General features: G+C 30.9%; 2 protein-coding genes across 2 annotated transcripts; both read left to right on the top strand.

Annotated features, from left to right (window-relative positions):
- Positions 1–5,166: 5,166 nt before the first annotated feature.
- Positions 5,167–20,964, top strand: LOC105319482 (allene oxide synthase-lipoxygenase protein). The gene is made up of 15 exons (XM_066089141.1): positions 5,167–5,693; positions 6,124–6,168; positions 6,962–7,090; positions 7,226–7,323; positions 7,701–7,833; positions 7,959–8,054; positions 8,138–8,234; positions 15,168–15,285; positions 17,970–18,062; positions 18,252–18,312; positions 18,413–18,524; positions 18,974–19,065; positions 19,161–19,337; positions 19,553–19,716; positions 20,116–20,964. The coding sequence occupies exons 1-15, from the start codon at positions 5,232–5,234 to the stop codon at positions 20,228–20,230; spliced, it is 1,992 nt and encodes a 663-aa protein (XP_065945213.1). The 5' UTR covers positions 5,167–5,231; the 3' UTR covers positions 20,231–20,964.
- An 11,322-nt stretch (positions 20,965–32,286) lies between these two features.
- LOC105319481 (allene oxide synthase-lipoxygenase protein) lies at positions 32,287–50,574 on the top strand. Its single transcript, XM_066088282.1, is given in 16 exon segments — positions 32,287–32,405; positions 32,614–33,090; positions 33,194–33,238; positions 34,565–34,702; positions 36,297–36,394; positions 37,948–38,080; positions 38,431–38,526; positions 38,672–38,768; positions 39,091–39,208; positions 39,453–39,545; positions 45,389–45,449; positions 45,706–45,817; positions 46,146–46,237; positions 46,334–46,510; positions 46,774–46,937; positions 49,382–50,574. Coding segments are annotated over 15 exon segments (2,001 nt in total). The 5' UTR covers positions 32,287–32,405; positions 32,614–32,628; the 3' UTR covers positions 49,497–50,574.
- Positions 50,575–57,472: the final 6,898 nt, after the last annotated feature.

Below are 57,472 nucleotides of genomic sequence, written 5' to 3'. Positions count from 1 at the left end.
ATATCAATACCTGTTGTAGCCATCACTTGTTTTATGTATCTTGACAAAGTTGAAGTAGACACTGATTTAAAAGTTACAAAAATATAACCAATGGATCAGTTTTACGGTAGTCTTCATTCCTTTTTATATACTTCAGTTAAGTTTCAAATACACATAGTTCTTTCTGACTTAATGTTTGAAGAGATACTCAGACTGACCTTTCTGTTATGATGTCTTAAGCAGAGTAGTAAAAACAAAATGAATTCCGTCACAAAAAACACGTTTGTTAAAATTCAATGTAAAGAAAATCTGTACACGTGTATCTGTGTTAATAGCTATCAATGCACACAACCTACTACTATTAGTAAGACCTTTAATGCTTAATGATCTTGGCGGAAACAAACTACACTTGTCAAGTAATTCAAAACAATACAAATATTCCCAGTAAATGTTTATCTTGGTAGCAGAGGCTTTAGACCCCCTTCATGAAGTTTGAAACTAAATATCAGTGTTCTATCCATGATTTATTGAAAAGTCCCAAAGTCTGTTCAAGTGTAACTGAATATTAAGGTATCTCGCGGGTCAGGTTTCTATTTCATAGCGCACGTGTTCATTATATTTAAAATGAGTATGATTTTATTTATTTACTCAGCACAAAAAGATTATTTGATTATTGCACAACGTTAATAAAGAAAACCCATTTGAAGTCGATATACAAATACGTTTTCGGTAGAACTATATTTTCGTGCAGAAGGGGTTTTAGACGAAAATGACAAATATCGAAGCAGTTTTATAAAATTTCATTTATACTTTTCTTTTAATAATACTTTATTATTAATACACATTTTTAACCTTTGATACGTTTGGAATAAATAACTGCATATATGAGCTACGAGGCAGATATGCGAGTTTATATTTTATTTAAGGCTCAATACTATATTATCGTTACGTCTCAATTAATTTCTCATTTTCATTGCGACTACAAATAATCGTTAAACGGTTTGTGTTAATCATAGATTAGGTATCGGTATGTTCAATCATCAAACAATTATCACCTTGCAGGACAAGTGTCGCCTGAATAAACAACCAGTGACACGGGTCCCGGGTCTAACGCCTGGAGCCATTTAAATGACCAATGTACATTGTATATTCAGAAAAAATAATTTAATATTAGAAATACTATCACGTATATGCTAATAAAATACATGAATATAAAAAGATAAACTAATGACATTGAAACATTACAAAGTAGAAAACAAGCAAAACATTACAAAATTTCGGATTTTCAAATGCAGAGAAACTATCATGCCAAAGCCTTTTGTTAATTTTTTTTATCGACGTGGTTAGCAAAATTTGAGGAACATGAAAAACGTTGCATTATAACAAAAATCATTAAATATTGTCCTAATTATATCTAAATTGCAGGCGCATATTTTCAAATATAATTAATGATTTTTGTTATAATGCAACGTTTTTCATGTCATTTTTTACATTTTTACAGAAAATCATTAAGAATTGTCCATGCTTAAGTGTGGACAAAGAAAAGTCTACAATCACACGGACAGACAGACAGGCGGACGCCGGACAAAAAGTGGTCAGAAAAGCTTATTCCTTGAGCTTTAAGCTAAGGTGAGCTTAACTCAGATGGTTGAATTTAGTGTTTGTTATATACAAGACACACATTGTATGGATAGTTTAAAGAAACTGTCTATTGTACTAGTATTTTTATGCAAAAATGCCAATTCGACCTCGTAAAAATAAAATTTGATATTAACCAATCCGTAAACTTTCAAAATATTTTTATTTACAATGTATTTGTTATTTGGCTTATGTTACACGTTCAAATATCAACAATGTAGCTGTATATAGCAAATATATTTCTTTTCTGATATTTGATATTAACCAATCCGTAAACTTTGAAAAAATATTTTTATTTACAATTTATTTGTTATTTGGCTTATGTTACACGTTTAAATATCAGCAATGTAGATGTACATGTATGTAGAAAATATCTTTCTTCTCTTAAACTGCGACATGTTTTGTATACACACACGTAGCACTTTTGACAAAACTATCCAAAGTTAATAACATCGACCATGATTCCACACTACCCTAAAAGCATGTAACTGTACGACGTAAGAAGGGGGTCTTTAGATAAGAAATACTGCTGGATAGTTGAAAATCCACAAATTAACTCACAAACTATGAAAAAAAAAGACCAGCTACAACAATAAAAATCATAAACAGATTTATTTAGAAAAAAAAATTTAATATTTGATAAAAAAAAAATCTTTTTATAAAAAAGTGTTTAAATTTTATATTTATCTTTCTTTCTTTAAATTGAGTGTCTTTTTATTTAAAGGGATGGTTATGTGTAATGAAACTTAGTATTTGTTGCAAACCAGTCTCACATATCACCCACAAGAAAAAAAATCTTTTAGATTTCAATAAGTGTAAATGCTGTCAAATAAGGTGGACATTTAGTAATCAGAATATCCGACTGGTGTACAATAACATCCGGAAAGTGATTTGTTTAACCGCCACAAGGATAGAAAGGAATCTGATCTCATGAGACTCAGTGATCACATGACAGTTATGATACAATTTGGAAGTAAACATTGCTAAATCACTGAATTAGAATCGATGAAGAAGAAACGGATGGAACATATATATATATATATATATATATATATATATATATATATATATATATATATATATATATATATATATATATATATATATATATATATATATTTTATTTTTTTTTAATTTAAATTTTTACAGAATAGATTGAAAAAAAAAAACAATTAAAGCTGACATGAATTCATAAAAGCATTCGGTCGCCATATTGGTTTTGATCATTCCTCAACTGCCACTGTGGTATATATACCGGTCGAGAAAGTTACGGTCCATTGCTTTCCGATCGGGGCATTCAGATTGCACGGACTTCAAAATACATGAACTACACATAGTAAAATGTTTGTAAAAAAAAGAATAAAGGAAACTACAATCAATAAAACATAGATATATTTATTCTGAATTTTCAAGGTATCCGGATGATTTTGCACAAATAGGCCTGTTTTACTTCGCATGTACATCGAATACGTGTGTCGTTCATACAGAATGCATAAGGTCTGCTTTTTAAAAAAACAACCCGCGGCACTACATCCAACAAAGTAGATGAATGATAATAAATCCAAAAAAGGAACAACGTAACATCGTTTCCATCATTGTTTACAAAAACACTCCGTTTCTTTAATCATTTGGTCATTGTTACTGCTTGACCTACCACAGTGTGTGGATTGCACATGTGCGATGTTGTCACACACACAGAAAAATGTTCTGCAATTATCGATGATTTTTGAAAAAAATGCCTTGTTTCGTCGTTCATTGGATACTCCTTATCAGTGTAGTGGTTGTATTAATTTTGTTCAAAACGCTTTTCTACAAGTTTTTTCGTCCAATGTAACGTGTTCGGGTGAATGAAATACCTGAATGCGATGAAACATGAATAGTGCTATAAGCCTTATATAGGGGGTGTGTAGCGGTGAGCAGAACAATAGAAAACTACAACTAATATGGCGGTAGAAGGAGATAAAAGGGAAATAATGCGTATTTATGAACTCATGTTAGCTTTAAGAAATATTTTGGACACAGTATATACAAAAACGAACAAAAAATACGGTTCCACATAATTAGCATTGTATCATATTTTAAATGTGTAAAGTGATATCATCTAGTGATCAAAAACAATAAAACCCATACTTTTTTTTTAAAAGGTTAGAATAAGATTTATCTATTTAGCTCAGAAGTATCATATTTAAAGCACGCTGATAAGTAGAAATTAAAATTGTTACTTGTATACGGTAACATCAAAATACAAAAATCCCAAGTAGTATACCTTTATAAAGTTTGGTCATTTTCGAGTTGACGTGTCTTTTGGGACAGAGGGAAATACAATATAACAATTGGTTATATTTTTCAATGCTATTGGAGCAAGCTAATGCATCTATTCCTTACTGAGACTTCAAAAGGGTCACTATATATTTGTTCTTAAAATCTTAATTGTATATGTGTCTTTAATGAAGATCAAAGGTAGTGATTATTTAGTTGAAATAGATATTATTTTCTGTAAGTGTAATCAATTTTGTATTGTCGTTCTAAGCAGCGGTTTCTGTGGGGTTTTTGTTTATCTTTCAAGGTCCGGTTATAGTTTTCCCCTATTTATCTATATACCGTGATATATTGCACTCTTATAAGTCATTCAATTTTTTTAAAGTATCCTTTTCATGCTTATCTACTGATATTTGTTTGCTTACTCTAAGACATTCCTTCAAGCAACTTTTGCTCGTTCAAATAGGAACCAGTGGGGCCATATTGTTTAACCCAAAATGCAACAATGGTTGGTCAATTACCAATCGATGTCAATTATAATCGAAATGATTATGATTATACTACCATGGCCGCTGAGCTGTAAGCTGGAGTTTACCAAATCATTTGGTATCCACAATAAACCACTTTTCCAGTGTGAACATGTTATAATATATGGTTGTCATTTCCTCGTCAAAAAACAATCTGTCCTACCGTTTTCAAGTTACCTTTGGAATATACGAAATAAATAATCCATTAACAGTTGTAAAAGCTGTTAATAGGTGGCACCCCAGTTAACTATGGTTAAATACATGTATATACATGAATGTTTGTTTCCTGTAACAATCCCGAATGATTACGAATCGGTATGTAGGGATATTTTGGCTATTGTAATATCCTAATCATATAATACTATGTATGTTTATACTGTACATTGACACGCATAATAAAGAATCCAAAAGCATTTAACAGTTTAAGAGTATATGACTTCACATTCGTATAGAGGGCATAAGCATGATTATATATATAGAAATCAGGCTCACAACAATGTTTTGTACCCTGTTTTATTTGCTTTTTTAGTTGTCATTTTAAACTAGAACTGGTGTGCTTTAAATAGTGTTGTGTTAATATTGATTGAGATCAAATAATGGCTTGCGGCCGTCCTTTTGATTCCTAAATCAATTTGTTTCCTGTTTTGATTTGTATACTTCACGGATACAAAGGTCCTATGATCCCTTTGAGAGGTATAGAATCCTATACTTCGGCATTGACTATGATCAGCTGATGTCTCAACCCGGACGACTGTCAGTAAAGCTTCACCCGTCAGTTAAGGCTTGGATATATACGTACACACTATACATATTCAATTCTAGTTCATAATGACAACCTACGAAATTAAGATAAAGACAGGGGACAGGCTAGGCAGCGGTACAAACGCTAATGTAGAAATGGTTCTCTTTGATGGCTCTGGAAAGCATACGAAACCTGCCAAATTAGACAACTGGTTCAGGGACGATTTTGAGCGCGGCCATCGGGATGTATTCACCATCAAAGATGATACAGATATACCAGAAGTGACCGAGATTAAGTTGCGAAGAGACACGGCAGGACGTTTCAGCGATTGGTTCGTTGATCAAATAGAAGTGCTGAACAAGAACACTAAAATCACATCTATTTTTCCAGTTCTCCGGTGGATTCGTCCTAATGTTGACCTGTTCATTGGAAGACATGATACTTTTCTACCGCAATTTGATCCTAGACTTCAACAGAGAAATGCTGAACTTCAAGAGAAGAGAACGCTTTATGAATACGAGGAAAAGATTCCCGGTCTACCTGTACAGGTTTTTTTCACATTTTTTTTAAAGCCGCATAGTTCAAACAAATCTTTGAAAAGTCGTTACATTGGAATAAAAAGTACGGCAATTATATGTTTCAATGTTCTTTCAGAAGAAAATTTATCAAAATACATGTATTCAAATTTCATTTAATCCACCATTTTATTAAAAATTATCAAGATAATATTGCCTTTAATAATAGACCAATATTAGGTAAGAAAGTTAAATGTTCGTGGATATACAACAACAAAAGAGAGTTGATTTGATGAATAGAAATCGTACGTGGTAATAATCAGACGATAAAAGCTGTGTTTTTGTCAAAGACAAATAGAAATTCATTTAAAAATGATTTTATCAAGGCTTACGGTTTTAAAAACTTTTGGGCTAACTATTTTTTTTAAAGTTTATCAGATTATTATGCACTTTTTGTTTTTAGATAAAAAATGTTCCTGAGGACGAGGAGTATTCAATATCCAGAAAGGTAAGACATGGCAGCAATAATGTGTAATACATTAATAAATAAAGAGATATATAGAAAAATTGCATAATTTTATTAAGGTATTGCACGTCTTACTGTGGATGTATGAACAAGACATTGAGAAAATATATTGTTGAAACTTTAAATAAAAATGAACTTAAAAAAATTCAAACGAGAAGGAGGCGTCGGTGTTCATCCAACTGAGTTCAGTAAGATTCCATCTGATATGGAAGTCACTGACAGGAAGAGTTCTGTATAGAGATTAAGAAATAATTCAATCTTTTAGGCAAAAATATCATGGAATTTTTCTTTACCAAATAATAGGTAAACGCTTAGATAGTCATACTCGTATATATTAAAACATAACAAACTTCTAATAAGTTATTTGTTAACAAAACCGCCTTCTTAAAACTTGCTTATCTCTGAATTATGACACTTTCAAATTATATGCAGTTTATTTTTATATACACTGTGTACAGGTTTCTTAATTAGAATGCGCAATTGAATAAACAAAATAAAATATAGGTGTCAGTTTCAGATTTTTTCAACATATATATTTGCATTGTTTTACTCTGAAAGTTTATCAAGCTTTCTGATTTTTATTTCTTCATGGTAAAAAGTACCTTTAAAATATATGTTCCAATGATAAAACAACGAATACGTTTGTTTGTAGTAAAAAAAAATCTTACGAAATATACGATGTATTAATCATTTAAAACAATAATTTTGATCTTAGAATATGGCAGAATTAAGTTATCTCGAATGAAGTTCTCTTGAATTTGTTATTTGTATAAAGTGGGATATTGCAACTAAAGTACTAAGACTGCGTACGGAGAAAGGCTTGGATAGAATCCTTGGCTGTGGTCCTTGGGAAACATTTGACGATTTAACTAGTGTCTACTCAAGTTATTTTGAACGCCCAAAGGTAATGTATTTATATTCTTATATTGAGTTTCTCTTAAAAGAAGAAAAAGGTTTTGAATGTCATTTTGCATAAAAAAAATGTTTTAAATGATTTAGTTGATTGTGATAACTCTATACAATTTTCTTTGTGAAATAGGCAGTGGATGATTGGAAAAGGGATGAAAGTTTTGGTTGGCAACGATTAAACAGCGTCAATCCAAACCTGATTTATCTATGCACAGAAATACCCACCAAGTAATATGTTTTTAAATCTGTTTTTTAAACAAATATATCCGGTTCTCCCCCCTTTTCATCATTTGTCGTTCTATTTTGTTTTCAAAAATCATTTAACATATCCCTGAGCTTGGTATTCTCCCGATGATAAGTTCATTAAATTAATTCTTCTTACAGTAAAAAAAAATAATTTATCACTCTTAAAATGATTGTAAATCAATATAATTCAAAAACTGATTTATGTTCAACAGAAGAACTAATGAAATATTGTGTTTTATTCCTTGATAAAAAGTTAATATATTGGCCTTCGCTTACCCTATATCTTTATTCGCCTTCTCTCGGTGATACGAAAATTACGTTCACACAGATAGTGTTCCATTATACTTAAATATCCTCAGATTTGGAGTGACAGAAGATGGTATAGCCTCTTTTCTCGAGGGATTGACTATCTCTGAAGCCATATCAGAGAAACGTCTTTTTCTTATTGATCTCGAAATACTAGACGGAGTGACGTGCTTCAAGGAATATGTCGTAAGAATTTCTTTGATTTTGAGGAAACATTAATGTTTTATATTTACTTTGAAGATGTTAGAGGAGAGAAATGTACACAACCACATAATCGTGTATTTATTTCTTATTTGAATCCGTTGATACAGTGCCCAGCTCCCATCGCTCTATTCTTTGTTAACGATAAGGGACAACTTATGCCGGTAGCTATCCAACTGTTCCAGCAGAAAGGTCCCGACAACCCGGTAAGTTTTACCAGGAGATTTTTGATTTTGAAAAAAGGAATCTGATGAATTATCTTCTAACAAAGAACTTGTTTTCTTTTTAGGTTTTTCTCCCCAGTGATCCACCATATACCTGGTTATTTGCAAAAATGTGGTACAATGTCGCTGATACTAGCTATCATCAATCTATATCCCACTTAGGTACTTAATCGACCTCGTAAAAAAATTAAAACTATATATGCACATTGATTACCATTATCATTTACTTTGTAGTAGTTCGGGCTATATGGACCGTGGATATTGGCCTGGGTAGTCAAGTGGTAGTGCTACTGGCTAGAGTTGCAGGGTTCCGGGTTTGATTCCCGGTCCAGGCATATATTTTCATTGTATTTATATACTTCTTCTTTCTTTCCTACTACAGCTTGTGTTTTTAACATTGAGTAATTTAATAAGAGTTTCAACAGAATTCACTTTAATCATTTTTATGCAACCATACGTCAAAACGGCCTAGTAAAATCTAACACCTGGCCTGGTCCGGCCTGGTCCCACCTTTCGCTTCATATTTGTCATTGCCCTAAATTGGACACGATTTTCAGTGAATTTTAATACTTTTTCTAAGAAATTAAAAATTCTATGTTTCTTTAATGTTTAAAGAACATATTTATGGGAAAAGATTATAAATATATGTAACGTGACATGACTGATTGCGTTTCAATTGATTTTAAAAACACACAACATATACATATAAAATGCATGTACAACATTACTCTTCTTATTGTCAAGGAATGGATTATGCCCAATGCTAAAGCAATCAGCGTTAAAATTCAGAGCAACCCCTACCCCCCCCCCCTTTTTTTCAAATATGATTATGATAACAAAGTAAAACATCATTTTAAGAGACTGATCTGATTGAATGATCAATAAATATCTAAAACATTTGTAAACTGGTTTATAGCATCAAATTTCTATCATGCTGTAATGCGCTTTAAACATGCCAGTTTGCTTACAGTACCCTCAAGCAACAGTCAAACCAAAATTTCCCTCCGAAGCAGAAATACAATTTCCACCTTTTCTGACGCTAACCTGTTACATCGGGTTTAGATTCAATACCTGTATCGCCGTTTAACATTTCACATGGTGTAATTTAAAGCTGCTTGGTCCGATTTTTTTGTAATTACAGTATCAAAATTTTTTTCCATACAAATCATTTATCTTAGAAAGTTATGGACTTTCTCCTATTTACACCAGCAGAATCAGTCTCCTTTCAAAGTTAGAAATATTCAAAGTAAATAAAAATAATTTCTCTTTGGGCAAACGAAAAAACAAACCAAAATGCATCACGGGAATGTTTAGAAAAGGAAACCGCTTGGTTTCGTCCCCCGAATGATTGGGGTTATTCAACCCGCATGCTATGCATCGATTGTAAAGAAAGCAGACTTTGGAAATATTAGCGAACAAAATGTACACATGTTTATTTGGAATTTGTCTGATCATTTAAACCTTTATTTAAAGCGATGTCAAAGTCGTAATACAACCATACCCGTCTCGTCGTCAGGGGTGAAAGTTAACATGAGGCGAAATAACGCGGTACCTTTTAATGTCGTTTGTTTTGTTAGCAAATTTTGTACGTATTTTTTTAAATTGAAATTTGGCATAATTGACGGGTAAAATCCGTCTGTAATATCTATTATTATACATATACAAAGCATAGCCATCGTTTAAAAGCGTGCATAAAATTTGATTTAAAATCGGACCAATCAGCTTTAATCGACGTCATATGTAAATTACAGCAATTGCATTCACTATAGTTTGATTTAGCAGTGGTCTTAACCATCACCTTTTGATTACTTGTACAGTTTCATGCATTTGTTGTTTGTATTTTTAGAAACAATTTTCTCCAATGGGAGAAATTTTGTTATCAGAGTTTATACAAAGCAACCCATTTTATGAACTTTGATATAGGTAAGAATAAACAAATTGGTCTCTACCTTTTTTTGGTCCCAAACAAGTATTTGATTTAAGAATAATTACATTGGTATTGTTTGATTCTTAAAACAATTTGAGTAAAGTATATCGTAAAAAACATGCTTATACAAATCCATAGTTATACAATAGCATGTTCACATTCTTAAGTACTTTGGAGTTAAATAACAGACTAGACAAATCTTAATCCCTCAAGTCATAAATGTTTCAATAGAAATATACCTATAAAACATTTAAAGCCATCTATTGTGATTTTTACGTGTTTTCTATGTGTATTGGGTGAAATCAATGAAAAATCAATAAAACTACAAATTGTAAAGAAAGTATAAGGGTTAATTTACAGCCAAAAGTGAGGCTAAGTCAGGCTAATGTGTCTATGCTCCTTGTTCAAAATCATATGAACGTAGAGCTACTTTGTACAACATTTTACCTGAAAATCTTAGATTTAAGAGGATTTTTTTTGAAAAAATATTAAAAATTACCTTTTTTCTATTGCATACCCAGATTAATCTAAGCTGCATATTTTTAAGGTTGCTCATATTTCTATTTTAAATTATCTTATAACAATGAGAGACCACACCATTTAACATTTAAACAATACTAGTTCTTTGAATTATAGGATATACATTGTATATTATAAGTGTTTAAAATGTCCGACTATTTGTAATATTTTTTGTTTCTCTGTCTGTAATTGGTTTTATGTATAGCACTTTAAAGTAAATTTAAATTATATTTACCATAACCATTTTTACCAGTCGGATAATGCAAATATAAAATCACACAATTATAGACGTTCTATTTATCTTTTACAATTTGATTTATATGAATAAGCTTTTGAGACAGTCCCCTTTATGACCCAATTGATTTTTTCAAAGATTAAAAGCGATTATGCAATGTTGTCTATTAAGCCCCCACCCCCACCCCCAGTTCCGACGCCTATACTTCGCAGTTCTGCGATTTCCTTCATATTTGTAATTTAAATCTATGACAAAATCTATTTTATATCAATTTTTTTGTATAAGATTTACATATGTTGAAAGTACAAGCAAATCTTCGAAAATAGGTCACTGAAGCGTTGAAGCGAGGGGCTGTGTCAAAAATAGTTCGGACCGGAAGTATTTGATAAAGCATAACCCGTTTGATATAGCAAAGGTTTATCACACGTGTAGTATACACCACACGTATGAGATAAACATTGTATAAATGTTTTAATTTGTCCGACTTTTTGTGATATTTTTTGTTTCTCTGTCTGTAATTGGTTTTATGTAAAGCACTTTAGAGTAAATTAAAATTATATTTAGCGCTTTATCAGTTGTGTATAATAATAATACATGTAATAATAATGCCAGGCCATGCTATGTTTCAGAGTCTGACAAATAAGATCACCCTACATTTGAAAGCTCTTGTGATGTAAGAATACAATTAGGTCAATGTTTGTCCTTAGCTGATCGATGAATTTCATCAAACATCTTTATGTGAAGGTAGAAAAAAAATCACTGCGCTCATATGTAAGTCTTTGAAAGATGAAGACTGATGCATAAATCCAGCTGACCTTTTGTATTACAAATAGCCCTTTCCCGATTTTTTGCTTGTTTGGGATAGGGCTAAAACTTCATAGGGTCTCCGGAATGGTGCAAGTGCGGGAGTGTTTCACTCCCGACAAGATTTCGGCTCAAGTTGTACATAAATGACAATAACAATTCTTACCAGAACTCAAACATCGTAGTAACAGTTGTGTATGGCATGAATTAATCCAATTATATTAAGTATTGTCCATATATTATTTGAGATATTTTTCGTGTTTGTCAACAATGCAAATTGAATTTGTCCGCCATGTTTACTGACATTGATCGATTTTATTTTGGGACAGCCGATGAGAATTCAGGAGCGGATCTTGAACTAAATATAGTAATTCCTATATTCTAAACATAAATAAATATGAATTTTCCATTATATACCATTTCCCTAAATGATGTTTAGTTATAAAACTTGGTAAGAGCGTTTATTTACACTGATAGTCACGTAATCAAGCCCGTTAAATCTTCAAGCGTAAATCCCATAAAATCACGCAAGAACTGTCATGGCTGCTGAAAAAGACGACATATAAACATGCTGATGTGTTTTTTTTTTTTTTTTCGATTGATATACGGTTAGTTTGTTCAACCTGAATTAAAAAATCATTTTATCTAAAGGAAGTCAGATATAAAAACGATCTTTCCACACCGAAGTCAGCCGCATGAAAAAATAAATTTTGCACCATTATAGAGATCCTATGGAATTTAAGCCCTCTCTAGTAGACATTGGATATAGAAAAGTCGGAGAGGGCTACATTACATTACTGCAGCTAATCCCCGTTAGCTAATCTCGCGTTTGACGGGACAGATAATGTCCCTGTGCTTCTGCCTGCAAATACATTATTTGTTAGTAGAATTTACAAAGGTTTTTAGCTCACCTGAACTGAAAGCTCAAGTGAGCTATTCTGATCACATTTTGTCCGTCGTCTGTCTGTCTGTCCGTCTGTAAACTTTTTACATTTTGAACTTCTTCTCTTAAACCGTTTGACCAATTTCAAACAAATTTGGCACAAGCATTCTTATGGGAAGGCAAATATAAATTGCAAAAAATAAAGACTGATATTTATTCAAAGCGGAGAAAACCTCGAAACTGTAGAAAATGGGGGGAGTACATTTTTTTAAATCTTCTATACAAGAACTACTGAGTCAAATCCAATCTAATTTAGCATAAATGATCCTTATGGAAAGGAAAATATAAATTGCAAAAATTATGGGCTAATTCTGTTTCAAATCTGAGTTTTTACGAAAATAATAATAAATGAAGGGCGTGTTTCAATCAGTTTATAGCTTCGGGTTCGGTATCAAGTCTTGGAAAAATGAGTAGGCAAAACAGGGCCTGGGCAAAACAAAAGATTGGCAGTTATTAATCTGCCAATCTCATTAAGATGTTCAGGATAATTTACGGACAAGTTTATTTGTATTCGCTGTAAATATTGCTGCAAAACAATGCGTATTTTGGAATTGACGATTGCCGATCTGCCCCGGCTTTTATTTATCGAATTATAAGCCAGATATAAGCAAGATTTGCTCACAATTCTATGTTTGTACAGAGATCTGAGGCCATTCTTCTTTTTCCATTTTAAATGCTGAATAGGAAATTCCAAGTTAAAAATCTTAAGCTGAATGTAATAAACTCTTGTGAACAAAATATGACTCAAACCTAGCAGAAATGTTAGCTCTGTATCTTGCTTATAATTTTACGATTGACGTTGAAGTTTTGGTTGATCATTATAAATGTCTCGCTAAATGGTAAATACTTGTACAAAAAAATTAAAGGATAATATGCTGTATATAACTACTCTCTGGGGCCCCCTTTTATACAATGATTAATATGCAATCTACATCAATTTTGATAGTTTTTCAGACACGAGTTAATATAAACTACACCGTTAAAACAGTTTTCATAGTTCTGATACATTTCTGTTGCAGGGATGAAGGAATTATCGATATTCCTTAAAAATATTACAGCAGAAAATTATCTTGGTTTTTGACATTTGTTATTTTTTAAAGATGAAAATGATGGGTGGGCCTTAGTAAAATTGAGTGATGTGCCTGTCAATACTGTAACTTTGATTTTTATAGCTCTTTAACATGTCACGTGACAACATTTTTCATTCCAGTGTATCCACCAATCAAGTGTGAGTAAAGTAATAAAAGTCACACGAGTTTACGCCAGGTAAACAACAGTTATTTAATTATAATGGAAAAGTGTAGAAAAAATAAATTTTTGAATGTTTTTAATTTTAGGAATTGAGCGCATTGAGGTACAATGCTCTTTTTCCAATCTATAGGATTTTTAAAAATAAAATACAATAACTAATATATTATATTTTATTAAAAAAATACAGTATCTAGGCAGTAGTTGGGGAAGAAAATGTACCTATATGCTATAATATGTTTTGATCGCTTTATAAAGTGGGAAAAGAACGAAAATAAAGGGAATTGGAAATTAACAGTTGACCCCTACTAAATGTTTAGTTTATATCTTGCGTAGGATTTTCTTAATCTCGATAAAAAAAAAAGGATTCCATAAAGGTACAATGTCAAAGATTATGTGTATGCAAAAATAAATGTAAAAAACGAATACTTGACCATATTTATTTTTTGTTATTCTACCGAGTGGCCACATGGTACAATATCTTTTGAATGCCCATTGTTGCTCAGGTGAGCCATGTGGCCCCATGGGCCTCTTGTTTAGTGTTAAATGGTTAAGGGGTTTTGTCCAATCCATTTATTTTTTCACGTGTACATCAATTACTTTACTGTGCTTACCAATATCACTATCTTATTCATTTTATTTATTCTTCGTAACATTTTAATGTTTTCCCTGTAAATGCTTCACATGTGTGGACGTATATCTTGCCGTCATACCCGGTCGTGGTAAAAATATGAATATACAGACCTTCGCATTATTTACGAAATGAAACTTACACAAGACAAGGAGGAAAGGCGTAAAATCTAAGACAACCTAGTGATACTGCATTTCTGACTTGAGTTTCAGGTATGCAATCAGGTGTAACGAAATTGAAGAGTTTTATACATGTGTTCCTGTGCTAGTTCTTCTTGATGTGTCATGTTCAGCTTAAAAACACAACGTTGAAACGTATTCAATATTTGCGTTTTGGGTCTAAAAGTGATCGAAAACGTGTCTATTATTACAATACATATTGTACAATAAAGTGAATTCCTAATTAAACGCGAGGAATTAATATCCGTGTAAAATCGCGAAAGGCCCTTCTCGCAAATTGTAATGTATAGCATTTCATTTTAAACTATTGATACAAATCATATTCTATCAATTTCATTCACTCTTATTAAAAATTCATCAAAATCATTGAAAGTATTTTTTAACTCCTTGAATAAAAAGAAACCAACTGACTTGTGTTTTTGGATCTAATATTTCATTTATGTTAGGAATGTAGTTTTGATATGACATATTGCTAAAGTTTATGCATGTATGTAGATATACAAAAAATGAATGTTAAAAAGTTTTTTATTTCAATCGTTTATCAAACATATTCATTTCATGCAATACATTTCATATAAACACTATTTATCTTTTTTTTTCAAATAAAAGGATGCACCCATTTATTGATGGAAGGGATTTGTATAGCGTCAAATAGATGTCTTTCTCCATCACACCCAATGTTTAAATTGTTGGCGCCTCATTTTCTCTACCTCATTGCCATAAACGAGTAAGTGTTTAAATTGTATATTGAAATATACAATCATGTAAGATTTGTATTTTACCACTCCGTTAAGTAGTCAAGAATGAGACTTTTTTTAAATACTCCATGTGTGTACTTGAATATTTGTTTTTTGTATCCATTCTATATTTATTGACCTAATCAAATTAATGTTAATTGAGGAAATTTTCCAATCGATTCAAATGAATAAACCCTTTCTCCCCTAAACAGAAATCAACCTGTGCCATTTAACAAAGTAAAACGTAGCTGAAATAAAACTGAAAGGTGACTGAATGGCTAAGTTTTGCTCCTCGACTTTTTACGTTAACAACCAGTTTACAAAATGGTTGAGGTTCATCGTGGAAAGAAATTTCGTAATCGATTGTTCCTAGTCAGTCACGATTTAAAGGATCTTTGATCCTGCAGCTGAAGATATTTTGATTTTATAAATTTTCAGATATCTTCACAACCAGCCTAAATCTAAATCTGAGGGAAAATTTGGGATCTTTAACGCTTATTTTGGCGTTTTGGTTTATTTCACATGGCCTTTCTTCACTAAACTTTGCAAGTTACAGATAAATAGCTTTTTTTGTATCATTTTATTGGAATATAGTTTGCATTAAAATTGGAAAACCAGAGCTTTTTACCCTAAAAATGTCGAAAAAGAAGAAATGTTAATTTTCTTTTTGAAAACCTTTTGCCACAAAATAAAGTTCGTTACTTAACTTCATGTCAATTAAATTAATAGTAATCTATTTAGTAAAATATCTGATTTGGAATTGTATAAATTAAATTATGATGCAAAATTATAAGACTGACTCTAGGTGAACGCAAAAATCTCCCCAAACATTTTAACCTCTGGGTATATTTGATAAATATGTATGTTGATCAAAAGTTCGCGTAAACCGCATTAACATATACTTAATGTGAAGTAATTTTCTCTTGTCCTTCAAGTCCTGTTGAGAATACATAACTGATTGAATACTTAAGCAGTACATTTATTAACCTTATCAGCGTGATTTATCGAAAAATAGAAACACAGGACCATTTGTTTCAAACCTCGAAGTTTAAGAATACTATCAAACAAAGTATTATCAATAGATACCAATTATATATATATATATATATATATATATATATATATATATATATATATATATATATATATATATATATATATATATATATATATATATATATATATATATATATATATAAAACAATTAAAAAATTAATTTGTTCGCGTTATCTTTCAGCACTTCTACACAGACCGTCCGCTGCGTCCGACAGGATTTTTCTGTCTCTGGCTTATGACCTTTAATACAAAGATGTAGTTGCCACCTTCCGATCCGTTCTTTTATATATTTTTTAGTTTTAAGGAGGCCGACTTTAGTTTGCATTGCGCATGTTTTTGCGCATTCTTATATAATACAGTTGATTTGTACTTCTTCTGAATTTTTTTCGATATCATTCATAAAATCGAACACAATGAACAAAATACAGATAAAAATATTTAGATTTTTAAAGGAATTTTTTTTATTTTTTAACACGATTTTTACGTTGTGCGGTAGGGGGACATTGCCATTGCGCTTTTATGACGTTATGATAAAATGAAGCTTTGTAGGAGTACGTTATAAGAAATAACATAAAAGAAAAAGTAAAAATTGTACGCTGTTGAAATTTTATATACAGAATGATGCTATCCTCGAGGACAATTTCCTAATTTTTGGAATGAATCCATTATACCAATCATCATTCGTGATGATCCAAATATAAAGCAAAATTTGGTGCATTTTAATATTTTGAGATGGTCCCCACTAAAAACCAGACTGTAGAATTTTGTGTTTTTTACATCTAAGGTAGGAAATGATATTACTAATCATATATAACAATTTGAGAAAAAAAGCTATTGTAGTATTTTTTTTAACAGCTTTGATGTGCGGAAAATGACAGTTTCCTATATATTCCTATAGTAAATGTACCTCTATTTTGAGATGGTCCCTAAAAAGAACCAGACGGTCGATTTTCATGAACCTTCGCAAATAAACTAGAGTTGGTTTATATTACATATGGTTAAAAAACAAAGAGTTATGCAATTGTAGTTTTTCCGCAAAAAAACCCAAATCGGCCTCCTTAAGTTTAGTGCTAGTTTTGTAGATTTTTTTTCATATGTAGTTTTTATTTTGTAGTCCTGAAGAACGGACGGGTTGTCCCGAAAATTTGACAAAATTTTACTTTATTGTTCGTGTCGTTGGTTTATTTTTAGTGGGTTTATATATATATATATATATATATATATATATATATATATATATATATATATATATATATATATATATATATAGGTAAATCCAGAAAAAATTCACAGTGGTCGGATAAGATATAGAAAACTTAAATGAATAAAAACACTAAGTCCGAGTAAAACATAAGCGCTTTCATTTTCATCTTCAGATGTTTCACAACTGTTATAAAACATCTGAAGATGAAAATGAAAGCGCTTATGTTTTACTCGGACTTTGTGTTTTTATTCATTTAAGTTTTATATATATATATATATATATATATATATATATATATATATATATATATATATATATATATATATATATATATATATATATATATATATACATACTGGGTAAGAAAACAAAACTATTCATTTTCCAAAGCAAATAATTTTTTTTAATTTCTAGTCTTGGTCTTAGTGCGTTAATAGAGCCAGGGGCTTTTTTGGACACTGCCATGGCTATTGGGCATGCTGGTGCATTAGAGCTTATAATAAAGGGGTGAGCATAAGTGCACATATCTCATTATCTCTTAAGACATTGACCTGAACATTAAGTCAATTTGTTGAATCATCAACAAATTATATACGGCAATGGAGATCAGCAAAAATATTTCAAATTATAAAAATTCTATAATAATGTGAAACTAAATTTTATTGTATTTGATTGATTTTTTTGTTTAATGTTCAGAGTTCGTAAATGGAGGATGAATGTTAATGGAATTTATCCAGAACTATTGAAGAGCAGAGGGGTTTGTTTTGTTTTCTTTTTTTTTTTTTTTTTTTTTTTGGTGGGTTTTTTTTTTACTTGAAGATCACAACTGTAAACAAGCTAAACTAATACACTGATAGGTATATTGCAAAGACGGATCAATTCTTCCAACCTTTTACCAACGTGACGATATGCTTACGCTATATGAAGCTGTTCATGGCTATGTAACCAAATACGTCAATCTTTACTATGGTGAGTAAAGTAAATTTTTATAGGTCCTAATAAATCCATCTTCGCTAGCCAATGGTTTCCGATAAGCTACGCTTCTCTGAGAATCATAGTGTATCGTAAACTCTTTTGGATAGTAAAGATGTTTTTCATCTTTCAAGGCATTGGTATAAGAACTGTTAACAGAAATAATTAAGCTTGCAGATGTAAAATGAATGCAATTTTAACTAATTTGAAATGTTACAAATACATACATGTAAAATTATGTTTTTAATAATCAAAGTAAAAATATTGTTTATTTCTAAAAAGTTGTTGGAATGCTTACCTCTTAACAAATAAATTGTTTCTGCTGCTCATGATAAGATTACTTGAGTATAATGTCTAAAAGTCCCAAATAATTAAAATATTAAAACTCTCAGTTGGTCGAAAAGGCACAAAATATTTCCTTACATTGCGTTGACAACTTTTTTTAGACACTAGTGACAAAATCATTGGTGATAACGAAATCCAAACTTTTGGACAAGAGCTGACCAAATCCAAGTCGGATGGAGGCTGTGGTATTTTAGTTAGTATTCATGTTTTAAAACATGCAATTTTTAGTTAATGTACAATTTTTAACTCATATTATTTTAAAATCATTAAACATTTTTATTTTTTAAGGGCGTGCCCTTTAAAAATGGGAGGTTCAGTTCAGTTGAACAGCTTACAATCGTCTTCACTAGCATCATTTTTACGAGTACTGTTGGACATTCGGCAGTTAACACTGCTCAATACGATACCTATGGATTTCCACCAAACTATCCAACAAGACTTGACGGAGCACCGCCAAAGAATAAAGTGTGTATACACCCTAAACTCATGCAATAACTTTTTTAAATACACTATTGATTAAACAACCTATTTATGAATTACAAATATTGTATCTATTTGAATACTTAGCCTCAGGTGTTTTAGCGCTATGGTCAAAAGATTAGTTTTTAAAAAATTGTTTTTGACTGTAATATGGTATAATTTTAGTCTTATTCCCGCTCAAAGTCCCTTTTTTCCTTCAGAGCCCACTAACAGAGGAAGATATTGTAAAGTGTGTGGTAGATAGGGAAACAACCATAGAAGTCATCTCCCTCGCTGTAATTCTCAGCGAAAAAATCAGAAATGCTCTGGGAGACTTTGAAGTCAACTACACATATGACCCAGCTGCAGTGAAGATTGTAGAGGAGTAAGTTTAGTTACAGTTGTTCCTTATATTTTGAAGTAAAAAATTCTTTATTTTCAAGAACGGCAACTATAAAAGCGTTAAAATTGTTTTGAAATCTTTTGTTTCAATGAAATGTTGTCAAATCGGTATCTTTTGAATAAAATGATATCTAAATAAAATCATTAAATTGTTTAATACAAAATAAGAATTTTAATACCAATTGAGTCATTAAAAAATCTTCAGGTAACACGATGTAAAAAACTTTTAGTTATTTATGAAAACAAAAATAATGCATAATAACCACAACTTAAAATCTGTAAGTTTCATTTATTGAATCTGGAGAATCAGACATAGATTTAAAAATTTTTTGAAGTGTTCAAGTTGTAAACTGCACAATATATATTTTTTAATCTTTCCCAGGTTTAGGAAGGAATTGATAGATATCGGTCAAAACATCAATCAAAGAAATGAGAAACTGGAACGAAAATTCGAATACCTCCACCCAGAAGAAATTCCGAACTCCGTAAGCTTATGAGTTTAAAGCTTTTGTAATCCTTACATGCACCGGAAGAAAAGATCAGATTGGTCAATGTCAGCTGAAAGTTGCTACTTGAATTGACTTTTTATAATTTATCAGGAACAATATCGATTAAATGTGTTTTTTATGTTTCGGGTTATTAAAAAAAATCTTTATCATTGTTAAATGAAACATACCGTACAATATAAAGGTATGTCAATGTTCATATCAATACCAACCAATGTTTTGTTAATGATTTTAATATTCCATTATGCATAATATTTATATTTTATAAAAAAAATTATTTTTAAAGAGAATTTTATAACCTTTTTGGAAAACTAATATCAAAATTAAAATTATGCCAAATTAACTACAAATGTAGTTCATAATCTGATAATAACTCAAATTTATTTATTGTAATAATTTTTGTACTGATTTTTTTTTTTCAAATTACAACAATCTGTTCTTATTGATAACATTTATAACTATGAGATACATATATAAATATGCTACACATAAGTGGTTTTGATATTATGTGCATTTTAATAAACTGTAAAGATAAATTTTGTAACTGTGCTATTTGTTTCAAATAAATCCGATGGAACGGGCTAATATGACCGGGATTGTCCTTTAAAAAGGTCAAAAGACATTGAAATGACGTCACATATAGTATATAAATACTCTCAATATCGCTCGTAAATAGAAAGATATTTGTTGTCAGAGATATTAATAAACTGGGTTGGAAAATTATATGCAAGAATTTTTTTTTTAAGAAGAGGGAACCTTGATAGTCTTTTAGCCTAAGGCTGTCTTCAAATAATGCCAATCATCCATTACATCCGGGGGAATGCTTGGATGAGGGTGACATTTCATAAATCCAATCTTCTTACAGCTGAAGATGTAGTTTATCCTCTAAGTGAAAGGGCTTTATTGGCGATGATATGTGATTTTTATCCAACGAGTTGTGTGTTTTCTATAAAAAAAACACACAAGTCCGATAAAATCATATACCATCACAAATCATGCGAGATTCTTTTTATCACATGTTTTACCACAAGTTTAACCTCAATCTTTCTATAAATATTAATGTTTTACGGTGCAACCGTTGGGGCGAGCACAGCATGTAATCAAGCAATGATCAAATTATGATAAATCAATAAAAATAAAATTAACAACGTAAATGAATTTGATTTCAAAATAATATAAAACATACCTATTTTTCAGTAAGTTTTCATTAATCAAAGTTTATAGGATTTGTTATAATTTATTTATTTATAAGTAGAACAATAGTTTAATATAAAGATTTTTATATAAATGTTCATTGCACTGTATCTCCTCTTTTAAAGTGATTGTTCATCCCTTTTTTTTGCAGTAGACATTTTTTTTAAACTTACATATAAAAATTGACTCATCATGGAGCCCACCCCCCCCCCCCAATAATTATTTCATTTTTTTTTTCAATTTACACATAGACAACCGACTTATCATGGATTTGCCCCCTCCACTTTAAAAAAAAAATTAACTTACGCTTAAAAATATTTGCTTATCATATTAAAAGAACATGAAGGTGCCCCCCCCCCCCCCCCCCCGTGATTTGGAGCTTGTAATTAATGGAAGTGAAAATAAAGAAACCATTGAATTGCTAAAGAGCTGATGGATTGGAATTTTCATGATATTTTTTGTTTTTGCTGGTAAAGAGTTTTTGGTTGAGACTGCCATCCACCCACCCACCCCCTTTAGAAAAGACGATGCTACATGTACGTTACAGGAAATTACCGTAATTATACCGTGCGCAGCGAGAGGTGGGCGAAGCCCGCCTCGCTAAGCGAGGATTAATGGTATCATGTATTTATAAGAAAATCAGTGAAAAATGAAAGTTGAATCAGGGGTTCTAAAGCCCAAAATTTTTTTTCAGGCCTGGGCGCCGCCATATTGGCATCAAATTTGTATTTAAAAAGTTAGTACGATCATTGATTGACTGGTACTTATCGATGTTGATTGCCCCTAAACTCGATTAAAATGTTCCAATGGAAGGTAATTTGAATTAAAAGAAATAAAAGAGGACACCAGATAAGTTTCAATAGTACTTCATTCAAGAAACACGACTAGGCCCTAGTTCTATGTATGTCTTTATCAAATTATCAGATGGAAAATAAAAACAATAACGTCAAGAAACTGATCTTTTAGATACTGAATAAAGTAATTAATATAATTACCGCGGCATATATATGATTAAATTGATAAACACTGAAACAAGAAATAAAAAAAGTTCGGAATAACGTAACTCTTTTCGGCTATTTCCGAAGACAAAATATGTACCCCTGTTTTACGTCTGAAACATGACGTCATAATGTAGACTGAGCACGCAACGTTTTGATAAAATTTGGCTAATGATTTGAGCAGGCAACCAGGCGGATCCTACTGTGTGCGTTTCAAATAAATTTTGTTCTACGAAAATCAAACTGCACTGTGTTAAATCTGCGCTCGGTCCAAAGGTCACACCGTTTACATATAAGTGAATAAAATAAATGTTAGCATTCATCCAAATGAGTGCAAGTTACAACTGTGAAATGTCCTCATTTTTTAGTTTTGCAAGATTTTGAGAGGATTTTGGTAATTTCAGCAGATTTACAATAATTCAGTTTGAGTGATTTCCCTTTGTTGCGACGTCAAATTTCAAAGTGTCGTCTGACTCTTTCAAACTCCCCTGAGAAATAAAAGTACGCGAAGTATACTGTTTTATTTACTCAAAAAGAATGATGTTCTTATAATTACACATCTTATATGCTTCTCACAAGTTTTACTTTGATTCTAGCGAGAACGTGAGGTTGGAAACCATTGGTACTATGAATTGTGGGTCAAAATTTACTGATGCCGAAAAAATCTATCGGATCAATGTGTAAACTTTCATGACGTCACTCAATTATTTTTGATTGAGAGTGTACTGAGGTAAACTTTAGAGGTAACTTTGACTGTATGTCGTATGCATCGTTACAGTTTTGTTTTGATTGTCTTGCTGATTTCGTGAGAGTGTGAAGTGATAAAAATTACCATGATTACAAGAAACTACTGGGACGATTAAAACAATGCATTACTGGTCCGATTTACTGACGCCAAAAAAATCTGTTGAATGAATGTGCAACTAGTCCAAATTTTCTATTCACACAGACCTTGCCGGTAGAGCTCGCTACGTCCCGGCGCTACGCTAGCTATAATTGTGAGCCGCACAACCCATTCATTACAAGATGTCAGCAACTTTATGCATTTAAAAAAGTTTCTTGAAGATAAACAAACATTTCATTTTCTGGTAAATTTTTATCAATTTACAAAAACAATTTGAAAGAGCATTAAATGATGCACATTCATAATTCTACGCTTTTCGTCTGAATTATTTTGTTACTTGTTCATTTTACGTCAATAGTCTGCCTAAAGCTACGTAATGTTTAATTATCCCATTAGTTATATCCACCGCATATTGAGATAAAAATGTGATAAATTCGTATCAATACCTGCTGTAGCCATCACTTGTTTTCTGTAACTTGACAGAGTTGAAGTAGACACAAATTTATAAGTTGCAAAAATATAACCAATGGATCAGTTTTACGGTAGTCTTTAGTCCTTTTTCATATATACTTCAGTAAAGTTTTAAATACACATAATTCTTTCTGACTAAAATTTTTCAAAGATACACAAACTGATCTTTCTGGCTTCGATGTCTTAAGCAGAGTAGTACAAACAAAATTTATTCTGTCACAAAAAAACACGTTTGTTAAAACTCAGTGCAAAGAAAATTTGTACACGTGCATCTGTGTTAAAAGCTATCAATGCACACAACATATTAGTATTAGTAAGACCTTTAATACTCAGTGATCTTGGCGATACAAACTACGCAAGTAATTCAAAATAACAGAAATATTCCCAGTAAATGTATATCTTGGTAGCGGAGGCTTTACATTATATACCCCCTTCATGAAGTTTGAAACTAAAAATTAATTATCTATCCATGATTTGTTAAAAAGTCCCAAAGTCTGTTTAAGTGTAACATTGTGTGTATTATTACAGAATATGATTTTCCAGCTTTAAATATAAAAAAAGGTACGAAATCGAATCTTTTTCAGCGAGGCTATCGGAATCTCTTTTCCATTTATTACATCAAGAATTAAACTGTTTCCACGCAATGTCATATGGTTTGGATGTGGGTTGTCTCCAGCCTGAAGAAAGATTTTTTTGGAAATCCAGCAGTCGTTGCTCGTCTCCAGAGATAGCCGCGGCGACTTAAGTCCTTTTGCTCTGAATAAGTCTTAGAGTTTCTTTCATTGTTATTAGATCCTTGTGCTTGAGACGTCTAATAGGGAATAAAAAAATTCTTGGTAACAACAATGAAAACCAAGATTGAGTCTGCCAAAGAGAAAAAAATAATTATTGATTGCTCAACTTTATTCTCTATTATCTTAATTAATATTTCTACTGATGAGATAAATTGGTGGGAAATGGTCTCCAAGTATACAATAAAAATGTAAGAGAATCAGTTTTCAAAGCTTTGTTCCAAAAATATCTGGATACAAACTTATTAAATTTGAAATTATTATCAGATGCAAGTAACTGTTTCGCTACTCTCTGAAAAATCTCTGATTTTGATTTTCAATTCCATTACATGTATCTACAGTTTGTAACATTTCTATATAGAAAATCTGCGACCTCATTTAATAAACCTAGTAAACATTGGCATGTAAGCCATAAATTTATTTTAAAACACCAGTTCAATTTTCCCTTACATAAAATTTCTATTGAAACCATTCCTCCCATATTGGTTGTATAAAATGCAGTAGTGCTACCTTTTTTAATTCCTAAAATCTTCAAAAACTGGAAAATAGTTAGACAGTTTGATTGCCTATTACTGTTGCTTTAAATAATAATTATGAAATTCTCTTCTGTTTTCCACATTTTATAAGTGACTATTAAAAACCCCAGCTCCCATACTCTCTTTGGATGCACCTGTTTCTTTCCAATAATCTACACGATTGAACGATTAAATCTTATTGGTTTCCAATTTTGTACTTCATGTATAATATTATTTATCCACCAACGGAGCTCTTTCTTTGAACTGTTTTAAATAATGTCACCAACTTGTCATAAATTCCATTGGAGAGGATTTACATAAGCATTGCCTGTTGCTGCGGTAGTACCAGAAATTATGTACAACCATTTTGATAATTTTACTGATTCTCTGATTCTAATTTTCTCACTACCCTCAATCTTTATTGCAAATTCTAAAATCTTTTGAATCTTATCTTCTAGAAAGAAAACTTTAAATTTAACTGAATCTATTATAACAGTAACTTGTTCTGGTATATGAACAAAATATATCCCACAATCTTGAATAGTATTCAACACCATTGAATTATTTGTAATAATTTTCCATTCATGCAAAAAATAATCTTAAGTCTTCCACTTACTATTTCATATGTCTTTTTTATGTACTGCCTTTTCTTGCCTAAAAATTATATTGCCATTTTGACCATAATTCCCTCATCTGTTTTTGAAATTCCCTCTAAATTGGTAGTATATCTATTATCGCTCCAATTTGAATTGTATGACTGCCAACGATAACGAGTATTTCGCTTGCACTTGTCAAAATTTGGCAGATTTCTCATCTTTTTCGGGACACCATCACCGAACAGTTGATCAGTTAATCTTTCATTTACATTGCACAAAGGACTATATACGGTTTGAGCCTAAAACGGCCCTCTAAAATGAACATCAACATTATACTGTAATTCTCTGTTTTCTTTGTACAAATATACATGTACATTTGAAGTTTATGCATATTTTTCATTTTGAATAAAGTGCCCACAATTTAAAAATATGACATCATAAAGTTCACCTTTTCTCGCCATTTTCGCATTTTTGTGGTAAAAAGGCTAGTTTTCAAGCAGTTTTTCTTCAAGAAAACATTGAGCGATTGCTTGAACAAACAAAATATTTTCACCAAAGATGTATGTATTCAGTAATTATAAGGGACAAAAATTATGTTCTTGTTCAAAGCGTCGCTCTATATTTCCCATTCAAAAAAAGATAAGAAAAATGTCAAATAATGACTTATTTTTATTGAATTATAAAAATAGCGTCACTTCTGACGTCATAAACTGCCAATGAGTGCAAATAAAGGTAATATATAAAAAATAGAAAATATAGTTTGTATCAACTCTTTAAAAAAAACACACAATAATTTAATATACCTGAAACACTTTAATAAATGCCGAATTATTGGGGCCAAATTTGATTAATATCATATATAGTTCTTTGAAAATTTTGAAGGAAATACCTTTCTTAACAAATATCTTTTCTTTTGTGATAGACCAAGTATTAAACTACTCAGTAATATGATTGCATCTTTTATACACGAACTAAATTTGATATTGCTCCCTTTAGATTTTGATACAAGCAACTGAGCAGTCTTCATTAATGGCACAATCCCATGACAATCATTTTTGGATGGCTTGAAACCCCACATCTCTGTTTTGGGTGAATTTAAACAACATTTCCCAAACATCAAGAATAAAATTTGCAGTTCTTGATTACTTTTGAATAAGTTTCTATGTGTCACCTTCAGTTATGCACATTAAATATTGACCATATCTGCCAAATTTGAGTCATCTTCAACTTCTTTTTTATCGACATCAAACGAATCCAGTCATTCTCATATTCATCATAATCAAAATATTCGAATGACTCTTCAACATTGTCAAGAGTCACTGAGAAATCTACATCAGTACGTGATTTTAAAAAAAAATGTCCGTTTCTGTCTCATTATTTCTATTAGGTTAATTTTCATTGGCAAGAAAATAAACACAGTCTATTCAATCGTCAATTCCCATTATACCCTTCAACTTATCATTATATTTTGTAGACATATTTAACAAGACATATGTAATATTTTTTTTCGTGTTACTTTGAGAAATTTACTTTTTTTTTTTTTTTTTTTTTTTTTTTTTTTACATCTAAACGTTTTTTTTTCATATGTCTTTACACTTGTTTTCTACAAGTACCAGCCTCTCAGGAATCGTTATTGTTATTTGTGGTAGAGCAGGATGGCGGTGAATCAATCAGACCATGATTATCAGGCTTCTTGCTTCAATTTTGAATCTTATTAAAACACAAAAATTTCTCAGCTGCTCTTACATCCGGGCTACTTTCAAACTTTCAAGTTTTCAAACGACTCGCTGTCGGAAACTGCAAAAATTGAGAGAGCTTTGCTATTCGACTCTGTGAGTTTACTTGCCATTATATTAAATACCCGCATTACGTGCAATTAAATGACGGTACATAACGTGTCCCGGTTTTAATCAGTACAGCACCACGTGTTCTTCGTAAAAAATACTTTGTATTTTAGCGTTATAAACAAGAACACATCGTGCTCTCAACGAATATTTATATATTCATAAGAACACAACATGCTCTTAATTGAATGTTTACATATTAATAAGAACACTTCGTGCTCTCAATAATTTGATAAGCAAGCTTAGACTTTTTCTTAAAATACTTTAAATGGAACGACGTCCTCATGTTCGCCAAAATAAAAATGAGAGATATTGTTTACAGTGGGAGTATTTATAATACTTTATTTAATAATATATATAATTTATATAATATGATAATATAACGTCACCATGTGTTTTGACTTTTTAACTTTTAAAATTGATATTAGCTAGGAAATAATGCTACTTGATACTCTGATGCAGAAGGCTGGAGGAAAATATTGCTGTGAGTGCCTCATGAACCTTTACACCTTTCCTATTCCAAAAAAGAATTGTTTTCATTGATCGATCGACAGCAAAGTTCTGTGGAATAACAATGGGTTGACTATTTTTAAACAATAGATACTGATGATCTTAAAGTTTGTTTTTTTGTAGGTGTAGAGCGACGAGTTTCATCACTTGATGGACGATGCGTCATAAAGAATGTAGATTGCTAACACATGTACACATGTAAAAAAGGATACAAGTAGCCCCCTTCTGACCGCGATCAAAATCCCGCTTTTAAATTCGCTTTTCTTGAATATTAAGGTATCCCGCGCGTCACGTTTCAATTTCATTGCGCACGTGATCATTATATTAAATATGAGTATGATTTTATTTATCTACTCAGCACAGAAAGATTATTTGATAATTACACAACGTTATTGAAAAAAAAAACCCATTTGAAGTCAATATACAAATACTTTTCGGGGACACTATATTTTCGTGCAGAAGGGTTTTTAGACGATAATGACAAAAATAAAAGTAGTTTTATGAAATTTCAATATACTTTTCTTTTTATTATACTTTATTATTAACACTTATTTTAAACCTTTGATACGTTTGGAATATATTACTGCATATATGAGCTACGTCGCAGATATGCGAGTTTATATCCACGTCGCATAGATTTACATGGTATATTTAATTCCGGAAAGATTTGGTCCATTTAGTTTATCCTGGGAATAGTAAGATTATACAAGTTGGTTTCATAGGTAAAATCTTTCGATTCTTTCTTTTTAGAAATTTCATGGTAAGGTTGTAAAAATGTAAGCTCTTACAAATTCAATAGCCACATAAATAATGTTTTCTGTACTTCAGAGTTTGTATCTTTTTGCGACAATCTGAGAAAATCTAAAGGTTCTATGTTACATGTACAAAATAAAATTTTCAGAGAGTAATAGACTTTAGGGATATATAGAAAAAAGTCTATAATTTTTGTAGCCGGTGATTGGTAGACTTTAACCATAAACACCCTCTTTTTAAAATTTACATCACTGACATCCAATGACATGACTTTGTCATGTCAAATAGTACTAAATACGTAATTATGCAAACTGAATTATTTTTATAAAAGTCTTGATAATCAAAAACCTTTTATTTCAAATAAAATTGTAACTATTGAATTAATTGTTTATCTGAAGTGAAAAAAGTTACGACAAAGCAGCTTCATTCAGCTTGGTAATCGCACTATTCAATCTGATCATTGTGTATAATTGTAAATAATATTTGATGAAAATATTTGCTTAATTTATGAATAAAACAAATGGAAACTAATCGGGCTAAAATTGTATTTTAGGTGCAAAAAACTTCAAATTAAGTATGCTATAACGAAGAGAAATGAATACTTTTTCAAACCAACTTTTTCCTTGTATCTTTTAAATACGTCTTGTCTAATATAAATTTCAATGATATGCTTCACATAAAATTCTTGATAAAATAAAATTGAGGGGTAAAACCTTAAGTTTTCGATCCTTAATCATTTCTTTTTGAATTAAATTTTGACTGTGCAATAATGACTTTGTTTTAAATGGTTAATGTGTTTATAATGAATTCCCTTTTAATCTTCTTTACCAATATGTGTATCGTAAATAACATAAAAAATACTATTTAAGAAAAAAATTATTATTATTATTATAATCATTATTATTATTAAGCATTTTTTCATAAATTATAAAATAGAAAAAAATCTGTTTTATACCCAGATCCCGATATTTATAAACCATACAATATTGAAATTGCGTTCATGCATGTATACAACACATCCGCCTTTGATATAATACCTCCTTTATATAATCAAAATATTATATAAAATTTACACTTAATTCCTGTATATATATCCTCTCATGAATCCTGTCACATAATAAACGGCTACTGAGTTCCTTTATTATCTAACCACATGTATCCGTGAATTGCATCCTAATTCAATATAAGATATAAGATTGATACTCAAAGTACATTTAGGTCATAAATTAGAAATATTGTCGAAAATCTGATTAAAAAATATATATATATACTTTAACTTATATAATTATCGGCCGTGTCTTTTGAAAACCACGGAAACAAAATATAGTTCGAACTTAAGGATGTTAGAATTCTATGCTGAATATTGAAAATGAACAATTGATTTGGCACAGGCAGATATGTTTATTGCTTATAGATGGTATCAAAACACTTCGATATTACAATTTGGTATTTGTGTTATTACTCACAAGTTATATGTAGTAAAGTTATGTAATTATATTGTATTAAATCAAACGTGTCGCGATCTATTTCAGATTTAATTACTTTTTTATAATGAAACAGTATGTTGCCTGTCCCATGTTATATAGTTTAATGGTCACAAGCCATATTTCATAAATGAATAATTTTTTTTTGTTATTGCAGGATTGCAAAACTTTTTGAATTACTTTATAGGCAGATGTTGCATATTAGTAAGAAAAGCGTGATAGGCTTTTTCGTGCGTGTGACTTACTTGATGACATAGTTGTTTGTAATGCCAATTGATATAAATTATTCAATCGGTATTACATCATTTATATATAAATAGCAAATACATTCAATCTTGCAGTAAATTGGATTTCATACATTTTTGCACACTTTCTGCATTTATATTATTTTTTGTGTCGGAATTCCTGAATTGATAACATTAAGGAATTGTCTAAATAATGCAGCGATTACCCCAGTTTATTATAATTTAGGTATGCATGGATATAAAACATCACGAATACATAGTTATTAAATATAGGTTTACTCATTTAAATTATCTGATTTTTTTTTACTTACAGGGTGATGTTATTGAAGGACGGTGTTTAAAGAATTTTTCATTATTGTTAAGGTATATGTCTCTCTGCTATTTTTTTTATAAATCATTAAAAATTGTAATCCTTATCAAGTCAAAACAATAAATCAATCATTAATTAAATATTAAATATCGATCAGCGATTGGTTTGTTGATAAAATAGAAGTGCTTAACCTAAAGAGCGGAGTTGCGTCTGTTTTTCCGATCATACGATGGATTCGACCTGGTGTCGCTTTCTACGTAGGAAAATATGATACATTTTTACCTCAGTTTGATCCAAGACTCGATCAGAGAAATGCAGAACTTCAAGAAAAAAGACAACTGTATGAATATGAGGAGAAGATTTTTGGTCTGTCTGTACAGGTAACCTAAGAAGATTATTCATTCATTATCTTTTTTATCTTTAACAAAAAAAAACTACAAGTGATTTATGATTTTTAATATTCTGTTCATTTGTTAAATGCAGGTTAAAAAGGTTCCAGAAGATGAGGAGTTCTCTATCTGTAAAAAGGTAAAAAGAATATTTTGACAGTTTTTGTATCATGTTTTTTGAAATCACACCATTGTTAAAAACTCATTAACGGTTGTGAAATCATACCTTTGTGTTGGAATTCCTGAATTGATAACATTAAGGAATTGTCTAAATAATGCAGCGATTACCCCAGTTTATTATAATTTAGGTATGCATGGATATAAAACATCACGAATACATAGTTATTAAATATAGGTTTACTCATTTAAATTATCTGATTTTTTTTTACTTACAGGGTGATGTTATTGAAGGACGGTGTTTAAAGAATTTTTCATTATTGTTAAGGTATATGTCTCTCTGCTATTTTTTTTATAAATCATTAAAAATTGTAATCCTTATCAAGTCAAAACAATAAATCAATCATTAATTAAATATTAAATATCGATTGTAATTTTTTAAAAAAAATACTCTTTAGTGATAATTAGGTCATTTAGTTTGTTCAGGTTGAGTGTAAAAGTAAATAAACGAGGTAGTGTAATATGCATGGTCGTTAATTATATTTAACACAAAACATAAAAACCTTCTCACCTACAAAAGCACAAAGTTGTTTTATTATTTCGGCTAGTTGGTTCAAAATAACTCAATATTTCCTTTAATAAAGTAAAAATTGTTAAAGTGCCAAAGTGGTACATGTATGTATACTCATTTGCCCTAAAATTAAATAGATCGTTAAAAAACATAATGCAGCTCATGCACATTATATTGCATTAACTTCAAAATTTACTCTTTTTTACATCTAAACTTTTTTTCATGTGTCTTTACACTTGTTTTCTCAAAATTGATCAAAAGCAAAACAAAAACAAAAAACAAAAAGAAACAATTAAAATCTTATTCCTAATTATAAGAAGTTCATTTTGGATTTTGCCTTAACAGCAGTAATGCTAGTTAAAATTACAGACGACCGTTATCTAAGGAAAACCATCACGGCAACGCGGATGAAACCTCATGGTATTAAGTACATATTCATTTTCGGTCGAACAAAATAGTGTTTGAGAACATGTACATTTACTTACGAACAGAATTATACCAACAAAACAATTGAGTATTTGGCTTTTAAATAGGGTAAGATACAATTACTCTATTTTGAACATGCATTTTTTTTTTCATTATTAATTGATATTGACGAAGTTTTTGAAAAATTGTTGAATTTAACACACTCTATTTAATAATGACATTTTATTTACAATAGCTAGAAATTGTGTTGATCAAAATCAATTTTTTGCATTCAACAGCTTACACGATGTTAGTTCTAATATAAATTTATATTTAGAAAACATTTTTAAAAATGCCTTATTACGAGTTGAGAGTAACGACTGGGGGCAAGACAGGTGCCGGCACAGACTGCAACTGTGATATAGTACTTCTAGGTAAAAATGGAGAGCCCACGAAAACTGCGAAATTAGATAACTGGTCGAGTAATGATTTTGAGCGTGCCCAGGTGGATATCTTTAAGTTCAAAGATGATGTAGATATACCCGAAGTAACCGAGATCAAGTTACGAAGAGACCAGGCAGGGTTGTTCAGCGATTGGTTTGTTGATAAAATAGAAGTGCTTAACCTAAAGAGCGGAGTTGCGTCTGTTTTTCCGATCATACGATGGATTCGACCTGGTGTCGCTTTCTACGTAGGAAAATATGATACATTTTTACCTCAGTTTGATCCAAGACTCGATCAGAGAAATGCAGAACTTCAAGAAAAAAGACAACTGTATGAATATGAGGAGAAGATTTTTGGTCTGTCTGTACAGGTAACCTAAGAAGATTATTCATTCATTATCTTTTTTATCTTTAACAAAAAAAAACTACAAGTGATTTATGATTTTTAATTTTCTGTTCATTTGTTAAATGCAGGTTAAAAAGGTTCCAGAAGATGAGGAGTTCTCTATCTGTAAAAAGGTAAAAAGAATATTTTGACAGTTTTTGTATCATGTTTTTTGAAATCACACCATTGTTAAAAACTCATTAACGGTTGTGAAATCATACCTTTTTGAGACATATTAAGTACGAGTTTTGGAATAAAGATGAAGACATTACCTACAGTTACATTTGTCAATAAGAGCTACATGTGCATGTTGAATGCAACGACTTTCATTAAGGGAATTGATGTTAACCATCATTTAGATGCTGGTCTACCTTTGTTGATGATTTTCATCTGTTAGCAGGATATATAGACAAACAATTGATAAGTCTGTTATTTGTAAACGTAAATCAACCAACCCCATACATGGACACAAATTACTTAATTAATGTAAAATTGCAGACTGAGTGATGATTATCATATTAATGCGTTATTTAGGTTTTTTTAAACTTATGAAAAATTCAATGGCACTGATCTGTCAACACACTTAAATTCCTGAATAGACCTTATACTTTTTCGATGCCAGGTTGTACAGTTCTAAGACGAAAACCTCATTTCTTGAATTCCCTTTGTATCAAAACTATAATAGAAACCCGTGAAATATTCATTAATGAATTATAAGCCAGAAATCAGACGAAATCCATACTTTTCCTAAATGTTAAAAACACTTCATAGGTACTTATTATAAATATAATCATTCCCCGACAGTAATTAGCACTTTATTATATTTATTATGCTTTTTTATTACTTTTCTTTATATAATTACCAGCATTTGAACGTATACATACCTTATTATTGACATTTAAGCGATGTTTTTATTTCGTATAATTATGCAAACCCATCTTGACCAAAACATTACGTCATTTGCATAATTGATAAAATATATTAGAAAATACAATACAAATTTAATTTATAGTGTTATCATAGAGATACATTTAATTTTACACTGGAAAATGAAATATTTAGTGTTAGGGTTGCTTCATACATATGAATGTAAATTTGAATAAATTGTTTCATTTTAAAGTTAAGTCTAATTCAAAAGATTTGCGCAAAAACAATATGATAAGTGGTGCTCTATGGATTGATTCATTAAAATTTAAAGCAGACATTGCATAAAACTTCATTTAAGTTATAAAAATATTTGATATCAAAATTGTTTTTTAATTTTTAGTCACTTTTTTGATAGAAAAAATTTATTCAGTTTAAATGATCATGAGGTCCGCTGAGCATTCAATATTTGAAATTATAAATAAAAATGCATACATTTTGCACCTGTTAAATCGCTTCTATAAAAACGGTACAATACAATTATGCGATCCTTGAGTAATATTCAAATCAAATTTTGCATCTGTTTATTGAAATAGTGGGACATTTATGAAAGAAATGCCATATTGATCGCTGGAAAAACAGTTGAAATGATCTTAGGTGGTGGATCATGGAATTCGAAAGACTTAGAAGACTTGAAAAACACTGTTTCTTGCCAAATGTTTGGACAGCCAAAGGTATGGATAGATAGATAGATAGATAAAAAGATAGACATATAGATAGATAGATAGATAGATAGATAGATAGATAGATAGATAGATAGATAGATAGATAGATAGATAGTATAATTTATGTCAAGGATTGCATGGACTGACGTCAATTCGTGGTAGCAAAACCTTCAATGGAATAATTATATTGTGTTCCTAAAATAATGAACATATTGTTTTATATTATTGTATTATAAAGGGTTATTTTTGGGATTTGATTTTAATCAACTTTCCTATGCAGTTACCCCGGCAAACCGAAAGTGAAACAGTGTTTGGACCTAAGCACAAATCATCACCACTGACAAGACTTAGTTCTCGGAAATAATCGATAAATTTACTGTAATGAATTCTGAAGCATTGTTTTTCAAGGAAACTTATTTTTTGATACCTTGAAAATAGTTAGATTTTAAATGGTAGGAAACAATTTAGACATTTTTTGTGGTGGTACATGTATGTATTCCTACGCAAGAGTTAACTATAGTATCGTTCAACCAGACGATCGGTGGTTTCCGTAAATCTTCGACAAGCAGAGAATTTCTCTTACTTGTCGGAGATTAACGAAGACAGCCGAGCGTCTGGTTGAACGAAGATAGGGTTCAATACTACTTGGATCCATAAAATTTTTCAGAAATATTTCGATTACTGATACATACGTTGATGGAATTATTAGTATCTTTAAATATTACAAGACATGATTCAAATGGGGTTTTCTCGAAAAAAATTTCGGAAGAGTCCGAGTATTCATATTATAAAAAGTGTGCGTAAATCAGAAACATATAAGAAACCACTTGCCATGCAAAATACAGTAAAACTCGGTTATAGCGAAGTCCTAGGGACCAATGGATTTACTTCCGTTATATCCGTAATTTGTTGTATCCGTAATACGAATTCGTAATAATAACTATAGCGAATTCACTATATACATGTTTTCTTTCATCAGACTTTAATTTTTGCTAATTGAGGCTTAGAATAAAAATACGTTTCTTTGATACCTTTAATAATCGGACTGTAAGTAGAAAAATTTATATGAAAGATAAATAAATTCAAACTAAATGGTTTAATGACAGTGCAAACTGTTTTAAACTGTAACGAAATTCGTTATAAAAGTGTTAGATTTCTTTATTATTTACCTCTGCGGGACTCAAAATCAGTTCGCTATATCCGCAAATTCGTTCTATTCAAATTCGTTATAACCATAAAATTTTGCAAAGATTTGTTGAATTTTTTACCGGGGACTCAAAAACACTTCGCTATATCCGAGAATTCGCTATATCCGTGTTCGTAATAAACGAGTTTTACTGTAACATTATCACTGGCGTTGATTCTAAAATAAATAATAATCGATAAAATCAACTCCCGTCAGTACTTCAGTACTTTTGATTTTCCAGTCTATTTAATTTATCTACCTAGGTACATGTAGATACGGATAATGAAGATGGATGTATTGCAGAAAAATCCTAGCATAACTTTTGTAGCGAGACCTACATGAGAAAAATAAAGATAAGATTTTGAAGGATAAGTAATCTTGCATTAATGTTTTGTATGATTCATATCTTCATAATAGGATATGCATGATTGGGAAAGTGATGAACACTTTGGTTGGCAACGATTAAATAGCGTCAACCCAAACTTGATTCGTCTTTGCACAAAAATACCGAGCAAGTAAGATTTTCCATAATATATTATACCTGATATGTATCTTTTGATATATTAGTTGCATTAATATATTTTGTAAAAATATTTTAATGATAATAAATAATATTTAAGTTTATATTGTATTTAAAAAAGTAGTCAATTTTATGTCTTAATGACTCTCCCATATATCAGTTGATATTGCATTTTGATTACCTGAGCTGAAAACTCGAGTGATTTTTTTTATTGCTTTTTGCCCGGCGTCCGTCTTCTCTCTGTCCGTCTGTCCCTCTCTAAATTTTTTTTCATTTTGGACTTCTTCTCAAGAACCATTAAGAATTCATAAAAATAAATTGTTGCTATTTGTCAAAAATCTTCTTCTCAAAAGACATTTTACTAGAAAAGCTGTATCTGTAGTGGAAGGAAATGTAGATGCAAGTGTGTTCAAATCCTGATCTCCTGGAATAGGGTAGGAGCAAAATGGGAAATAACATTTTTACATAGGAATATATCTGAAAGGAGAATACTTCAGAAATCTTTTTTGCCAAAACCTATATATATATATATATATATATATATATATATATATATATATATATATATATATATATATATATATATATATATCTATCTATCTATCTATCTATCTATCTATCTATCTATCTATCTGCTATTGTTAAATATAATAAAAAGAACAATGCTCTGTAAAAGGGAATCAATGTTCAACATTAAAATATCTTGAAAAAAAATAGTCTGACATGATCTATTCTTCTTCAATCTTCAGATATGTGGTATCATAATTACTTATTACCCATTATGCCGATTTTATTATGGCTTTTGTCGCTCAGAAGAGGGATGTGGTCAATTGGCCTCTTGTTAACTTACACGTAAATTTGATTTGAAATACTAACATGTAACTCTAGCCTTCATTGTTTCTTCTAAACTGAACTATTTTCTTGGCTCAGTCCAAAAAGTTCATCATTGCAGCGTACATTAAGCCTTTTTGGACTTTTTATTTTATTTTTATTTTCAAATAAACAATGTTTTAATTAGGTTTTAAACAGAGGGAATTTGAATTTCATGCAACAGAAATATAAAATTTTAATAATTCTAATGTTAAACAAACGTTAGGTATTCTAAGTTGTTCTAAAAGTGAAACAGAAACTAAAAAAGATTATTCTTTAAAAACAAATATTTTACAGTTACTCTGTTTGTCTTAAGAATTAACTATTTCACTATATTAAAGAAATGTTCAAAAGAAATAATGCTTAGAACTGTATTAGCTTGAATTTCTTAGGGCTGTGTACAGAAATGTGTAGGTACACTTATTTGCTTTTTATTTTTGTCTTTTTTAGAAACATTTAAAATCATCACATTTTTTGGGGGAAAGTCAATGCAAGTCAATTCGATTTTATGAATGTAAATATAACCATTGAATATATATAAAGCAAAAATATGTAAATGCGATATTTTTTTTCTCTAAAAATAATGGTAAAATAGCAATTTTTCATAAAAGCAATATAGTTGGAAATTGCTTAATTCATTAATAGGACTTAAATATACAAGTATGGTATGCTTACCAGGTTTGGGGTGACCGATGAAAATTTAAAACCCTTTCTCGAAGGATTAACCATATCTCTAGCCATCTCAAAGAAACGATTATTCATCGTTGATTTTGAGATCCTTGATGGAATAACCTGCTTAGAGGAGTATATAGTAAGTTAATATATTAAGAAGAGACTTGATTCAATATTCTAAATAGCATGACTTCCTAGATAATATTTATGTAAAGAAAGAAGTTGTTTTTTGATATGTTGGTTGCTAAGAAATAGCACAGCACTACAATTTTTAATATACGTTTGAAAAAAAATAAAATGAATATACGAGGGTTAATTTCTATTTTACTGATATGAAAAAGCATAGTAACAGAAATCTTGAAATAGTAATCTAGCCAAACATGCTAAGCTCAACAAGTATTCAATAGATTAGATTTATTCGATATAACATGAAAAGGAATGTCATTAGGAATTTTTAAAACATTGTTTTTCCTTTCACTCTCAATTTAGTGTCCTGCTCCAATTGCTTTGTTCTTTGTTAACAATAATGGACATTTAGTACCTGTAGCAATACAACTGTTTCAACAGAAAGGTTCAGACAACCCGGTGAGTCTAAAGATATGTTTTACACATTATAACGAAATAATATGAACTTATATAAATTATTTTCGATTTTCAATGGATTATTTTGTATACAAATGTATGTATCTTAACCTAAGATTAATCTTTCTTTTTTTTTTTTTTTTTTTAGGTTTTTTTACCAAGTGATCCAAAAAATACCTGGCAAATCGTCAAAATGTGGTACAATGTGGCTGATTCGAACTACCATCAAGCTATCACACACCTGGGTAGGAAATGCGAATCGAGAATTGAACCCGAAAATGCATATAGAATAAAACAAAAAAAAAATGCTGTTTTATGGTTTCCACTAATTAAATGTTGTAAAGCCAGGGATCGATGTTTAAAATTTGTAATTTATAATTACTGAACCTATGAAGCAGAAGTAAAGTGAACATAAACCGTGAAACGTAGAGTAAAATTATATGTTTTAAGACAAAAGAATTAATTGATTTTTTCTTATCTATTTTATGTATTTCTAGTTTTGTAAAAAAAAAGAACAAAAATGACAATTTAAAAAAGAATCTTTCAAAACTTTCTCTCCTCTTGAAGGTAACACACACTTTCTCATGGAGGGAATCTGCATTGCGGCCAATAGATGTCTTTCTCCGTCACATCTAATGTTTAAGTTGATGGCTCCTCATTTTCTTCACATCATTGCCATAAACAAGTGCGAGTGTTCCAAATTGTTTCATCATAAAAACAAATCCTCAATATGAAGTGACAGCGAAAAAAATAAAGCAATCCTGATCAATAAAGATTCATCATTTTAACTCAGACTTAACACAGACTTTAACTTAAACTTAGGAGCGCTTATGTTTTTACATAGGAAATATTATTCAAACCCTTCTTATCTTCTGTGAAATAGCGTTAGTTGAATTAATGCATTTATCTAATTTTCGACGCTTTTGTAGTCTTGGTCTTGGCTTTTTGGTTTCACCTGGAGGATGGATTGATAAAACAATGGCCATTGGAAACATGGGTGTCTTTGAGCTAGCAGCAAAGGGGTGAGCACTTTTAAATAAATGTTCATGGGAATAACATGAAATGACTTCATGGGTTTTAGTATTTTCAAGTTTTATACATATGTTAACAGAATTTTTAAATCTTTAGAAGAAATATAATTGATGGTTAAATACCAACAAAATTGAACAGAAAAGTCCAAGGGCAATTTCTTTGGGTTATTTTTTTCTTAATAAAGAATATTTTTTGGTAAGTGGGCTTTTCTTAATATCTATTTACCGCCAATCATATAGTGCTAAGCTTTCCTGTGTAAAAGCAAATTAAATCAAAATTATAGCACAAATAAACGCAATCCTGTTGCTCAAAACTTCTAAACTTTGCAAATGAAAGCAAAATTTTTGTATAAAATAACGGTTAAACATGTAATATAGTGCATATTCAAAAAACATTGCAATGTTGATTGATATTTATCAAAATTGCAATAATAGATAGATAAAGAAATAGATAAAAAAAAAATGAACGCAAATTGTAAGATATTTGATTCAGGTAACATTGATTTTGATACAATATGATAAAGACAGATAGAAAATGCTCAATCCTATAGGTACCTTATCCTACCTCCATCTTTTAAGAGGCCCGTGCTGCTCTGCTTTGAATTTGTATATCATTTTATTGATTTTTGAGATGGTTGACAGTTTGTTATTGTCTTGTCATTTTTTCCTAGGCATTCTATTAATTAGTGACGTGTGCATACCGTTTTATTGATATTGCAATATGTGCAAGAGTTTTATTGATATTGCAATATGTGCAAGAGCTTCAAAATTTAAACCAAAAAAAAAAATCTTTAATGAATTAAACACGATATGATTAATGTATACATGTAGATGCAATGATGTTTAATTAATGCGTGTATCAACAGATATCAAAAATGTTTCTTTTTTTTAGAAGTAAATTTAAACTGTTTTATTAGCGAGTGAGTGTTTAGTTTTAAGCAAGAAAATTTTGAATTACCAACGTGGTATATGTCCCACCTATGCTATTTATGCTATGCATCTAATGTATCTACCCCCCCCCCCCCCCCCCCCGCTTACACCAATTTATAATAATGATACTTCGTGCCTGGTGCGTAACGTCACGAAAATAATTGAAAGACGGTCCGTATCAATTATTTAAGGTTTGTTTTTAATTTAAGTATGATACGAATATCTTTATTGCATATAATTAAGATTACGATTTTCTGTAATTTTTTTTAATATAAAACGGGAACCCGACTATCGTTCGTTAAAAGTCTGATTATTCGTTTTTGCTATCTGATATCCGAGTAAAATTGATATCCCTGATTATAAAATACCTGATATAATGGTAAAGTGTTTCAAGTATTCCATCCTTGCCAGTCAAATGCTGATTTAAAATATTTACTCAGCATTAAGCCTCCAAAATTTGATATTTAATAGATACCTCATATGAAGGTATCGTAGAGTTTTTTCCAGTCAAATATTTTTTAAAATGCAATAAAAATTTTAGATTTGTGCAATTTTAATTTTTTTCAATTTGTTGTCAATCATTCTTATTTTTCATGATTTAAAACTTAAATCAATTTTTTTTTTGATTTCAGAGGTATTGTATCTAAAAGTCTGATGCAAGTACATGTATACATTTTAAATTTTTTCTTGTTAATAAAACAAACATCAATTAACTCAAAGTCTCTTATTTATAAACTGTTAACCACAAGGCGGATAGTCTTTATATAGCCTTGTTAGCTATTATAAGGACGAAAAAAAATCGCATCCACAGCTACTGAGGCAACTACAGTGATAATTCATATATGTTGATAAAATATACACCGTGAAGTAAAGACAAACCTAAAGAAATATTTTAGCTTTATAAATTGACATACTTGGTAATTTGTCGTATCTTTCTTTACTTGTGCTCTCCTCTTTGAACAGTTTTGTCCGATTTTAGAGATGTCTCATCCATCCAATCAGCTTAGAAATGAGCCTATTTCGTATTTTTGATTGTCTGTGAATAATTTTAAAAACAATTATATATACTCGTATTTTCAACAAATGCCTGAAATCGGTATGTCTGATATATCTTACCACAAACTAAGATGAAGAGCGTATAATATTTGGCTGGTTGGCTGAGTGCATGTTATATATAGTAAATGATAAAATTATTAGCAGTTTGATACACTGATTTTGATTTGTTTCATCATTTTGGAGTTCTTTTTAAACATTAAGAATAATTGAATCTCTGTTAATATTGATCTGTTGTTATGGATACTGCACTAATATAATTGTTCTAAAATATGATTCACAAATATGAGGTAGGAAATCTCAGTTACAGAAGTTGTTCTTAATATATCATGCTTGTACTTAGTTTTTTTTAGAACTAGCTGTGTATATAACAGAAGGTGCGATTAAAATTTCAGTTTGAGACCCCTTACATAGGACAATATGCCGATAAAATAATGTGTTAAAATGACATACTTACTATAAAATATCAATTTTACTTACATTTGTTTATTTTGTACTTAATTACATGTGCCTGTAAATTTTTTTCGTGATTTTCAATTTTGTGATAATAAAAAAGGGGTAAAAAATTAGCTTTTACATGTCAATGTTACAAAAATGATAAAATTTCTAGCGTATTTCAAACACACGGGTCTAAATAATACATTGCATACTGCAATTTTATACTTTCATTACAAATTAATGCATAAAATATCAATTTCAAAGCTTTGCTCTGTGTCCCATTGGTTAAATGTTAAGTAAAATGCAAATCGGTGGACAAAACGTGACTCAACACCATCCAAAGAGACAAATAGATGAAAAAATATATTTCATGTCATCTCTTCTATTGAATATCAATATTTCATGTTCCTGGATCATTTTTTTTAAATCTTGAATAATTTGAAGTGATAACTAATACTTACTTTAAACACACGTAAAGTAAAGTTATTTATCTGAATTGTTTTTCCTCTTGTTAATTTTTATTTTTCATTTTTACAGTATTTACACGTATTTCTAAAATTTGTGTTATTGTTTTGAAATATACATAAAAAATAAATTTTAATCTTCAAAAGTGTGGTTATCTGAAGAAAAACACTTCATAATACAAACAGACATTCATTATCAATAATTTTTTTTGTTTCACATCGATATATACACCTTACAGATAAACAAAAATATTATTAAAATGTTTAAAATTGATAAATGAATCGCGAATTTTTTAAAGTTATTTCAGTTTGTATATATTTGGTCATTTTTCAGTCATTGATCTTTGACCTTTATAATTTTAAATTTTGACCAAAGATATTTCTACGACCAAGTGAAAAGTATTACTAGTTATATAATAGTGTTGTGTTGTGCATGTACTATGCCTAAATAGTAGTCAGGGTTTGATACATAGTGCACGAGCCGGAGGCGAGTGCACTATGTATCAAACCCTGACTACTATTTAGGCATAGTACATGCACAACACAACACTATTGTTATTATTATGCCGACTATTGAATATACTGACGTGCTTTGCTATCAGTAGCTGTGACGTTCGAGTGTTGACAAGTCGCTAAAAATAATCACTTGAAAAGCAAGCGTTTGTTGTTGGTTTTTTTTTTCAAATCAATCAATTGATTTGATTCTTTATTTAATCAACAAGTTGTTATACCGAGCGCAGCGAGAGGCGGGCGAAGCCCGCCTCGCGAAGCGAGGATTAATGGTAACACGTATATATAAGAAAATCAGTGGAAAATGAAAGTTGAATCAGGGGTACTATGGCCAAAAAAAATTTCTTCCAGCCCTGGGCGCCGCCATATTGGCAGCCATTTTGTTTTTAAAAAGGTAGTTCGATCATTGATTGACTGGTACTTATCGATGTTTATTGCCCCTAAACTCGATGTAATAAGTTCCAGTGTTTTGATAGACGGTAATTTGAATTAAAAGAAATTAAAAAGAAAACCAGATTAGTTTCAGTAGTGCTTCAATCAAGAAACACGACTTGTTCTATGTATGTCTTATCAAATTATCAGATGGAAAATAAAAACATTAACGTCAAGGAACTGATCTTTTAGATACTTGATAAGATATTTAATTTGATTACAGCGGCATTCATATGAATTTAATTGATGAACAATGAAAGAAGAAATAAAAAAAATTCGGAATCACGTAACTCTCTTCGGCTATTTCCGAAGACAAAACTTGAACGTTTTACGTCTGAAATATGACGTCATAATGTAGACTGATCACGCGACGTATAGTTTAATTTTGACGAATGATTTGAGTAGGCAACCATGCAGGCGGATTCTACTGTGTGCGTTTTAAATAGATTTTATTGTACAAAAGTGTTAAATCTGCGCTCGGTCCAACGGTCACACCGTTTACATATTACAATAAAAAGTCAACAAAGGTTTATGTTTTTTTCAAGATATGAGAGACGTTTGGCCTTACCGAGAAAACTCGAAATGTTTAGCAGACGAAATCTCATTGAATTTTTTTCTTGTACATTCTTTATCAAGCGTCATTTAAAAAAGCGTTTTTGTGATTCTCATGTAGAATTTCTTTGAAAAATGTTGAATCAATTTGTTCAAAAGTTTATAAGAAACTTAAACTTTTAAATTACCGCCAATAATGAAGTGTTTTTGGAAAAATGAATAATTTTAATTGCTTGATGTCAGTCGTGTATATCTACGTTTTATATATATAAATACCGTTAGATATAATAACGGCGAATATAGCATAGAGGTAACGTGTTGGGCTTCAAGCTGGAATGATTTTAGCGTCGTGAGTTCGAATCCCGCTGTCGGCGCTCGAAAGATTTTCGTTGAAAATGTTTGCCGTGCTCTATTTCGGCATAGTATGCTTACGCTATATAAATCCTTTGATACTATGCGAAAATAGATGAGTATTGAATATATAGTGACAAACTGACAGAAGGCATAATAATACTTGATATTATATCTTTCCAAAAAAGTACAAATTAGCCGTGAGGTAGGGTGGTACATTAAAATCAAATTTTTGATGGTAGTGTCACTCCACTAACAGCTTGATATTCGATAGATAATTAGAGTTGAATTTTTTTATCGGTTCGCACGATATGAACTCTCCTGCATATTTTTAACTTCGATTTCGATCTTATCTTAAATGATGGTTTAATTACCAATATTTCTCTATATTTTCCCTCGAACTGAAATGTCGCACTCTCATTAGTTTAAACATAAAACGCGAACGGATATATATCTATGCCGTCTGATGGGGATTTTTATTCGGCAATGTGGCTAACACCACGCCTACTCATCTCCACATTTCATAATTTGATACAGAAACAGCGTTCCGCAGGTTCTTATAATATTTGGATTTGTTGCCCCTTGAAATAGCTTTTAAATAAGAGTAGTTGGCCTTTGAATCACATTGCAGGATGCTGCATCTAATTTTAAAAGTGAGAATGATAATTTTGGAGAGTTAGAGTGTGTTAAATACGGTGAGATATAAGGCCACTTTTAACTGTTTCATTGATTTTTTAAGATTATCGCTTCTTGTAAATTGAATCTTACTTGATAACCCTCGGGGAAACGAAAGTCTTAATAGGTTTGCTATCGACTGACTACGATAATATATCGGGTTGATCAATCTTACAGACGACTTGGCTTAGCCTGGCCGCCTATGAAATTGATTAACCACGGTTCATTTCCGTAGTCAGTCAGTAACAGACCTATTAAGTAAGATAATACTTTTTATACGTTATCAAAAGTCAAAACATACACTATTCAACTAAACGCTTAATTTTGACTAAATGATTGATGTTTTTCTTTTTAGGATAAGTATTAATCTATGATTTTTTTAATTGAAAGTATGTATAGCTAAATTTAAAAAATATATTTTAAATAAAGAGCAAGATCTTGGCGAATGGACTGTGATGGACGATATCCATAATTTTTGAAGAGCAGAGGGGTTTGGAATTTATTTGTTTTCCCTATAATTTAGCGGAATTATCTGTTTATGTAAGCTGAGCTTTTTTGGTCAAATTTTTTTTTGCATCCGTCTCTATTAAAAAAATGGATAAACAGATTGGTTGCTTTACAATTTTTAGTCATCAACTAGCCAGTCAAATCAAAACGATCACAAAAACTTCTTTTTGAAAGAATCATGTTTGTTAAATCTAGGACATACACATGTACATGATTTTGTTTTCATTCTACTTTACTAGCTTTATTGCAAAGATGGATCCATACTTCCGATGTTTTACCAACGAGACGATATGATGGCCTTGTACGACGCCATTAATAACTATGTTACAAAATACGTCAACCTATACTATGGTAAGGATATAAATTCACAACAGCTCTTGATACCGATTCAAAAGTTATACACCGAACACTGACCAGTTGTCTCGCTTTTTCTAATCTCAAAAGAAGAGATATAAAATCATAGTACAATACTGCAAACATTACTATTTCACTGACCTTTTGTTTCGTGTGCATGATTTTAATTCATTTTCATACTTTTTTAAAAATGCATATTCTAACATGTACGACATCGTTTAAATTAAACAATTACATTGTCATTAAAAATACATCTTATGATATAATTAAATATATAATATAAGGACAGGAAGAACAAATCAATGTTTGTTGAATCTTATTATAGACTCAAGTCAGAAAATTGAATCTGATGTGGAAATTCAGAATTTTGGACAAGAACTTGTCAAGGGAAAATCGAAAGGAGGATGTGGGCTAGTAGTAAGTTTTGTTGCCAAAATATTCAGTTTGCTAATGTAATTAAGTGTGTTTCTATTTTCTTAATTTTTGTTCTAAGGTATCTTCAATTTTTCACAGGGTGTACCTTTTAAGGACGAAAAATTCAGCACACCTGATCAGCTAATCTTAGTCTTCACGTGTGCAATTTTCACCAGCAGCGTAGTGCATGCAGCAGCAAACTTCTCGCAATATGATGTCTATGGATTTCCTCCAAACTATCCTCTTAAACTTAAAGGAGCTCCACCAAAGAATAAAGTAAGTAGAAATCTCATTTTGAAAAGTAAATTTCATCCAGTATTTTCAATGAAGTGGTGCTCAAAGCACTGCAGCGTGTATAATTTATTTTTATCATAATAGCAATCCCGCTTTATGTTATAAAGTTTATTATAAATAAAAAAAACATTTAAAAACATTTTGATAAATAATTACTTTATATACCAAAAATCTGTAAGTCAAAACACAGTGAATAATATCAAGGTAAATTAATTCATTCTTTTCTAAACTCAATCTGTAATTAGGACCAAATGAAAGAAGAAGACATCATAAAATGCCTAGCAGATAAGTCCTCGATTCTAGACACCATGGTCATTACAACAATTCTTAGTGAAAGAACTAACAATGCTTTGGGAGACTTTGAAGTTACCTATACGTATGATCCAGCTGCTGTGGATATTGTAGAGGAGTATGAATATTCATTACTCCACTATGTTTCAGATTTCTATCCACCATAGTATCGCAACCGGTCTTTCTGTAAATTGAACAATAAGTTAAAGATTTGCAAAACTATGACACTATTTCAAGTTGCAGACCCTTAAACGTACTACTACACCACACGCTCGCTAAACGGTTCACACGAAACGCTGAACGGTTTACACGAAACGCTGCACGTTTTGCCCAAAACGCTAAACGATTTACACGAAACGACAAACGATTTACACGAAACGCTGAACGGTTTACACGAAACGATTCTCGCACGAAACGATTTGCTCGCTTTTCACACGCTTTGGACCCGTTTTAATCCTGATCGATTTTCTTTTCCTCGGTCCTCCCGTACATACATGTAAAACCACAGGGAAAAAAATCGATTTAACAAAAAAAGTTGTCATTACTATTTCGGATTTTTTTTCCTAGAAGTAATTCAACATTGTATTGGAAAGAACAAAAAATGAAAATGATCGAAATTTTTGACTCAATATCCGTATACATAACCAGCGCCCCATATAACGGCGTACAGTGTATCTATCATAATCGATTTGAATTCATTGACATGCATATAGATTCCCATAATAATTAACTGCATGTGTACTTTGATGACAAATCCATGTACATGTGTGTTAATGACTTCTACGACTTATTGTTTTCCATTAACAGTGTTTAAATAATTAAAATAAATACTTGTAGAAATATTTTTAATCGGGATTCCAAGGAATTTACTTTCCGCATTTCATTGAGATGAACAGTAGATTTTTTCTATGTTTACATTCAATTTTGTTCAAACAATTGTTAAATTTTCTATCATTTAAATTTTGGGCCTCATCAAATACTGATTTTGACTACATTGAATTCATTAAATTTCTACTGGCTATTGACAAAAAAAGGAGACGCATAACCATCCAATGAAAACAAATACACAGGTTCAGCCAGGTGCAGGTCTTATCCGATGTTTGAGGTTTGGTGTGCTGGTTGAACACAGCCAAGCAGTCTCAGTGAGAGTTACCGATGTAAAAAATTTAAAAAAAATACATGTTTATCAAGACATGATCGTGTACATTGTAAGTAAAAGTTGATTTAGGTTTGTTCCTATAGAAGTCATGTCTTGCTAACTGTATTTAATATTTTTTATGTATGGCGAATTTATATTGTACCAGTGCTGAAACATCGTATAAAAATAATATACATGTACTCTGTAACTAGTCTTCTTTTAATACAGGTACCTTTCTTTTGTTTGTTAAAAATTAGTTCAATTTTGTAAAAAAGATAAGTACATGTATATAATTTCTTCTAGATTTTTTTTAATGAGAATACATACAAAAGAGTTTTGCCAATCATAAACAGTAAAGAGTTTAAAGAAATGTAAAACACAGGCTTCATTTTGAAACAATTTAATTTTCAGGGAGTTCCAAATGAAATCTGATGAAAGTTTCACACGGTTCTCGCACGCTTTGCTCGAAACGATTTACGCGCTTTACCCCAAACGCTGCACGCTTTGGCCGAAACGCTAAACGGTTTACACAAAACACTTCACGATTCACACGAAACGCTAAACGGTTTACACGAAACGTTTCTCGCACAAAAGTCGCAAGCTTTTTTGGTGTAGTAGTATGCTTCAGGGTCTGTACTTTTTGATGACCACATGACAGTGTTTTTCCAGTGATTTATCAAATACATTTGTTGTTTTGTTGCTTGCATGTTAATCTATAGTAATAAATCACAGCAAACAAATTGAGGTTGTATTAAAAGCCTGTGCTACCCAATATAAATTTAACGTTTTGACATATGGCAGTGTTGCCTACATTTTGGTAATACAATCCTCGTAATATTGTTCAGTCGAAATGCATCTCAGCTTATTTCCTTGAAGGTTAGTTAAGAAATTATTAAGCATCTAATATTATATCTTTATAATAAAATATAAATCCTTGAAAACTTACCAGAAAATAAATCAGAACATTCAATTAATGTGACAGTTTTCTTCTTTATGACATCATTTGATCACTTTTGGTAAATTGAAAAACTTGCCTTTGTCCAGTGACTTTGAAAAGCCGCATACTAATCGCAACGTCATTTTGTAGCGCACAATAGCTCCTTCAGTTTAAACCCAAACGAACGGAAAATATAAGGTGTTTCTATAAGAAGCCAACATTTACACAATCTTTGAATTCCTGATATATTTTGTGAACATAATTTTGGATAATGGGTAACAAAATGTCAAAAGATTTCTCTCGAAGAAAGACGCGTGAAATTAAAGCAAAAAATATTCAAATCAAATTAGGGAAATATTGTTTTGGTTTACACAATCCCCCTTCTAAGGAGTATATAGAAGTGAACATATGTCAATAAAAAAGTGTGTTAATCTTCCTTCATATTTTTAATTGATGTCTATTTCAAAATCTTTAAATCCTTTTTCAGGTTTAAAAAAGAACTGCAGGACATTAAAACTAACATTCAACAAAGAAATGAGAAGTTAGAACGAGGATATGATTACCTATTGCCGACAGAAATCCCAAATTCAATCAGTATCTAGTGGTAGCCGAATGCATGAACAAACCAAGTAGACATTCTGAAATAAATTTATGAAAAAAAACTTCCTTGAAAAAAAAGTGGCATTTAATTACGCATGACAATTCATAATCAAGTAATTACGCACACTTATTATCACAAAAACATTTCCCATCCTGTTTCAAGTATTTTCTTTAAACAAAATTAATGTTAACCTTTTACTAAAGAAGTGACAGGCAGTCATTTATGAAATAAAAATTCAGATGCGTTAAATCAATAAAGTAAATGCCTTCTTATAAAGCTGGACCTAATTATTTTAATATCTAGAAATGTATCACTGTTTGTTCTCGATTTTTCTAAATCGAGAATATAATGACCATTTCTATAATAAAATAAAATTTTCTCATATATTTAATGTTCAATAAAACAGAACCATCTTGAAAGTGTATTAAAAATACGAACATTAGTGTGATCTCAAAAAATTATATTTCCATTTTATTTCTCTAATAAATAATATTTGTTCATAATTGTTGATGTGTGCTATCAAAATTAAAAAAAAAAGCATGTGTTTTGTTGATTAAAATTTTGTTTGCTTATATTCCTTTTATATTACTTTTAATTGTAAAACCTGATTGGTCCAATTTTCTATAAAAAATTTCAATTACTTTAGAACATGTAAATAGTGTGCAGTTATTGTTTTAGAGGATGAAAAACACTTTTTAATACGTTTTGAATTGTATAGTGATTTTCGTTTTGATCTATTTGCACAGTCCAAAAACATTGAAGTAAATTTTGAAGATTTTGTTCAAGTTGTATTTTTTAATGAGTAACTCAAATGTACAAGATATTTTAGCCAAAACACTTATTCATTGTATATACGAAGGAAACATGCAGAAGCATAATTTTGCTTAATGTGTATTTTTTATGCCAAGGGGCATAACATGACCTATTTTAAGTGTCTCATGTGTGTTTTAAGGCAGGATGCCAATATTTCATACATTGTATCTATAAGCAATTTTACTTGTAATATTAATTTTGGCATGTGACACTTAAATAAACAGTCACTTACTTACCTTCGTCCTTATCTACTTTAAAACGCTGGTTTTGTTTAATACATGTACAATGTATAAAAATAGACATTGCAGTAACTTTCCAGCTCAAGTAAGCCATAATTCAACAGGAAAATAATAACACAAATTTGATTACAAAACAAACTGCCGCCAAATTTCGCCACGTATAACGTTAACAATTCGTCATCCGACATCGAGGCGGGTATGATTATGTTTCGACTTTTACATTTGCTAGAAATGAAAGAAAATGATATTTTAAATCTGTCTGACTTTTTTTTCACTAATCGTCCTGAAGATTGATTGATTGCAATCATCTAATAAATGCATAATATTCATAATTATATGTGGGTTTAATAAACCAAATGAATTGCTATGCAGGACAAAACCAAACGGTTTCCTTTTCTTAACACGGCCATGATGCATTTGCTTTGAGATTTAATTTTTACTTCCTGGCAATTTTTCTATCCAATATCCACTATCGTTATATAAGCTGTTTGTGTTTATGTTTTAATGATATTAGGTTTTGTGATTGGGCCCCCTAAAAAAGCGTATTATATGTTTTACAATTAGTTGGTCAAGGTTTAAGAAATATTGTATATCATAATTTCGTGATTTCCCAACTGACCTGATATTATACATGTATGTTAAAGGGACAGTACAGCTGAAAACACACGTGTGAATAACTTCAGGTTTTACCCACTGTAGCGTTAGGAAATTAGAAATAACGTTGATTGTGACGGTTGAGGTAAATAAAAAACCCTTTTACATACCTAATGAATGTAACAATGTAATTAAGAGTATCCAGTAATTTAAGGGTCGTACACACCGGGATAATCTTATATCGTTTATTTGTACGTCGTTGATATTGATTGACAGTACTTGACACGTGCTGAAAACTACAAGATCTTTGCTCGACTACACTCATCATGGTATACGAGGTAAAGGAGACTCTCTAAACGAAATACATCATCACTTTCTTGATCATTTATAAATAGTGGAACAATTTTCAGTTCATTTTAATATGTACAGACATATATGTCAATTAATTTTTTCATTATCATACTTTCATTAGAGACATATTAGTATATACGTCCCCGTTTTCATCTACAAACATGTTCAGGAGAATCTTTGCGAGCCTTGCATGTGTTTTGTTGACAGTAAATCCGCATGTGTAATAGTATAGAAGGCTGAACCCCGTAACACGGCGTGATGTAAATATTTATGGGTTTTCGTAATTATAAAAGTATCACACTCCTTTATGTTCTTGGATCAAGAATTTCTTGAGAATTATATCATTGAAATCTGTACACAAAACATACTTGAAAAATACAAAGATAATGGAAGGTCAGTGTTCATCCCTCTGAGTCATTGCCAATTCAATTTGACCTTTTTGCACCTAAAATACGATTTCAGTCTGATTAAGATTTGTTGTCAGTATTTTTTATCAAGCAAACTTTTTTTTCTTGAAATATTGTTTTAGTTATACACAATGGTCACACTGAATACAGGGATTACGAACAAAATTTGGACGAAGCTGTGTTGTGTGACCTCTTTGCACTTAAAGTAGACAATTTCTATATTAGTTACAATTTAATTTGAAATTAAAACATTTGAATATCAAGAATTTTATAAGATAAATCCATTTTTGCCTAGATATGCAGTCAGTATTATTTTGACCTAAAAAAAAAACTATGGGGTCATTGATGTCAAATTTAAATAAAATATAGAGCTTCAAAGGTAACTTTCTCGCAAAATTTGGCCTTAAAAAATTCTGATATTTTCTATATATTTGCATAGTTTTATGCTTAACAATTTTATACTATTATGATTATTTTCATGAAATGTTGTTAACATTGTGTACATCCTGGACTTTACATAGCATGTGATTAGCTATAGAGAGAGAGAGAGAGAGAGCGCGGCTATGTTAAGGCTGCCCGATTAATTTCACAGCGATATGTAGAAAGTCACTTGTCTGTACTTCATAAGATATGACGTCATAGTTAACTTTGACGTCACGATCTGCATTCCTTTCGATCGTTCTTAGGGAATGTATCGTAACGTAATAAGTGATATTTATCGTGCATAATATAAAACTGCTTCATTCCTTTACATAGACACTGTTATGAATACTAGTGATACTAAATTCAATATCACCAATATGGAGTACTAGTATTAAAAAATCAACAGTTTTTAAGCTTCGTAATAGGTAAATAACTATTTATAAACTAATGGTTTTGAGACTCCCCCTGCTACGTGTAATCTAATGAATGGTGATATGTATATGCATATAAAAAACGGCTTGGCACAAGTGAAAGATAAAAACAATCTTAGTATATTTTAAGTGAAATCGGGAGAGAAAATAAGTACCAATGTGAATCTTGCTGGGGGAAACCTACCGATTGACTTGATTTTGTGTCAATCGAGCCTAAAAGGTAAAACTGTGCCCAATTTCGATGGCGGTGCGAAATGTTTTGACAATATTTCAAATAAACGAAATATTTATATGAACCCCCAGCAAGAACTACAAAATACATTACTCATCGAAGGATTTTTCATAAAAATATTTTTGATTTAATGACATTATTCACTTGTGCCGATGCGATTTTTATAGATTATTTACCGTGTTAGAATACACCAGTCACGTGCTTAAGAAAAATATATGACGTCACAAAAATACATCTAATTTAGTGTTGGATGTCACTGTTAATTTATGTAATAAAAGTTTAAAGAAACTCGCTCGGTTAAAGTATTTTTCGATAATTAAAATAGTATCATTTTTAGATATATATTTAGCTTCGGGCAGCCTTAACATAGCCGCGAGAGAGAGAGAGAGAGAGAGAGAGAGAGAGAGAGAGAGTATATTTCTTTATATATTCTTTCGTATATCTCTTTCTTTTTCATAAACCGTCTATCACTATTTGCTACATCGTGATTAGTCAAAATGACACACGTGATTTTTTCTACTTCCACATTTGCTGCTGTGCGAAAACAACGAGGTTACGACGAATCTGGAATGTACGTTGATCTACGCTTTTTAGTCATTTAAATAGAACCCTCCATGTTTAGGTGTTGATAAACAGTAGTCAATATAGTTTATTTCAAATAAATTGCATATAAATTGATGATTTTCATTCATTTCTTCAATAAAACATTTAAAAAAAGCTGTCCGATAAACCCCGACAGCTAATTATTGGGTATGTTTTCATTGAAGGTTAATCCGGACAGTGATTTTCAGACACAAGACTAGAGATATTAAATGTTATAGATATCTATATATTCATATCAAATAAAAAATTCCATACAATATTCAAAGTTTAATATATGTTTTTACATACGTTTAATTGAATTGTTATTTTGAGAGAGAGAGAGAGAGAGAGAGAGAGAGAGAGAGAGAGAGAATTTAGCATGATAATAAATACGTAAAAGTTAAATTTTTAACACGTTAAAAAGCACACATTAAAGATAGAAAAGCCTTTCAAGTATGAGTAAATGTTAATTATTTCAAATAAATTAAATGTCAAGAGAAAGAACAGAGATAGGGAAGAGCGGAGTCGGAGAGAGAGAGACAGAGTTTAGCATATTATATAGTATATTGTCAAAATTTAAACACCTTTATAAATATTTCTTTCAGAAATATGCCTCACCGGGGCAAAGGAATAAGGTGCCAGTATGATCCTGGTGCAATACAGGCTGCCGTTGATGCTGTTAAATCTGGCAAAATGTCCGTCAGAAAGGCCGCAAAGATGTTTAAAGTACCAAAGTCTACGATCAACGACCATGTTTCCGGGACAATTGGAGAGGGTAGAAGGCCAGGAAAGCAGCCAGTTTTTCCTTTGGAAGTGGAAAACGAGATAGCTGAAAAATTGAAAGAAGCTGGGAAGATGGGGTTTGGCATAACCAGGGCGCAACTTGCTTTTAAAGTGGGCAGGCTAGCGACCATTATGAGAGTGAAAACTCCATTTTTAAATAGGAGTTCCTGGAAAAGACTGGATGGCTGGGTTTCAAAAAAGGCACCCAGATATTTCTCTGCGTATACCAACACCTCTCAATAATGTTAGGGCAAGAATGCTTAATAAAGAAGTAACAAATAAATATTTCAATGACTTAAATGAAGTTCTCTCTCAACTCAAATTAAAAACTGAACCCAAAAGAATTTGGAACATTGATGAAACAAACGTGTCTTTAACGCACAAACCCTCTAGAGTATTGGCTGAGTGCAGCCAAAGGAACGTTCCTGGGAGGGTGGGAAACTCCCGAGATGGTGTCTCTGTTCTGGTATGCATCATCGGGGGAGGTCATTCTTCCCATGGTTATCGTTAAGGGACTTACAGAAAAGTCCCTTAATGCATACAACGTGGTAGAGGGTCCGCAAGGATGTAAATACACTTATCAAAAGAAGGCCTGGATGGAAGACGTTTTGGGCGTCACCTGGTTGAAGGACCACTTTCTAAAACACTGTGGCCCTGAAAGACCCCAAATCATTATTCTTGACAGTCACAGTTCCCACGAGACGCTGAAGTCGCTCGTGACAACAACATCGCACTTTTTGCGTTGCCGCCGCACACAACACAATATTTGAACACACTTGACAAAACTGTGTTCGGCCCATTTCAACGGAGCTACAATTCGATCTGCACAGACTTTATGAGTCTTTCCCCAAACCATATAGTAACGAAGTGGGAATGGCCCCGACTTTTTCGGGAAGCATATATTAAGTCGTTCAACAAAGAAAATATAACAAAAGGTTTTGAGGTAAGCGGGATATATCCGTTTCATCCTTCCCGCATATCCAACACTGCCTTTGCCCCATCACTGCCTTTTGTTAGAGATCCAGAGAATGCTCCCCCTGCTGTTCAATCAGTGTCGGCTCTTTCTGAAAACGTGCCCTCTGTTTCTGTTGCTCCTGAAAACGCGCCCTCTGTTTCTGTTGCTCCATCTGAAAACGTGCCCTCTGTTGCTCCTTCTGACATCTTTACCCCAGCGATATCCCCTATCCTTAAAAACCAACCTCCCGTTTCAGTTCCTCTTCCTGACAATACAATGCCTTTAGTACTCGCAACAGGAGACAATGATTCTCAGACGGTACCATTATGCAGTTCGGAAGAACTGTATGAATTGTTGTTAAGTGGCAATATTAATATCTTAAATGAACAGTGTAAAAATATTGAAATATCTTTAGTGAATGAGACCGCTAATGCCGACCTAAAGTCGTGGAATGAAGAGGTCGACTCAATTTTCCAACTGCCAGAAACAGAACCAAAGAAAAAGAATGTGCAATCAAAGAAAATTACTAAACACATGCTTTTAATATCAGACGAGATTTTTAAACAAAAACTTGAGGAGAAAGAAAAAAGGAAAGAATGGAGAGAGAAAAAGAGGAAAGGAAATTAGAAAGACAAAAAAAGGCACAGGAAAAAGCCGAGAAAAACAGTAAAAAAAGAAAAACAAGTACCTGTAATTAATTAACTTGTACATGTACTGCATGATGCCAAACTGACGACATTATTTATAAATTTACGTTAATTAAATAACGTGATTATTATTATACATGTATAATGTAAAGTGTATAATGTTATATTGTTATTTTTAAACAATTATAACATTTGTTTTGTATCTTATTCAACATATATCAATATTTAATTCTTCTGTATCCGAATAAATAGCATCAAGTTCAATGTTACGGTCTTCTATAATAATTAAAACAAACTATACATATAACGTTCAGAATTATATCTAAGGACGGGTCGAAATAATATAAATATTGTAAATTGAAAACTATTTATTCTTGAAATTCCATATTATTAGAAATTATTGCTTATTTCAATAGTGTCCGAAATAAACAGAATGATGTGTCCGGTTTTACCCATCTGGCCGACGATAATTGCCGACATCAACCACAAACTATTTAAATCGCATTGATATTTTATTCCTATGATGACTCAAGACGCATTCCGAGTAAACATACAAAACGAAACTTCAGATACATAACGAAGCATAGTAAAAAGACTGAGAATCAATGCAATATTCATAGTGACATAGTGATAGTTTTTAACCCAGGGATGTCCGATAATAGACGCACTTACTATACATATAGTATGAAATATGTTACTGTAACATGTACATGTATAATAGTTTAAAGGAATAACAAAAACTGATACGTCGTCATGTTTTAAATATACACGCGTTGTTATTTCTGAAGCGAAGCAATGACGGGTTACATGTAGGAGTGATCTGTGCAGAAAATCATAAGAGCAATATTTATATGAATAAAAAACCGTGTCGAAAAACTTAATTTACAGTTGATTTCAAGATGAACTCAAAACTGAATTCCGTAATTATCTTGTCATTAATTGCGAGTATATTTTATATCGTCTGTTCACCAGGGGAATTTGATCGGCAATAGTACTGGTACGCGATAAAAAATGATCATAAGAATATCGGATTAAATTCATGCAGTTTTTTTAATTCATTAAATAATTACATTTATCGAAAATTAAATAAAAAAAATAACAAACTAATCAAATATAAAACTACCCTCCGCTTCCCGGTTTTCAATAAGTTCACGTTTCACGCAACCTATCAAAAATAGGGGGGACATATGGAAGTTATGAATTTAATTAGATTGAAATACATTTTTAATATATATTATATATAAAGAAAAAATCCTTGGCATAATTACCACCTTACTGAAGTCAATAGGGCATAAACTAAACAAAACAAGATGATATCCCGCACAAGCGCGGGAATTTAACATTTTACACATAAATATGATAGAATGCTAAACATGTTGAACCATATTTTTTGGTTCAATTTTTGTATATATATTGTGTCCGAAAATTTTCTTAATTGCTAAAAAAAACTGACTACATCACTTGACATTTAAAGGAGCGGGCAGAGTTGAAAAACCTAGTAAACTGAAATGGATGATATA

This window comes from Magallana gigas, chromosome 6 (assembly GCF_963853765.1).
Source record: "Magallana gigas chromosome 6, xbMagGiga1.1, whole genome shotgun sequence".
NCBI classification, from domain to species: Eukaryota; Metazoa; Mollusca; class Bivalvia; order Ostreida; family Ostreidae; genus Magallana; species Magallana gigas.
The sequence above is the reverse complement of the archived record's forward strand: the minus strand, read 5'-3'. Positions and strand labels throughout refer to the sequence as shown.

Bases quoted from the DNA above. Each gene is read 5' to 3' on its own strand.
- LOC105319482 (XM_066089141.1), top strand. From the start codon at position 5,232: ATGACAACCTACGAAATTAAGATAAAGACAGGGGACAGGCTAGGCAGC. The intron at 8,055-8,137 runs GTAAGTTTTACC...TTTTCTTTTTAG, and splicing joins AGAAAGGTCCCGACAACCCG to GTTTTTCTCCCCAGTGATCC. The intron at 19,717-20,115 runs GTAAGTTTAGTT...AATCTTTCCCAG, and splicing joins GCAGTGAAGATTGTAGAGGA to GTTTAGGAAGGAATTGATAG.